Below are 72,089 nucleotides of genomic sequence, written 5' to 3'. Positions count from 1 at the left end.
ACTTGGCAGATATGGATTGACACCTATCCTAAGGATACCTGATACACACTGACACAGAGCAGAATAGGGACTGTTCCCCCTACATAGGGTCACTTGGCAGATATGGATTGACACCTGTCCTCAGGGACCCTGATACAAACTGACACAGAGCAGAATACGGACTGTTCCCCCTACATAGGGTCACTTGGCAGATATGGATTGACACCTGTCCTCAAGGACCCTGATACACACTGACACAGAGCAGAATAGGGACTGTTCCTCCTACATAGGGTCACTTGGCAGATATGGATTGACACCTGTCCTCAGAGACCCTAAAACACACTGACACAGAGCAGAATAGGGACTGTTCCCCCTACATAGGGTCACTTGGCAGATATGGATTGACACCTGTCCTGATACACACACACAGAGCAGAATAGGGACTGTTCCTCCTACATAGGGTCACCATTTTTAGCCCAAGGCAGCTCATCTCATCAGGCCTTTTTTAGTCGAATGTATCGCCCACTGTCAGTCCCTTTGGGGACAGAGTACACGCTGTAGGCCTGACACACCCGCTTGAAGACAACTAACTGCTATTCAATCTATAACAGTGAAAAAAGTTTTTTGTTTTTAAATTCTTTATTTTTGTTGTGCAGGTGATTACAAATTTATTCCATGACGCCACAACAGCGTAAACTTTGACATTGCAGTGATAACAGTGGCATGAAAGACGTTGCACATTTTTATATTATTAACAAGCTGAAACTTTCTAATACGTTACAAGTTATATTTACGGGTAACAAGATGTAAAGGGCATGCGTGCGTGTAGGTTATGAGTACACTCAGGTTACAGGTGTTGTTAGAGTGTAGACCCTCTAACATAGCGCTAAGTTACAGATATAAATAACGAGGTGAGTAGGGCCTACGTGTGTTCTGGCTTATGTGTGTGGACTTAACTCGTGTCTGCCCCCCAGGTTTAAGTTTTCTAGCAAGTCACGATTGTATAATGTGAAGCGATACCGTATCTTGGTATTGGTTACATAGGCTGTGTGCTTGAGTGTAAGCTCTATTATGTATGGAGTTGTACATGAGGGATTAACATGCTGTGCTTGTCAGGTGGGCTTGAGCCCCCGAGGGTTACTGGGTGAGGGTGTGCTAACTGACTGACTGTTGACCTTGACTTCAGTTATGAAAAGTAAAGGAGCCGTAAGAAAGATAAACAAGTAAAGCAAAATATTTGGTTTAGCAGGAGCTATGGGTTATGATTGTAGGTGTTGTCTCGTGGGAGAATGGGAAGGGTCACTCTTCTGGTCTTGCTTCATCCGATGCCCCTTCTGCTGGTCGCCTTGCAACATACCCTCCACGTTGCTGCCTTGTCCTTTCACCGCGTGGGGAAGAGAGGGGAGAGTGTACGGCTTTGGTGTGCTCCTTTGGCCGGTTTCCAACATTTTCCGCTCGCAGCCGGTAGGTATAAGTGCTCTTGTGTGTGTGGCTGGTGGGTTTTCGGCATTGTGGTGAGTCGTTACAGGGTGCGCCATGCTTAGGAGTGTGGGGCCTTCTAATGTGGCATTGACTCTTAGATGGGGCCAGAAGCTTGTGAGAGGAGCGGTGGGGGGGTGCCCCTGTAGTAGGTCTTTGTTGTGGCTTAAGGTGGCTCATCAACGGACGATGATTGTGTTGCTGTCGCGATTTCTACACCGCCGTATAGGGAACCCCCTGTGTTGCCTGCATATCGTAGTTTGTCTGGGCCTTGTGAGTGAGTGACCCGGTGGCAGGTTAGGTCGTTGTGTAGGTTGCGATCCATGCCGGTGTCAGGCCCTGGGCGCCCCTGGAGGCCCCTTCCTCCTCCATGGTGCCGATCGGCTGACAGGGCGTTGGGCCTCTGGCCGGCTTTTGTGTTGTGGGTTCTGCCCAATGGAGATAGAACCATGTAGTGGGGCAGGTTGGTGTAGCCGGCATTCCAGCTCCCTCCAGAACCTCTCGAAGTGCTTGTTCAGCCGTGCCTGAAAGCCTTGTGCAGTCTCATTGGGATACTCGACGTCTGCAGTTTCCGCCATCTTAGGTGTATCTCTTCAGCACACCTGGGATTGCCTCCGCTGGGTGGACCGGGATCACCCCCACCGGTCCAAAGGGGGGGGCGGTGATGGGGCTCGTGTTCGTCGCAGGCTTCTCCAGAGTGCCTCCAGGTCGGAAAAGCGGCCACTTCACCCGCCTGATGTGTGCTAGGCCGCACTCTCAGTCGCGGTGCCAGCGGGCCTTGAACGGGTCTCTCAACCTTCCATTGTTCGCCCTCCGTTGCGGGGATCCGACAATTATGTGGTACAACTGCTTGTCACGTTTGGTATAGCCGTTTTTCATTTGTTTTGCAATAGTTGAGCAGGAGCTCCTGAGAAGCACGTCTCATTGCCATGATGGCTAGGCCCCGCCCCCCAGTTTTTTGTTTTTAAATGCACGCTATTGTGACAGCAGATATGAGTGGTGGCACTGGGCAAGTGGGCACAGTATCCACTGTGAGCCTGACACACAGACGCTTGCAGACAACTAACTGCTATTCAATCTATTACAGTGAAAAAAAAGTTTGTGGGTTTTTAAATGCATGCTATTGTGCCACCAGATATGAGTGGCACTGTGCACACTGGACGCTTGCAGACAACTAACTGCTATTCAATCTATAACAGTGAAAAAGGTTTATTGTTTTTAAATGCATGCTATTGTGACACCAGATATGAGTGGTGGCAATGGGCAAGTGGGCACATGGAAAGGGGGGACGACACTATGGGATGAGGGGGGGAACACTATGGGAGGGGGTGGAGAATACTATGGGAGGGGGGGAGATGCTATGGAAAGGGGGGGGACACTATGGGATGAGGGGGGGGGGCATTCTATGGGAGGGGGGGAAATTTCCTGGAATTTCCTTCTTAAAATGAGGTGCGTGTTATACGTCGGTGCGTGTTATACGCCGATAAATACGGTATATATTTTTATGTATTTTATTGTCTTTTGCTGCCATGTGTTCAATGGCGTTTTGCCTCTGTCCTTAATTGGATTACTTCCCAATTATATCCAGGATAGAAGACTCTGTGGAACTGGTTTTGGGCAGAAAAGCCATGCTTCATTTGGTCACAAAGGACTACGATCTATCTTTTGAACCACTGGACCAATTTGTATGATTTTGACGTATGATTGTATTTAGAGTTTGCTGATTCTGAAGATGTAAGTTTTATGTGATTGTGATGCACACTTTGAAAGTTACGAATAATGTGGAAAAACTGTATTTCTCTGTCTGTGATAATTACATTACCCATTGTGTAAGGTAATTGTATCACAGGCAGAGGGGGGGATTTTGTGTGGGAGTGTCTGAGTGTATTGTACGTGTTTACTGGTTGTTTTCCAAAACCCTGTGGGTGGTACTAATGTGTATATAAGAACAATAAACCCACAGCTCTGTCTGTTCCTGCTTGACCCTCAAAACGGAGCCTTGTCTCGTTCTTGTGGGGATTTATTGTATGCTGTTCCAGTTTGACTGCTAGGAGTGTAAATCTATTCATATGGTTTGTCCTATTCAGCTGTTTACAGCATTCAATGGTTCCGGTCCAGCTGTTTACGGCATTCAAATGCTTCTCCGGTTCACTGTATTGGTGTCTACAGTAGCTGTGCCTGTGTCTCTGAAAGGGAAGATCTACTAAATGGCAGTTTAACCCCTTTTATGCCTGGGGTTGCCGTTACAACACATATATGTGACGGCAGTATTTCTAAATACTATCATTAGTCCCTGGCTTTATCTTATAGCTACACAGAGAACACTCAGCCACCCTGACACACACCACTCAGCCAATTTATATAGCATCCAGACAAAATACGCACTCACACCTTTCAGCCAGTTGCCACACACACACATCTAGCTAACCCACATACACACTATTCAGCCACCACACTCACTGCTGCTTATTTTTTAACACAACCTTCACACACAAGTCTATGACTGCACACACAACAACACACAGAGACTCCCTCTCATGGCTTACACACAATATATAGCACACCTCTCCTTCCCCAAACACACAATATTACAAGTAACCTCCATGGATGTGCAAAATCCTCACATACAGCAGGAGAGTACCGCGCACGAGACAAAGTTGGTGAACAGAAACAGATGCAGCACGAGAAAGAAGGCTGAGAGAATCATGTGAAGCTAAAAAGATTTGAAAAGAAACTGAAGCAAGATGTGGGATACAGGAGGTGGCAAACTGGACGGTAAAAAAAACCTTGCACTGTATTCAGCCGCACAGGAGCTGGCTAAGGCAAGTGCCTAGGGCCTCTTAAGGTGGAGGCCTTCATTCGATATATGGAGGAGTGCCGTTATTAATTCTTACATTAGAGCACTGTGGTTTCTACTTATGTTCTTGCCATCCTGTACACAAAATAATATTTGAATTCCTGTAAACAGTGGGATTTGGGAGAAAGAAGGGCTAAATGGGTTTCATGTGAGCTTTAAAAAAAGTGGTTTGGGGATGGGATATATGTATGCAAGTATGCAATCAGAGGATTCCACGAGGCAACAATAACTTTTACTTTCTACTATCCAATTTTGTGCAAACACTATCTATACCTATGGTACAGTGCTCTTACAATCACTAGGTATAGAAACTTTAGACCCAGTGCTATTGTTGCTAGCATAGAGATCACGGGTGAGGGTGGTGTAGATGTTAACAAAATCGAGAACAATCCAGAACATTTGATTATCCTTGTTGAGTTAAAGCAAAGGTTCATATATCTCTCACCCTGGAATGAAGTACCCGGTATTTCTTCTTTGCTTTGTATGTTCTACTGCTTTGTGCCAAAATGATTTGTAACCACAGGGTGCGTTTATCCAGGTAAAGAAACATATTGCAGTCTAACACGTGATTGCACATTTACATAAAGGGAATCATTCATACTGTCTACAAATATGTTCTATTATAGTGTGAGGAAGTTTTACTAGATTCGTGCTCTAATAAAAAAATGCAGGTGCCAAATAATTGTTCAGTGAGAAAAAAAAAGACAATAAACTTTGTAACCCATTGAAGTATAAATATCCAACAAAGGTTTGATCAAACATGTCTCAACCAATATTAATGTAATCGTTCAGGATTATTATTCTAATTTATTTATTTATTCCCCTTCTTTTAACATGGTTCTCAGACTCAGAAACCTCATGTGTATAAACACATTCTACATCCATAGGCGTGCGCACTGGGTGTGCCGGGTGTGCCTGGGCACACCCTAATCACACCCCCGTGCTGCACTGCCTCTGGGCAGACTGACATGTCGGGTCCTCGGTCTATGACCGAGGACCCGACACAGGAGGGGGCCGGCGGCGTGCACACAATGCCGCCGGGTGCGAGGCCCCTCCTGTCCGTCTGCCCTGATCCTCAGTCTGCAACTCCGCCGGGAGTGAGCTGCAGACTGAAGTATCTCGCGATCTCCAGCCTGTCAGAGTGTTGCCGCGGCAACGCTCTGCCTGGAGATCGCGAGACTCACCATGTGGTCTGCAGCTCACTCCCGGCGGAGCTGCAGACTGAAGAGACCACCAGGACCACTGGACCACCAGGGCAGGTATTTAAACCCCCCTCTGCCCCCTGTCACTCACTGCCCCCCCACCCTGCCTCTGCACCCATACCCCCCCTAACCCCTGTCCCTAGCCCTCTAACCCCCTAACCCCTGTCACTCACTGCCCCCCACCCCCCTAACCCCTGTCCCTACCCCTCTAACCCCTGTCCCTACCCCTCTAACCCCTGTCACTACCCCTCTAACCCCTGTCACTACCCCTCTAACCCCTGCCACTACCCCTCTAACCCCTGTCCCTAACCCCTGTCACTACCCCCAAACCCCTGTCACTACCCCTCTAACCCCCTAACCCCTGTCACTACCCCCTTACCCCTGTCACTACCCCCTTAACCCCTGTCACTACCCCCTTAACCCCTGTCACTACCCCTCTAACCCCTGTCACTACCCCTCTAACCCCTGTCACTACCCCTCTACCTCCCTAACCCCTGTCACTACCCCTCTAACCCCTGTCACTACCCCTCTACCTCCCTAACCCCTGTCACTACCCCCTAACCCCTGTCACTACCCCCCTAACCCCCGTCACTACCCCCTAACCCCTGTCACTACCCCTCTACCCCCCTAACTCCTGTCACTACCCCCCTAACTCCTGTCACTACCCCCCTAACTCCTGTCACTACCCCCTAACTCCTGTCACTTTCCCTCTACTCCCCTAACCCATGTCACTGCCTCTCCACCCCCCAAACCCATGTCACTGCCTCTCCACCCCCCAACCCCTGTCACTGCCCCTCTACCCCCCTAACTCCTGTCTCTACCCCTCTAACCCCTTTCACTACCCCTCTAACCCCTGTCACTACCCCTCTAACCCCTGTCACTACCCCTCTAACCCCTGTCACTACCCCTCTAACCCCTGTCACTACCCCTCTAACCCCTGTCACTACCCCTCTACCTCCCTAACCCCTGTCACTACCCCCCTAACCCCTGTCACTACCCCTCTACCCCCCTAACCCCCGTCACTACCCCCCTAACCCCGTCACTACCCCCCCAACCCCTGTCACTACCCCTCTACCCCCCTAACCCCTGTCACTACCCCCCTAACTCCTGTCACTACCCCCCTAACTCCTGTCACTACCCCCTAACCCCTGTCACTTTCCCTCTACTCCCCTAACCCATGTCACTGCCTCTCCACCCCCAACCCCTGTCACTGCCCCTCTACCCCCCTAACTCCTGTCTCTACCCCCCAACCCTTGTCACTACCCCTCTACCCCAACCCCGTTCACTGCCCCTCTACCCCCTAACCCCTGTCACTACCCCAACCCCTGTCACTACCCCTCTACCCCCCAACCCCTGTCACACCACTCTACCCCCTAACCCCTGTCACTGCCCCTTTACCCCCCTAACCCATGTCACTGCCTCTCCAACCCCCTTAACCCCTGTTACTGCCCATCCACTCCCCCACCCCCTGTCACTGCCCCTCTATCCCCAACCCCTGTCATTACCCCTCTATCCCCCAACCCCTGTCATTACCCCTCTATCCCCCTAACCCGTCACTACCCCTCTACCACCCCTAACCCCTGTTACTACCCCCTAACCCCTGTCACTAACCGTCTACCCCGCTACCTCCTGTCACTGCCCCTCCACCCCCCCACCTCCTGTCCCTCTAGCCCCCCAACCCCTGTTGCTGCCCCTCCACCCTCCTAACCCCTGTCGTCCACACAGTGCACCCCTCACAATCATACACACTGTACCCAACACACACTTAATCCCTCACAATTACACAAACTGTACCCCTTACAATCACACACACTGCACCCTTCACAATTACACCACACTGTACCCCTTGCAATCACACACACTGCACCCCTTACACGCTGCACCGCTCACAATCACACACACTGCACAGTGTATATAAAAATACATATATACGCGGCGTGTGTGTTTGTGCTTTAGGGTGCACACCCTAATGCAACAGGCTGCGCACGCCTATGTCTACATCTTCTCACATTCATTGGCGTAGCTGAAAATACTTTTGCCCTCAACATTATTATTGAGAAAATCTCTGAAATTATAAAATTAACTACCGTATTTTTCGCTCCATAAGACGCACCTCACCATAAGACGCACCTAGTTTTTAGAGGAAGAAACCCAGAAAACAATATATTCTGAACAAACTGTCCCATAGTGTTTCTTACTATGGGACAGTTTGTTCAGAATATTTTTTTCTCCCCTGTCCCATAGTGTCCCCCCTCCCATAGTCTTCTCCCACCCCCTCCCCATAGTCTTCTCCCACCCCCTCCCCATAGTCTTCTCCCACCCCCTCCCCATAGTCTTCATCCCCCTCCCCTCCCCTCCCCTCCCCATAGTCTTCATCCCCCCTCCCCTCCCCATAGTCTTCATCTCCCCTCCCCTCCCCATAGTCTTCACCCCCCCTCCCCTCCCCATAGTCTTCATCCCCCCTCCCCTCCCCATAGTCTTCATCCCCCCCTTCCCTCCCCATAGTCTCCATCCCCCCTCCCCTCCCCATAGTCTCCATCCCCCCTCCCCTCCCCATAGTCTTCATCCCCCCTCCCCTCCCATCCCCATAGTCTTCATCCCCCCTCCCCTCCCCTCCCCATAGTCTTCATCCCCCCTCTCCTCCCCTCCCCATAGTCTTCATCCCCCCTCCCCTCCCCATAGTCTTCACCCCCCTCTCCTCCCCCCCATAGTCTTCATCCCCCTCCCCTCCCCTCCCCATAGTCTTCATCCCCCCTCCCCTCCCCATAGTCTTCATCCCCCCCTCCCCCTCCCCATAGTCTTCATCCCCCCTCCCCTCCCCATAGTCTTCATCCCCCCCCCCTCCCCATAGTCTTCATCCTCCCTGCCCTCCCCTCCCCTCCCCATAGTCTTCATCCCCCCTGCCCTCCCCTCCCCTCCCTCCCCATAGTCTTCTCTCCCATACTGTCCCCCTCCCCTTGTCCCATAATTACTTACCTGTCTTGTAGCGTTTCTCGGCAGCACAGGGCGCACCGCGGTACTGGAACTTGAATTTCATGTTCCGGTTTCCGGCGGGACTGAAAGGAAGTGCGCACACTGAGCTGAGTGCGCACTTCCTTTCAGTCCCGCCGGAAACCGGAACATGAAATTCAAGTTCCAGTACCGCAGTGCGCCCTGTGCTGCCGAGAAACGCTACAAGACAGGTAAGTAAAACTTCATATTCGCTCCATAAGACGCACAGACATTTCCCCTCACTTTTGAGGGGGGAAAAAATGCGTCTTATGGAGCGAAAAATACGGTAATCTAGATAAAAATACAAACAGTATGTATGTATGTGTATATATATATATATTTGTGTTAAGGGCTCATGATAGTACAGAAGATACAAACACTGATAAGTGTAGGATGGTATTAAAAGAGCAAGTCGGTTGTGGTGTGCCGGAACCGACGATGAGGTAGGCCTGTAAATAAAGAGGGCCCACCAAGAAGAAATGTAAAGAGAAAAGGAGTTAATAATGAGGAGTGGGTGGGAGGGTGATGCAGCGCTGACCTCGAACGATATGGAGCCAGGTAAGGGGTGTCCCTTAAGTAGGGAAGAGGTGTGTCATACGCCCCTCCCACAATTACAGGCCAAAAGGCCTTAATACTTGTGTTAAGGGCTCATGATAGTACAGAAGATACAAACACTGATAAGTGTAGGATGGTATTAAAAGAGCAAGTCGGTTGTGGTGTGCCGGAACCGACGATGAGGTAGGCCTGTAAATAAAGAGGGCAAAAGTAGAAAATCAAATTTATTACATACCAGCAATATACATACTTTAACCAGACATGTCTTGAAAGGCATTTCTTACTTCTTGTACCGGGTTAGGTATGTATCTAGAGTAAGCCGATGATTTCCAGCGCCCTAGTGACTTGATAACATGAACTGCAATGTTTGCACTGGATGCTGTGGAGGCCGCTCCTATGCGGAAGGAGTGGCCCGAATAGTTAGCTGATTTGAGGCCCAGCTGTGTAAGTAAAGGTGGTGGTAGTGAGTACCGAACCTTGTAGACTGAAAGTGGTTGAGATGGTGGTTCGTTGTTATGCTGGGTATATGAGTCCAGTAGTTTGACGGGGCTCCACCTGTTGTGAGTAGGATAGTACTTAACCTCTACTGAAAGTGCATGTTGACTGGTTTTGGAGTGAGGCAGAGTCAAGATATAATAGTCCATGTGTTTTGTTAAGTGTGAATGAAGTAGGATGTGAGTGGACTGTGTTGTGCTGATGGCGGTAAATTCTCTTGGTCTCAAGAAACCATAAACAAGGCTACGTATATGGCGGTTTTAACGATGAGGTTTGTGTTGTTGGCAAAGGGTTTAAATCTAGTGAATTTTATAAGTCTTTAAAAATATGGAAATCTATGGGTAGCCTCTGGGCCGTACGTGGGGGTTCGGATCTCTGAATACCCCTAAGGATGTTCTTAATTGGTAGGAGGACATTTGATTTGTCTGGTTGTAAAGTTAGCATGTGATGTTGGATGCCTGTCAGATATGGTTTGATTGTGTTGTATGATAGTTTGAGTTTGAGGTGGCAAAAAGAAGCAAAGCCCAACCAGGATGTCACGATGAAAGGTTGTAAGATGTGTTCAGAAAGGAATCTTTAAATCAAATGAAAGCTCTATCGTAAGTTTCCCGGGTATTAGTAGACAGTGCTAATTGGGACAATGTTCTGCTATGTTGCATAATAGCATCTAGTCCATTACTAGATGGTGGAATAGTGGTGTTCGTGGCTGTGAGTGCGGCTGACGGGAGTATTTGACGAAAAGCCTGGAAATTAAAGCGAGACAAATTGTCAGCAGCAGTGTTACATACACCTGGAACATGAATACAAAACAAGAGAAAATTATGACATGCAGCCAGCCAAGTGAGTTTCCTCAAGAATCTCATAATAGTCAGTGATTTGGATCGGCCTTGTTTATAATGTGACAAGTTACTTGGTTGTCTGAGTAGCAACGTACAGATGAACCTGCCCACAAATGCACCCATGCCACGGCAACCGTCACGATGGGATATATCTCAAACAGAGCTGAGGTAGTGGAAAAACCCTCCAGGTCCTGAACTTCTGAAGGCCAGCTGCCCCAAAGCCATTCGTTCCTGAAAAATTGCTGCAAAACCTGTGGTAGACGCCGCGTCTGACCAAATGGTAGGTGAGGAGTCAGACAATTTTGGAAGGAACATGCTTTTACCATTCAAGGTGGTTAAAAATTTTCTCCACATAATTACGCCTGCCGTGGCTTGGGTATCCAGGGGTGACCTGTGTCCATCATGTCTAAAAGTGGGAAACATGTAAAGGAGTTGTGAGATGAAAGCCCGGCCTTGAGGTATGATGCGAATGGCAAAATTCAGTGACCCAAGCAGAGACTGTAATTCTTGCGGTTGCAAGTACCGAGTTGTATGTAGAGATTATGTTGATCAGAATGTTTTCTACCTTGGGCGTGGCAGGCTAGCTTGCATGGTGGCTGAGTCTAGTATGATACCCAGGAATGTGATGAAGGTATCTGGTCCTTCAGTCTTGGTGGAGGAGACTGGGACACCCACCTGTTCGAATAGACTGATGGTTTCTTTTAGGCTACTGGGAGGGTAAATATTCTCCTCGACCAGTAAGAAATCATCCAGATAATGTATAACTGTAGGGCATCTGGCTATATTTAATAAAACCAGCATAGGGTTTCGGCGAATACGTCCAAAATGGCCGGACTACTTTGGAACCTAAATGTTAAACGTGAGCAAAATAGTAGTTCCCTGCCCACTTGATACCATGCAGGTGACACAGTGTAGGGTGGATAGGCAGTAACTTGAAAGCATTGTGATATCAGTCTTACTGAGCCATGCTCCGGCCCCTGCCTGCATGATAGCCATAATGGCGTGATCTATGGTGGAATATTGCAGTGAAAATTCCTCAGAGGGTATGAGGGAGTTCAGACTAGGAGTGGCAGAGGTGTTGATAGATCAATGATAAGTCTCTGTTTGTGAGAAGATTTCCCTGTGACAATACCGATGGGGTTTGTCCGCCATGTGGTGAACGGAGGGGACTGGAAGGGCCCCCATAGGAAGTCCTCTGCCACTTCCTGGCTATGAGGGTTTGTTGTGCGGATTGTAAATTAGGACATTCCAGGATTCCGGAAGGCATGTGTATGAGGCCTGTGTGAATCCTTCTGATAGACCCGAGATAATGAATTCCACCAAATGTCTAGATGGATGATGTGGCAGTAATGTCGTAAGTACAGAAATGTTTATTGATGTTAAGTATAGTTTTGGGATACATTTTATTTGGACACAGATTTAGCATGTGCCCTGAAACAGATGGCTGGAGAAAGTGATTGCAACTCAACCAGTGCTGGAGGGGTCGCAGCGGCCGACCCAGCCATGGTAAGGGGTGTAGTGACCGATTCCCCAGGGGTGATACTGGCAGGCTAACTAGGCCTGAAAGGCGAAAAATTAATCTTGTTTTGTGACAGGTGAGGCCCTGCTAGTTGCCAAGTGGCTATGAGAGGCTCTGTCTATGAGTTGGCGCGAGGGGTTATTGAGGCCACCCGTCGTAGTGGCAGGAATCGTAGGCCTCTCGGTGATAGTAAAAGAAAACAGGGGGAGGGAGTGACAGTATGAATGGTTGAACCAATGCGTGTGATTCAACCCGAAACCCTCTGTGGAAGGTAGGACCGTGTTCTTATATACTCGTGGTATATCGTATGAGCATGATAAGAAATGGCCTGAATAGTTAGTCCCATGTAATCGTAATAACATCATATCTCCATGACATGCGCACAGTCGATTATTCGGCAGTAATAACCCCCCCAACCCCCCAATAACTTAGACACCGTATTTCTGTTGGAATAAAAAAGTCCACAGCTTTATTTATTATTATAAACAAGGTAACAAATTCGGGTCATTGCCACAAATGTAAATTTACCTCCACCCCCCACCGTACATAAATTACCCCCAGCAATGACCCCGCCCAATAACAATAAATAACATTATAAATAACAAATAACACATAACACATGGCCTACCAAAGAGGCCCCATATCCATAACTTTTTTAACTGTAGGGGTGTACCGAGACCCCCCTACACCACCTGGTTCGGAGCCACCGATGAGCTCGAACCCACAAACCATTTCACACTCCAGTCTAATCCAGCCTAACCAATTTATACTCCTCCTACCTTCCAATTACCCAAGCCCTATCCCGCCATAGCAAGAGACTCGAACCCTTAATGTCTCGAGCGACCCCCACCACACATAAATAGGGCTTTGGAAATACCATCCTGGAATCCTAAATTTAATAGGTCACACCCCACCTCAGACAGGTGCACACCATCCCGCCTAAAATAACCGGGCAACCCGCCCTCCAATTCAAAGTGCCTCACTGGGACCCCCCCTATCCTCCTAATAAAGACAGACATGGCCTTGTTTACTTTACCCCGGCAACGTGCCACAGCCGCCGGGTCCCTGGCATGCCTCCAGTTCAACCGCGGCACCATCTCAGACCACACTATTTTAACTCCAGGGACCAGTGCCCTCACCCTATCCAGGTCCCTCTTCATTCTCCTGACCAACACCTTCTGGGGGACCAAACCTAAATCGTTGCCCCCACCGTGAATCAAAAGTATATCTGGGGCAAACCCCCTTGACAACATCCCAAAAATCTCCCCACTTATGCTCTGCCAGCTGAAACCCCGAAAACCAAACCACCGAAGGTCCACTGTGTCCAGAAGAAAACCCAGTTGTGTGCCTTGTCTCCGAACTGCTGCCCTCTTCTCCGCCCAGTAGACAAACGAGTGACCCACCAGCCAAGCGACCAAGCCTGAAAGGAAACAAATTCAGTTAACCGGCAGAGCACCCGTTACCCACATCCACAACAATCCATTCACACCAACCTTTCCGGCCTTACATATGCCCGGAACCTGATGGATTCCCATCTCCCAATCTGCTTTATCCGCTCCTCCCCTAGCCCGAGACGCGCCGCCTCAGTCGCAGCCCCGATACGGAAGGAGTGCGTACCAAATTGTCCGGGCTGCAAGCCCAATCTCGTCAACCCCATGCGGAAGACTCGCAAGAACTGAAAGCGCGACAGCGCTTTCCCATCCTCGTGAATCAGGAAGCAACCACCAACCTTCGGGCGAATCTGTAAAAACACGTCCCCACACACTACCGGGCACACCGGGGACCCTGGTAGCGAGGACAGGACAATTTTCTTACCCTTTCCGAAGACGTCCGTCTTCGAGCGCCGGAGCCAAATCACGACCTTGTCCTGTTCGATAACTACATCCTCATACCGGAGGCCCGATGTCCCCGACCTATTGGCGCTCACCAATTCGCCAATACGAAAGGCCCCAAAGAAAGCCCATACGAAAGCCACAGAGAACAAAGTTACCTCAAGTGCCGAGCTGCACACTTCGCTCAACAACCCCACCAACCCTTGAAGGGTGGCAAAGGACACCGGCCTCCTCGTATCCACGGACCTCCTGCCCTTCTTGAAACCCTTCAAAGTTTGCTTCACCAAAAAATGTTTTGTCAAGTCTTCCCAACTTGAACAGGAAAGCTAACGCAGACATGTAGCGCTCCACCCTAGAAGGGGACGACCCACCTGCCACCAACCTGCAAAGAAGCCACAACAGCGTATCCAACCTACCGGCTGCGGAATCGCCTGCTCCCGCCTGGGACATCATTTCCTCCCATTCACTCCAAACCTTTGTATAAGCGGCCCAAGTCCCCGGTGCCAGCGAGCTCCTTATGTATCGCCCAAGCACAACGTCCCGAGCCGCCACATCTCCTCCGGGCACGCCTGCCCCGTCGCTTGCGCGTCCGGTGCTGCTTCCCGGAACCGCTCCCACTGCGAACGAGACAGAGCGTCAGCGACCACATTCAGCAGACCCGGCACGTGCCGTGCCCTGAAGACAATGTTCCAAGACATACACAAGAGCACTAGCTGACGCAACAACCTAACCACTGGAAGGGACGAAGCCGACAGACTATTAATTACCTGTACCACTGCCATATTATCAGAGTGGAAGATAACTTTCTTGTCCTTGAGTTCCCTGCCCCATAGTGATACCGCTACCACAACTGGAAAAAGCTCCAAAAAGGCGAGGTTCCGAATCAAGGGGCTCTCGGACCAAGCCGTAGGCCAAACCTCGGCACACCACTTGCCCCAAAGCCAACGCTCCCCGAGGCGTCCGTAAACAGCCCGGCGTCGCCAGATGCCTTCATCGCATCCCTGAAAAACACCCGCCCATTAAATTTAGTGAGGAAGCGGTCCCATATGTCCAAGTCCTCTCTCATGCCTACAGACACCCTGATGTAATGACTCGGCAGTCGAACACCACAGGTAGCCCTAGCCAGCAACCTACAAAAAACCCTACCCATAGGGATCACCTTACAGGCGAAGTTAAGGCTGCCGAGCAAGGACTGCAGTCCCCTAAGCGTAACTTTCCTAGCGCCCTTTATCGCGTTCACCTGCTGGCGGAGCACCCTCAACTTCTCCTCCGGCAGCCTACATTCCCCCACGACCGAGTCGATTTCCAGCCCTAGAAAACTCAGGCGCTCGGTCGGGCCCACTGTCTTGTCCTCAGCCAGAGGAATCCCAAACTGTTGCGCAATCCTCTGAAAAACCCGCAGTATTTGGGCACATCTGTCGGACCCAGCCGGGCCCACACACAGAAAGTCGTCCAGGTAATGGACCACCGTACCCCCGCCCGTTTCCTTACGCACTACCCACTCCAAGAACGTGCTAAACTTTTCGAAATACGCACATGAGATGGAGCAACCCATGGGTAGGCACAGGTCCACGAAAAACTTACCCTCAAAAAGGCACCCCAACAAATGGGGACAGTCTGGGTGGATAGGAAGGAGCCGGAATGCTGCCTCCACATCCACCTTCGCCATCAAGGCCCCTCGCCCTGCTCTCCGAACCAACTCGACAGCATGGTCGAATGATGCATACGATACGGAGCACAGGGCCTCATCGATATCATCATTTACCGACGCCCCTTTCGGGAATGATAAATGATGAATCAACCTAAACTTACCCGCCTCCTTCTTGGGGACTACCCCTAGCGGGGACACCCTCAAGTCAGGCAACGGCGGAGCCTCGAACGGCCCTGCCATCCTACCCAGTTGCACCTCCTTCAGCAACTTGTCCCGCACAACTCCCAGGTGCTCCCCCACCGACTTGAGGTTACTGCATAACCTCCCCACATCCCGACTCTGAAACGGTATTGAAAAACCCTCCGTAAAGCCTTGCCATAAGAATTCGGCGTCCTGATGGTTACCGTACTGTTTTAGCCACGGTAGCATCTCGCCTACTTTCACTGGGGTTGCCCCCCGCGGCAGCGGAGGGGGCCGCCGCTCCATTGGCTCCCACTCCTGGTGCAGACTTACCTCGCTTAAAACACCGACTGGCTCCATGGGCCCCCCCACAACCGGAGCACTCGTGCTTAAACCGGCACGCCGTTCCCCACTTGCATTGGCCCTCGTTAAAGAGCCAACAGAAGCCTTTCTTTTGCCCGGCCGATGCAGGTCCCCCAGGGGCCGCACCGGCCGTCCCGTGAAAGGGCGCAGCCTTCTGCGCCATCATGAGCCGCATCCAGAGGGGAAGGTCCATTTGATCCCACCGCATGCTGGGATTCGCCGCTAACCTCTGGCGAAACTGTTCGTCGTACCGCCACCAGGCGACCCCGCCATAAGTACGGTACGCTTCCCCAATCCCGTCTAGGTAGCAGAACAGTTGGGAGCATTTATCCGGTGACTTTTCCCCTATCACACTGGCCAGGATACAAAAGGCCCTTAGCCAGTTCCCAAATGTTTTAGGAATCTTCCGATACCTACGCTTTTTCTCCTCCTCCTCCTTCTTCGCGTCCTTCTTGTCCTCCTCCTTCATGTCTAAGAACTCCTCCAGCGGGAGTAAGGAAAAAACCTCCACAAACTCACCCTTCCAAATTTTCTCCTTTATGTCCATTTTTAGATGACAACCTAATGGGCCCGAGAAAGACAAGTGCACGTTTTGCCGCGCAGCGTCGGTAATTTCGCCCCCAATACCAACCTTCTCCCCCGACTCCTTAATAGATTCGGACACAGATAACCCCACCTCGCTATCCTGTGTTGGACCCACGGCCCTACCCGGTAACCCTTGGCCCTTCTCACACGTCCACACTCTCCCAAACTGAGGTGAAGCCATTTCCCCACCCGCCCATGAATCTAAGAAAGATTTTAAACAAGTCAATAGTGTTCCTGCGTGTGGTGCAACAGTTGACTCACCGCTTGACCCCGAAGCCGCAGAAGGCCGTGGGTTCGTTTCCCTTCCGTCCGCCATGCTTGGCTCTGGAGCATCCGATTGGCGCCGACTCCTGTCAGCCTGGCCCTGCCTCAGGACCGCGGGTGTAGTGCTGCAAGACCTGCAAGGAGAACGACACCTGGGTAGTGTGTCCACATGATCACATACCCGCCCAACCTCCTTATGCTCCTGCCTGTAGTTCCGCACCATGTCCTGCCTCACTGCCTGGCCCTCCCGGCCGTACGCGCTGCGCCGCTGACCTGGCGAGCTCCTGCCTGATGACCCAGACGCACTGCGCCGCTGCCTCCACCTCCGTTCCCCTGAAACCGATCTCCTCCTGCTAAGCCTGCTTGTTGACCTGCTCCTCTCTCTACCCCTCCACCCGTCATCCCGCCTCCTGTCATGCCTGGCACTGACGCCGCGCTGCTCCCTGCTGCGATGCGGCCTAGGGCTCCGCGAGAAACCCTGCCGTCCCCGGGAGCCGCCCCTGTGGCCCTCCCGCTCTCTCCCAGCCCGTCCTGTCTCCATGCCCTGGGCCGATTCCTGGGAGCTATCCCGACCCACTGAACCTGGCCCCTTTTGGGCCGCCTTGTGAACTGGGGATTCCACTTGTCTGTCCTGGCGCCTCCGGTCCGCCAAAGCCGCAGGCCCTGCCGGCCCCAAGGTACCTGGCTGGGCGGACCCGCCGTCTGTGTCCCTTGTGCTGCACCTGGCCCCGCTAGAGGCCGCCCCCGTTATGTCCCCTTGCACAGGGGCTCCCCCTGCCATCAGGGGGACCGCCTGTTCTCTAGAGGCCTCCGCTCTGCCCCCCGCCCGCTGCCCGGCCCCAGCGCCATTCCCTGACTCACCGGGCCGCATCCGCTCACTGCTTCCTCCATCCGATCCGCTCTGCGTCCTGGCTCCAGCCGCAACCGTCCCGCCTGCCGCCTCCCGGCGGGGCGCACACCGCGTGGTAGGCCTCGGCCTAGCTGCTGCCCGTGCCCGGCCAGCACCGCGTCGAACAGACTGTGCCGGCCGCGGTATCTCCACTCCGCTGGGGCCCGCTACCTCATCCAGGGCCCTAACAGACTCCGCTGACGGGCTCCTCCGTCTGCCGACTTCGGGCTCCATGCCTGGGCTCAGCCGCTGGGGCGGTCTCGCCCTCCTCATGGAACGCCGTGCAGCCGCCGCAGGGGTTGTAGGGGGGGGGACCCTGAGCCCCCAGTTGCTCATGAAGCCAGGCCAGTCCTCTATCCCGCACAGCAGCTCTCACTCCCTCCAGGATTTCTTCCATTGATGCCATGATCTGAAAGACAAAGAAAAAACCAACCCAGACCTGCCAAAAACAATTACCAGGTAAGTGTCAGTTTAGTTAAAATGTCCCTTACTCATAAAATGGCCGCTTAATATACTCCTATTATCCAGCCCCCATTTACCAATAACCACGCCCCTTTAACTGGTTACTCCCCTGCCTACTCCTGGCTCTGTCAAGGCCCACTCCCCTGACTGCGCTGTTCCATGGGCTTCATTATACTCTTTAAAATAGGACCGTGTCCTTGAACTCGTGGTATGTCGTACGAGCATGACAGAAAAAGGAGCCGTAATGTAGGCTAACCATAACTGTAATATACATGTAATATCTGCATTGTAAAATAAAATAACTTATTAAAACCATATATATATATAATAACCAAACTGAAACAAAATAGACAACCTAAGATCGTGTAAAATAAGTATTTGAAAGTTTAACCGATTACTGTGCAGGAAACGTATGATTGGTTGGATCAGTACGTGTGATTCAACCCGAGTATGCATGAAAAGGAATTAAATCCTTGTGTCATGGTTAACAACAAAGAAATGAGGCCTGTAACGTAGGCTGATTTAATTGTAATGAAATGGATAATTATAAAAAAAAAACTCCAGTAAGCGTGGGAGTCCAATGTCTATACAGAAATGTTAGCTGGTTTCATACCCTTGATGTAATAAGTGATACCTTAAAAATAGCATGAAAATGGTCTGTCTATTTAACCAAGCAACTTTTTAACCAAATGTAAATACATGAAATGATGAAATGTAACTCACGAAAAAGATCTATGTGAACAGCAATCGTGCATAGAAATATACTATGAATAAGTGCCGACCAGAAAACACAAACCGAAATGACAATCGTTTAAATGAAGCAAGGTTGGTTTTTACATGAAATGCAATAATGTCTGAGAAGCCTGTAGTACACCGAATGACCGGTAGGGGTCAGTGTGTAGGCGAAAATGCAGTGGTTCGATGGTTTGTACATGAAATGCAATAATGTCTGAGAAGCCTGTAGTACACTGAATGACCGGTAGGGGTCAGTGTGTAGGCGAAAATGCAGTGGTTCGATGGTTTGTACATGAAATGCAATAATGTCTGAGAAGCCTGTAGTACACCGAATAACCGGTAGGGGTCAGTGTGTAGGCGAAAATGCAGTGGTTCGTTGGTTTGTACATGAAATGCGATAATGTCTAAGAAGCCTGTAGTACACCCAAAGACCGGTAGGGGGTTTAAACGAATGATATGCATGAACATGCAATGGTTTTAGAACAGACTTAGACAAAATGCAGCCGTAAAGTGAGGACCCGACCCGTGCATGGTGCCGTGGGACTGATGCTTGGCATAACGGGTAGGTTGACTTACAGTTTGTGAGTCACTTGGACACCATCCACAGCGATGGATTGAAGAAAGAAGGTGGTAGGCCGGAAAAGCCTGTGGCTGGATTCCTGACACAGCTCTGCTTAAAAAACCTCATGGAGTAATCAGGTACAATGGCGTCTGGATGACCCGGAAGTGGAAATGATGCAGCGCTGACCTCGAACGATATGGAGCCAGGTAAGGGGTGTCCCTTAAGTAGGGAAGAGGTGTGTCATACGCCCCTCCCACAATTACAGGCCAAAAGGCCTTAATACACACACATATATATATATATATATATATATATATATATATATATATGATACCTCCAAATTAGTGACAATGGTATCTAAATATACTTATACTTATCTGGTGTAGTTAAAACAGCCTCTCAAGGTTGTGGCCCAGTTTCCGACCTTTTACAACATATACATAGACACAGAGGGGAATGAGATACGGCTGTACATAATCTAAAACAGGAACAGAAAAAGATACATAGTGTAATACAGCAAAATAAAAGATAATGCGCTGATACAATATTGCACTCACAAGATCAAAGTGAATAAATCGCCAGAACAAGTGCCTGCCCGGATAAACTTGGGCGGCTGGACGTCTCCACTCTCCACTGGAACGTCAAGCGGACCAAAAAATGGAATGAGACTTCAATAGAGGTAGGTAAAATAAATATGCAAATTTATTGTAATAAAGAGGCTATATATTTTAGCCGTATTAAATACGGCTTTTATTTTATTCAATACGGGGGGTATTATAAGGGGAGGGGGAGAATTATAAATGAAAGGAGTTGGGGGGGATTAATAATGGAAGGGGCGTTGGAGAGAATTATGAATGGAAGGGGTAGGGGGGAGGACAGCACTCTCAGCCACCACACACCCACATACATTTTATACTCAGGAATCACATACACATACAAAACATTCAGCCATCACACATCTACATACATATTACACTCTGGAGTCACACACAGCACACTCGGCTACCACATACCTACATATACATATTACTCACAGCAATTACACACAGCAATCACAAACGGCACACTCAACCATCACCCACCCACATACATATTACTCAGGAATCACACAGCTTCCACACAACACACACATTGCCTTACAGCCATAATGGGAAATATGAATCCATAAAAACTTACATATATTTAATGTAAAGTATTAGCATTTTGTGGTTTGTTTTGTTTTGTTTTGTTAGGTATTCCACCTGCTGTAAACGCACATTTTCCTTTAAATACGTTATTTATTGGATCTGTGAATTGTGATAGAATCATTGTGCACATTACTATAAGTTGTATTGCTGCAGTAACTGAGCTACGTGTAACATGGTGTGAGTTTTAACCCCTTAAGGACCAAACTTCTGGAATAAAAGGGAATCATGACGTGTCACACACGTCATGTGTCCTTAAGGGGTTAATGCAATGAGTCTAGTTATATACTCACATCCACCAGACATTACTGTGAGTTTTATTACTGTGGAGCACTGATAAATTCATCTACTATACAAATTACTGTAACTTTTATTGCTGTGGAGCGCTGTTAAAAAAATCTTACACACTGTACATTACTGTGAGTTTTAGTGCGGTGGAGTTCTGTGATACTCATACACAATGCACATTACTGTGAGTTTTAGTGTGGTGGAGCTTTGTGATACTCATACACGCTGCACATTACTGTGAATTTTAGTGCTGAGGTGCAGGGGCGTACCTAAGGGTTGGCGAAACTGCCCACCGCCGAGGAGGGCGCAGAAATCAGTTGTTAGCAGGGCCGGCCAATGCACCGGTACTGTCTGATGGGGCCAGGGTTGTCTTTAACACAGGACCAAAAAGGCAGCTGCCTCGAGTCCGTTTATTCCTGGGGGGGCAAAAGCAGCTGCACCTTGAGCCTGCAATGTTCGTTTCTTTGTGCGACCTTTTGGCCGCTGGACATCGCAGTGGGTGGTCAGGGACGAGTGGGCCCAAACAAAGGCTTTCCCATGGTTCAATCAACATTAAAGACGGTCCTGGCTATGGCCTCAGGTGACACTTTCGCAGGGGCTTCTGGAGGGGAAGAGGAGCAGGACCAGCATGGGGGGGGTTCGAGGGACTTGCGCCCTCTACACTGGTATCTTCTGTGACCCTGTAACTTCCTGTTTTACATGTGAGACATCGATGAATACAAATATGTGTATGTTATTGCAGTAAAAGCAAACAGTATTATGACATTCACAGTTAAAATGTCACGTAGAACTAAATATTTTTATTATATTTTATTCATATTAAATTGTGTTTCATACCTAAATATTTTATGTTAAATGAAAGCCCTGTTTACCCTGAAAAAAAATGATATATAATAAGTGTGGGTGCACTTAATATGAAAGAGTCGAATTACGGTTATATTTATAGTCAAATTCTAGGTTTTGTTTACGTTTTGTTTTGATCACAATGTGTACATTTGGCTCAGTCCTTAAGGGGGTTAACCTTATTGATAACCCAAAATTTTTTTTGTAAAATGCGTTCCATGCAGTAAGTGACCCTTTCAATGCATTAAAAATAGGCAAAAATAAAAACCGCCTTTTAAGGGACACCGTAGTCACCAGAACAACTACAAGTTAATTAAGTTGCTCTGGTGAGTATAGTATGTCCCTGCAGGTATTTTCATGTAAACACTGCCTTTTCCCATGGATCAGTTTCGCACCGGGGCTCCATGGATTGTGTGTACGCCACTATCTGGTGTCCATGGCATATGCATCGCCCCAGTTTCGCCACAGACTGGGATGGGAGGACAAGATCTAAATTTTGGTACCCTCCAATAGGATTCTGGACAGTTGCAGGTCTGCTCTTACTTTATATAAATATATAAGATGAGTGTGATGGAGTTGATGTGGTGTGTCTAATGTATGCTTGTTGTGCATGCGTAGACTATTGAACATGTGCAGTGTCTGATGTGTGTATGTGATGTGTAGTGATCGTAATGCATGCGTTTAATGCATGCATAGTGGTGTCTGATGTGCTTAGTGGTGTCTGATTGTGTTTGTATAGTGTATAATGTGTCTGTTATAGGTTTGCAATAGTGTGTGTCATATATAAATACTCATGGTGTATAAATGGGATCAATTTGTTGCTATTTTTTCATGTTCTAACTTCAAACATCCCCAGTATACTGAGAATATTTCATTACATCATGATAATAATCTAGTTTTTATATTATTATAAATTGTGTTCGTGGTTATATTAATTATTCATTGTGTAGTGCAAGAGCAGAAGTTAAATGTGTGATTGTAAATACCTTCTTCATAATTCCATAACCTCTTCTGTTTTTCATATTTAAAGGACCACTATAGTCACCCAGACCACGTCAGCTCAATGAAGTGGTCTGGGTGCCAGGTTCCCCAGGTTTTAACCCTTCAGATGTAAACATAGCAGTTTCAGAGAAACTGCAATGTTTACATTGCAGGGTTAATCCAGCCTCTAGTGGCTGTCTTCCTGACAGCCACTAGAGGCGCTTCCCCAATGCTCAATGCGAAAATCGCATTGAGCATGCAGAACGTCCATAGCTAAGCATTGAGAACGCTTATGGGCGTTTTGAATGCGCGCGCGGCTCTGGCCGCACATGCGCATTCGGCTCCACTCGGGAGCTGCCGTCAGAGGAGGAGGAGAGGGATCCCGGCGCTGGATAAAGGTAACCCCTTCAGCCCAGCCGGAGGGGGCCCTGAGGGTGGGGGGGACCTAAGGATTATAAGAAACGAGTTTGTTTTCCTGACACTTTAGTGATCCTTTAATTTGGAACTTTGCTCCACCCCTTGGCAAAGTAACATATATATGAAAGTTGTCCTAATTTTTTTTATTTTACATAAACTGCAGATTTCAATAAAAAACGTCGCTTTGATATATTACCGCGTAGGGGATTCAGGAGAACTGGTACCAGGCTTGGGACTCAGACCTATTCTGCCTGAGAGGGAACTTTAGCAAAACGTTCCCCCACAAATATCAGGCAGACATTTGACAAAGTGGGGAACCGTAATGTACACTTTATTTAGACTCACTTGTTTTTTATACATTTCTTTGTTTGTACAGTGAACACAAGTATTCACTGTATGGCCTTAGAATAGCAATCAATCACACTAGGAAGTTTGATTAAATGACAACCAGTGTGAATGGAGCACTGCGTTTACAAGGAAGGGTGGGGACAGACCATAACAATGACTGTGGACAACATGTGAGAATTAAAGGAACACTATAGTTACCAAAACAACTTTAGCTTAATGAAGCAGTTTTTGTGTAGAGGTCATGCCTTTTGATGCCTCACTGCTCAATTCTCTGCCATCTAGGAGTTAAATCACTTTTGATTCTGTCCATGCAACCCTAGACATGGATAGAATCAACAATGGTTTAATTTTGAATCAGATGTTACTTTAGAAGTTTTTATCTCCTGCTCTTTAAATTGAATTTTAATCACAGACAGGAGGCTCTTGTAATGTCTAGTAAACTATTTACTCTGCAGGAGATACTATATACTAAATAAGACCGGCTGTGCAATAAAGGAAGTGTTAACATTAGATATCACTTGCAAGAAGTGTTTATGAAGGCTGTGTAAGGGAGGTATGACTAGGGCTGCATACACAAAGTGATTAAACTCCTAAATGGCAGATAATTAAGCAATTGCCTATAGATTGATCAATACACCAAAACTGCTTCATTAAGCTAAAATTATTTTGGGCCTTCAGTTTGAACTGTTCTGAAAGTGTCCCTGGAACAATGGGATGACACAATACTGGGAAAACAACAAGACAGTGATGGGGGGATGGAAAAAGGAAACCTACAAAATGGACACACAATACTGTAACAGATCCTTCCAACTTAGTCTTTTGTTCGGTTCATGCCTCTGTTCGCCTGATTCCGTGCGAAGTCCGTATGTGAAATATAGGTGGCCGCCATTTCGGGACTTTACACGTGTTCGCGGCCATCTTGTGTACGAACAGCGGTGTTTGCCTGTAACCGCATGGAACTAAAAACGGATACGCAAACAGGCGAACACCGCTGAGTCCTCCAGACCTCCATAAGTTCGCACAGAAACTACCGAACACTCCACCATTCGGTAGTTACACTCAGTCATCTATGGGGATTTCAGCGAACCCCGCGATTCGGATGGATGACAAGATTTTCATACCGTTTTACCGTGCGAACAGAGACCGACCGCAAGGCCAAAACTCATGGAACTATTTTCGGCTAGTTGGTCTGTGCGGTCGGTCAAAACTTTGAAACTCTGTAACTCCCGAACCATTCATCCAATCGGGCTGATTTTTGGACAGAGTGTTCCCCTAACGAAGATCTCTCAAGCGGTGCCGGATTTAAAGGTGTACCCCCTGTTTTTGGGGTACATCCAGAACTGGGGTAAAATATTGTATGTTCTAATTGTGTTATGTGGTTATCTGAGAGGAGGAGACGTGGGGGTGTTACCCTGTGCATAATTGGTTGTTTTTATCCTCCCCCTGGGAGTGTCCTGTGTGTACCCTTTTCTAATAAAAAGCAGGCTGGGTGTCCCAGTCCTCAGTTCATCTTGACCCTTCATAACGTAGCCTCGTCTCGTTCTTGAAAGGGGATTGTTTGGGAAGGTTATTCTGTTCCTGTTGCAGCTGAACCTGATTCTCGCTCTGGATATCGTGGATGGGATTACATCAGCCTACTTCTCCACAGAAGCTTGCAGGGAAAAAGGACGTCTCCAACGGCAGAAACCCTCTCTCTATCTGGGTAGCCGTTACATTGGTGGCAAGCGGTGGGATGGTCCTTTTATCCAAGGAGCAAGTGCTGAATGGAGTCTCAGTATGCCAAGCTGAAAAGACCCACACTAAAGGATTTATTGGAGAATCGTGGTAGGAGTGCCAGCAACAGACCACGGAGGGAGCTGATAGCTGACCTGCTGGAGCTGGACGAGATGGATAGGTCCATGGAGGTAACGGAACCCATGGCACCCATCAGTGAGGACGATGTGATTACGGCAATTGTGCAGCGGAGATTAGCGTTGTATCCAGTCACGTCTACAGAGCTAATAACCCAACTGCTCCGGGAAACAAGGGAAGAGATCCAAACCAAGAGGGATCAAGAAATGGAACTGGTAAGAGCCAGACAGCTCACTACACAGACAGTTCCTACCCCGCTACCCACTACTACAGTAAAGAAAATTCCCTTCAATGCATTTAAAACCTTTGTGGAAAATGAAGAGGAAATTGATGGGTATTTGGCGGACTTTGAAAGACAGTGCTCGCTACATCAAATACCGCCAGGGCAATGGGTCACTATCCTGGCGGGAAAACTATCAGGAAAAGCTAGTGAGGCTTTTCGAGCGCTCACTACAGAGGAGATCACGCAGTACCAAACAGTAAAAGAGGCACTGCTCACCAGGTATGCGGTAACCCCAGAAGCCTACCGTCGCCGCTTCCGGGAGTCCAAAAAGAAAGCTGTGGACTCCCACATGGAATGGGCCAACCGACTACAAAGAGTGGCATCACATTGGGTCCAAGGGTGTAAGGCCAACACCGGAGAGGAGATATTGCAATTGTTCTTAATGGAACATTTCTTCCAAAATTTGGCTGCGGACCTACAAGACTGGGTACGAGACCGGCGCCCCGCTAATTTAAATGAGGCGGCTCGGCTGGCCGATGAATACGCCGAGACAAGGAGAGTAAGCCAGGGTACTCCACGACCAGCTCATAAGATAGAGCCACGTACCCCAGCCGCTGTCTCACGCCCAGAGTTTCGAGCTCCAGTCCCACCAGGACCACCCCGTCCTCAGGGACCTACCAACTACCCCCGAGATTTGTCGAAAGTGACGTGCCATCACTGCGGCAACCTCGGACATATTGCTCGATATTGTCCCCTAAGATCCAATAGCAACAATTGGAGACGCACAACTCCCAACACAGAGGCCCCTGCATCACGACCCTCTGCGGCTCACTGTGTGGAAGCTGAAATGGGCCCTGAGGAATGCCTGGGGATTTTGTATGAAGCAGATCCCATACAAGCTGCTTCGCCAGATAACCGACAGCATCATCGGCAGGAAGTTCGGGTGAATGGACAAACAGCACAAGGCCTAAGAGACACCGGGGCTACCATCACGTTGATCCAAAAACACCTAGTAAAGCCAGAGAATGTGTCTACCCGCACTGTTGCTGTTCGGGTCGCAGGGGGTGCTGTTTTTCGCTTGCCCACTGCCCGAGTACACTTAGACTGGGGAGTCGGATCGGGAAAAACCACAGTTGGCATTATGGACAACTTGCCTGCCGAGGTCGTCTTGGGAAATGACATTGGCCCCTTGACCTCAGCATATTTGCCCACACCTGCTGCCGCTTGTCCCGTAACCACCCGCTCACAGGCCCGTGTCACAGATGACCCTAATACAGGCCGGGAGACCCAGGTAAGCCAAGCACCCACATGTAACCCCACTACAACAAGCAGGCCCATAGCTTGGGACACCCCAGAGGAGTTTGGGAGGGAAACTAGAGAGGACCCCACCCTCCAAAAGTATCGAGAATTAGCAGACAGTAGGGAGGGCAAACAGGAACGTTTTCTATGGGATGGGGACAGGTTGTACAGACTGACGGAAGGGAAAAAGAGAGGCTGTCCCCCTTCGCAGAAGCGCCAACTAGTGGTACCCAGAAAGTACCGGTTGGAGCTTCTCCGAATCGGCCATGACATTCCGTTGGCAGGGCATCTAGGGGGTAACCGTACCACCTTCCGGATCACCCAGACCTTCTTTTGGCCGGGGATCTCAAAGGATGTACGACGTTACTGCAGCACTTGTGACGTATGCCAACGGGTAGGGAAGAGAGGAGATCACCCTAAAGCTCGACTGTTACCTATGCCTGTGATCGAGGAACCATTTAGCAGGGTGGCAGTCGACCTAGTGGGACCCCTACCTAACCCCAGTCCCTCTGGTAAGAAATACATCCTTACCATAGTGGACTATGCTACTCGCTACCCGGAAGCTGTCGCTCTGACGAATATCCAGGCTGACACTGTCGCCAGTGCTCTAGTCGGGATATTCACCCGAGTGGGATTTCCTCAGGAAATCTTGTCCGATAGAGGGACCCAGTTTACCGCAGACCTAACCCAGGTCTATGGGGATTTCAGCGAACCCCGCGATTCGGATGGATGACAAGATTTTCATACCGTTTTACCGTGCGAACAGAGACCGACCGCAAGGCCAAAACTCATGGAACTATTTTCGGCTAGTTGGTCTGTGCGGTCGGTCAAAACTTTGAAACTCTGTAACTCCCGAACCGTTCATCCAATCGGGCTGATTTTTGGACAGAGTGTTCCCCTAACGAAGATCTCTCAAGCGGTGCCGGATTTAAAGGTGTACCCCCTGTTTTTGGGGTACATCCAGAACTGGGGTAAAATATTGTATGTTCTAATTGTGTTATGTGGTTATCTGAGGGGAGGAGACGTGGGGGTGTTACCCTGTGCATAATTGGTTGTTTTTATCCTCCCCCTGGGAGTGTCCTGTGTGTACCCTTTTCTAATAAAAAGCAGGCTGGGTGTCCCAGTCCTCAGTTCATCTTGACCCTTCATAACGTAGCCTCGTCTCGTTCTTGAAAGGGGATTGTTTGGGAAGGTTATTCTGTTCCTGTTGCAGCTGAACCTGATTCTCGCTCTGGATATCGTGGATGGGATTACATCAGCCTACTTCTCCACAGCAGCTTGCAGGGAAAAAGGACGTCTCCAACGGCAGAAACCCTCTCTCTATCTGGGTAGCCGTTACATTGGTGGCAAGCGGTGGGATGGTCCTTTTATCCAAGGAGCAAGTGCTGAATGGAGTCTCAGTATGCCAAGCTGAAAAGACCCACACTAAAGGATTTATTGGAGAATCGTGGTAGGAGTGCCAGCAACAGACCACGGAGGGAGCTGATAGCTGACCTGCTGGAGCTGGACGAGATGGATAGGTCCATGGAGGTAACGGAACCCATGGCACCCATCAGTGAGGACGATGTGATTACGGCAATTGTGCAGCGGAGATTAGCGTTGTATCCAGTCACGTCTACAGAGCTAATAACCCAACTGCTCCGGGAAACAAGGGAAGAGATCCAAACCAAGAGGGATCAAGAAATGGAACTGGTAAGAGCCAGACAGCTCACTACACAGACAGTTCCTACCCCGCTACCCACTACTACAGTAAAGAAAATTCCCTTCAATGCATTTAAAACCTTTGTGGAAAATGAAGAGGAAATTGATGGGTATTTGGCGGACTTTGAAAGACAGTGCTCGCTACATCAAATACCGCCAGGGCAATGGGTCACTATCCTGGCGGGAAAACTATCAGGAAAAGCTAGTGAGGCTTTTCGAGCGCTCACTACAGAGGAGATCACGCAGTACCAAACAGTAAAAGAGGCACTGCTCACCAGGTATGCGGTAACCCCAGAAGCCTACCGTCGCCGCTTCCGGGAGTCCAAAAAGAAAGCTGTGGACTCCCACATGGAATGGGCCAACCGACTACAAAGAGTGGCATCACATTGGGTCCAAGGGTGTAAGGCCAACACCGGAGAGGAGATATTGCAATTGTTCTTAATGGAACATTTCTTCCAAAATTTGGCTGCGGACCTACAAGACTGGGTACGAGACCGGCGCCCCGCTAATTTAAATGAGGCGGCTCGGCTGGCCGATGAATACGCCGAGACAAGGAGAGTAAGCCAGGGTACTCCACGACCAGCTCATAAGATAGAGCCACGTACCCCAGCCGCTGTCTCACGCCCAGAGTTTCGAGCTCCAGTCCCACCAGGACCACCCCGTCCTCAGGGACCTACCAACTACCCCCGAGATTTGTCGAAAGTGACGTGCCATCACTGCGGCAACCTCGGACATATTGCTCGATATTGTCCCCTAAGATCCAATAGCAACAATTGGAGACGCACAACTCCCAACACAGAGGCCCCTGCATCACGACCCTCTGCGGCTCACTGTGTGGAAGCTGAAATGGGCCCTGAGGAATGCCTGGGGATTTTGTATGAAGCAGATCCCATACAAGCTGCTTCGCCAGATAACCGACAGCATCATCGGCAGGAAGTTCGGGTGAATGGACAAACAGCACAAGGCCTAAGAGACACCGGGGCTACCATCACGTTGATCCAAAAACACCTAGTAAAGCCAGAGAATGTGTCTACCCGCACTGTTGCTGTTCGGGTCGCAGGGGGCGCTGTTTTTCGCTTGCCCACTGCCCGAGTACACTTAGACTGGGGAGTCGGATCGGGAAAAACCACAGTTGGCATTATGGACAACTTGCCTGCCGAGGTCGTCTTGGGAAATGACATTGGCCCCTTGACCTCAGCATATTTGCCCACACCTGCTGCCGCTTGTCCCGTAACCACCCGCTCACAGGCCCGTGTCACAGATGACCCTAATACAGGCCGGGAGACCCAGGTAAGCCAAGCACCCACATGTAACCCCACTACAACAAGCAGGCCCATAGCTTGGGACACCCCAGAGGAGTTTGGGAGGGAAACTAGAGAGGACCCCACCCTCCAAAAGTATCGAGAATTAGCAGACAGTAGGGAGGGCAAACAGGAACGTTTTCTATGGGATGGGGACAGGTTGTACAGACTGACGGAAGGGAAAAAGAGAGGCTGTCCCCCTTCGCAGAAGCGCCAACTAGTGGTACCCAGAAAGTACCGGTTGGAGCTTCTCCGAATCGGCCACGACATTCCGTTGGCAGGGCATCTAGGGGGTAACCGTACCACCTTCCGGATCACCCAGACCTTCTTTTGGCCGGGGATCTCAAAGGATGTACGACGTTACTGCAGCACTTGTGACGTATGCCAACGGGTAGGGAAGAGAGGAGATCACCCTAAAGCTCGACTGTTACCTATGCCTGTGATCGAGGAACCATTTAGCAGGGTGGCAGTCGACCTAGTGGGACCCCTACCTAACCCCAGTCCCTCTGGTAAGAAATACATCCTTACCGTAGTGGACTATGCTACTCGCTACCCGGAAGCTGTCGCTCTGACGAATATCCAGGCTGACACTGTCGCCAGTGCTCTAGTCGGGATATTCACCCGAGTGGGATTTCCTCAGGAAATCTTGTCCGATAGAGGGACCCAGTTTACCGCAGACCTAACCCAGCAGCTATGGAAGGTTTGTAGTATTAAACCCCTACTTAGTTCCCCGTACCACCCTCAGACTAACGGTCTCTGTGAACGTTTTAACGGTACCCTAAAGCAATTGCTACGGACCTTTACAGCGGAATACAAAGATTGGGAACGATTCTTGCCGCACCTCCTGTTCGCTTATCGGGAGGTGCCACAGGAATCCACAGGGTTCTCTCCCTTTGAACTGCTCTATGGCCGGAGAGTACGAGGCCCTCTCGACCTCATCCGAGAGCACTGGGAGGGAGAGACAGAACATGAGGGTGTCCCCATCGTGCCATATGTGCTAGAAATGCGGGACCGTATGGAACAGTTAGCCCGGATGGCACGGGACCATCTCCATGCGGCCCAGGGACGGCAGAAACGTTGGTACGATCAGGGCGCCCGCCAGCGAACGTTCCAAGTAGGCCAGAAGGTGCTGGTGCTTAGACCTGTCAAAGGGAATAAGCTCCAGACCTCCTGGCAGGGCCCTTACAAAGTGGTAGCACAGGTATGTGACACCACCTATGTAATTGCCAGCAGCAAAGATGAAAGGATTCAGAAGTCCTTTCACGTAAATTTATTAAAAGAATATCAAGAAAGGCCCGAGGATATAGCAGCCATATGTATACCAGCCACTGAAGACCCTGACAGCTTACCCATACCCGACCTTTTAGCTAACTCGGAACCTAAGACCCTGCTCAATACCATACAGCTAGGGGAGCGGTTAACCCCCGCTGAAAAGGGACAGATCCGACAACTGCTGACTGAAAAGAGGTTGACGTTTTCCCAAGAGCCCGGATACACCCCCTTAGCAACTCACTATGTAGAGACCCCAGGTCAAACTCCTCTCCGGCAAACTCCCTATAGGATCCCTGAGGCAGTAAAAGATGAGATGAGGAAGGAAATCCAGGAGATGCTAAGACTAGGAGTGATAGAGCCATCTGACAGCCCGTGGGCCTCACCGGTGGTCCTAGTCCCCAAAAAGGATGGGACTACCCGGTTCTGTGTCGATTATCGACGTCTCAATGACAAAACCCTGACAGACGCATATCCCATGCCCCGAGTAGACGAGCTATTAGATCGTATTGCCAGGGGACGTTATCTGACCACCATCGATTTGTGTAAAGGGTATTGGCAGATTCCCCTGGCCAAGGAGGCTATCCCTAAGTCGGCCTTTGTCACCCCATTTGGCTTGTACCAATTTAAGGTCATGCCATTTGGGATGAAAAACGCCCCGGCTACATTTCAGCGCTTAGTGGACCGCCTCCTTGATGGCTTCCAGGATTTCGCCTGCGCGTACCTGGATGACATTGCGATTTATAGCGAAACCTGGGGAGAGCACTTAAGGCATGTAGAGGCCGTACTGGATCAGATTCGGGCCGCAGGCTTGACTCTGAAACCAGAAAAGTGTAACTTCGGCATGGCAGAAGTCCAGTACCTGGGACATCGAGTGGGATGTGGGAAGCAGCGCCCAGAACCCGCTAAAATTGAAGCTGTAGCTAACTGGCCCACACCCCACACCAAAACTCAAGTATTAGCATTTTTGGGGACCGCAGGATATTATAGGAGGTTTGTCCCTGACTATAGTACCATCGCAAAACCATTAACAGACCTAACCAAAAAGAACTTGCCTAGGATAGTCCTGTGGTCTCCCGCCTGTGAAACAGCCTTTCAGGCCCTAAAGAATGCTCTGATTCATGCACCTGTCCTGTCTGCCCCCGTCCCTAACAAAAGATTTGTCGTTCATACAGATGCATCCATGTATGGACTGGGGGCAGTTCTAAGCCAGGTCGGAGAAGATGGAGGCGAGCACCCTGTCGCGTATCTCAGTAGGAAACTGTTACCTAGAGAAGTGAGCTACGCGGCAGTGGAAAAGGAATGCTTAGCCCTGGTCTGGGCATTAAAGAAACTCACCCCATATTTGTACGGACAGGAATTTACACTAATCACCGACCATAACCCCCTGGTGTGGTTAAACAGAGTAGCTGGAGATAATGGACGCTTGTTGAGATGGAGCCTAGCACTGCAACCCTACAACTTTTCCATTCAATACCGCCCGGGCAGGTTTAACGGGAATGCCGATGGTCTGTCCAGACAAACAGAACTATTACCCTAACAAGGGACCGGACAGCCCCAAGTTGACCCGAAAAGGATCAATCCGGGTCTGCCGGAGTGTTCCACAAAAGGGGAGCAGTGTAACAGATCCTTCCAACTTAGTCTTTTGTTCGGTTCATGCCTCTGTTCGCCTGATTCCGTGCGAAGTCCGTATGTGAAATATAGGTGGCCGCCATTTCGGGACTTTACACGTGTTCGCGGCCATCTTGTGTACGAACAGCGGTGTTTGCCTGTAACCGCATGGAACTAAAAACGGATACGCAAACAGGCGAACACCGCTGAATCCTCCAGACCTCCATAAGTTCGCACAGAAACTACCGAACACTCCACCATTCGGTAGTTACACTCAGTCATCTATGGGGATTTCAGCGAACCCCGCGATTCGGATGGATGACAAGATTTTCATACCGTTTTACCGTGCGAACAGAGACCGACCGCAAGGCCAAAACTCATGGAACTATTTTCGGCTAGTTGGTCTGTGCGGTCGGTCAAAACTTTGAAACTCTGTAACTCCCGAACCGTTCATCCAATCGGGCTGATTTTTGGACAGAGTGTTCCCCTAACGAAGATCTCTCAAGCGGTGCCGGATTTAAAGGTGTACCCCCTGTTTTTGGGGTACATCCAGAACTGGGGTAAAATATTGTATGTTCTAATTGTGTTATGTGGTTATCTGAGGGGAGGAGACGTGGGGGTGTTACCCTGTGCATAATTGGTTGTTTTTATCCTCCCCCTGGGAGTGTCCTGTGTGTACCCTTTTCTAATAAAAAGCAGGCTGGGTGTCCCAGTCCTCAGTTCATCTTGACCCTTCATAACGTAGCCTCGTCTCGTTCTTGAAAGGGGATTGTTTGGGAAGGTTATTCTGTTCCTGTTGCAGCTGAACCTGATTCTCGCTCTGGATATCGTGGATGGGATTACATCAGCCTACTTCTCCACAGCAGCTTGCAGGGAAAAAGGACGTCTCCAACGGCAGAAACCCTCTCTCTATCTGGGTAGCCGTTACAAATACATTTAACTTAATTCCAACCATACAAAATAGAAAATCCCCACCATTTTAAACCAGCCATTGAAAGTGGGGAAGCATCCGTTACAACCTTGTTACACTCCTTGGCAGTCAATCAGGCAATTGGCAAATTGTTTGAACCCTATATAAACCCATATGTGCCAGGTTAATACTATGTACACTTGAAGAAGCCCCTTGTTTGGCAAAATTGATTGTGTGTGTTTTAGTATTGTTTTTAAGCATTAACGTTTATTTGGCTTACACCTATATTATAATGCAAGACCATTTAGTATACTTTTTATTACTTTTATTGTTTTTTATTGTTTCTGGCACATTTACAAACTCCTGAAGTAGCTACTCCACTCTACATCCAATCCCTGGCAAGGATTGCCCTCAGTAGAACCTACTGAACATTATGTCCTTGGTGGGGATCATACCATCCAAGCGCTATCTTTTGAGTGGTATTACTGCTCTACTAAATGTGAGTAATTTACTATTTGAATTTTTACCTTTTTGTTTTTAGTTTTACACAGTAAGCACTATTGTTTGCTTTTCCTGTTTTACTATTTTATGGTTCATCTGGATGCTGTGAGACTTACCTCTAAGGAGCTACATATCCATCAGTGGGGTATATACCGCTGTACGCGGTTTTACTCAAAGCTGGTCTATAGCTCTAGCAAATGCGAGTGTGATCCCACATATCCTTGTTGTGTGCTCTACACTAATGTCAGGATCGGGACAGGGATCCAACACGCAGAGTACAAACAGTAGCCAGATACGTATACCGGACCTTAGAATGGCCGGACTAACGTAAGTAGTACAGTATAGAATGGTCAAAGACAAGCCGAGGTCGAGGGTAACAGAAGACAGGTAAGCGAGAGACAAGCCGAATCAAGGGTAACAGAGATAAGCAGTGTAAGGTAAACAAGCCGGGTCAAAACCAAAATGGATAATAGAAAACACAAGCACTGAGTGACTAGAACAAGCTAGAACCACGACAGGGCAATGAGCTAATGAAAGAAGCTCTGTTAAATACCCTGTTCAGAGCAGTAACCACGCCTCCAAGGCGTCCTGATTGGTCCTGCAGCAATTGAGTGACAGGTCATTCCGGAGGAGTGTCCTGATGACAACTTCCTGCCTAGATGCTGTAAAAGGCAGTCACTCCCTCGCGGCCGGCCTTGCATGACCGGATAGACCGTGGGGAAGGGAGCCATCAGGCCGTCTGGATGAAGGAACAGCTAAGTCTCTACCTCTTTCGGAGGTAGAGACCACAGGTACCCTGACAGTACCCCCCCTCTCAGATACGCCCACCGGGCGGAATACACCAGGGCGAGAAGGGAATCGAGAGTGAAACGCCCTGCGGAGACGGGGAGCATGCACCTCCTCCTGAGGTACCCAACTTCTGTCCTCAGGACTATAACCCTTCCAATCGACCAGATATTGCAGTTTCCCCCGGGAGATTCGAGAATCAACGATGGAATTGACCTCATACTCCTCCTGACCCTCCACCTGAACTGAGCGGGGAGGGGCGATCGTGGAGGAGAACCTGTTACATATTAATGGTTTTAGCAAGGAAACATGAAATGAATTAGGAATGCGTAAGGCATTAGGCAACGCTAAACGATACGCAACTGGGTTAATTTGAGACAGTACCCTGTAAGGTCCAATATATCGAGGAGCAAACTTCATGGACGGCACTTTTAACCGAATGTTTCTAGTACTTAACCATACTCTATCGCCTGGAACAAACACCGGTGCTGCCCTTCTACGTTTGTCAGCGTGTTTTTTAACCAGCGTAGAATTGTGCAGAAGGATTTGTCGAGTTTGATCCCACAACTTTCTTAAATTGGCAACATGAACATCCACCGACGGTATCCCGTGAGAAGAAGACTCCGAAGGAAGGATGGAAGGATGAAAGCCATAATTCAAGAAAAAAGGGCTAGAATGCGTAGAATCACAAATGAGATTATGTGCAAACTCCGCCCAAGGAATCAAACCGACCCAATCGTCCTGGTGTTCTGAGACGAAACAACGTAAATATTGTTCAACTTTTTGGTTAGTGCGTTCAGCAACTCCATTGGACTGAGGATGATAGGCAGAGGAGAAATTCAATTTGATGCCTAGTTGGGAGCAGAATGATCTCCAAAAACGGGAAACAAATTGGGAGCCTCTGTCAGAGACAATCTGGGACGGTATCCCATGCAAACGGAAAATCTCCCTGGCGAATATCTCCGCTAATTCGGGCGAAGATGGGAGTTTAGGTAAGGGAATGAAGTGAGCCATTTTAGTAAATCTGTCCACCACAGTGAGGATGACAGTTTTAGAGATGGGCAAATCAACAATGAAGTCCATTGCCAGGCAGGACCAAGGCTTTTCAGGAACCTCTAAAGGGTGCAGAAATCCGCATGGAAGCGAATGGGGTAGCTTGGTCTTGGTACAAACTTCACATGCCCCGATGAATTCTTTAATATCCTTGCGTAAGTCAGGCCACCAAAAATCTTTAGAGACCAGCGCATAAGTCTTGCGGATACCAGGATGCCCAGCCACCTTGCTGTTATGGAGACAGCGTAGCACCTCCAGTTGGAGAGCGGCAGGAACGAAGTGTCGATCCCCAGGAGTCTGTTTGGGTGCCAAATGCTGAAACTTCATGATCTCAGAAAGCAATGGAGAGTGAATCCTGAGATTCATGTTCGCGATGATATTCCCCTTAGGAAACTATGGAGGACAGAAGTGGTTCAGTCATAGTGGATGGTTCATATTGACGAGACAATGCATCGGCTTTAGAGTTCTTAGAACCAGGTCTATACGTAAGTACATAATTAAAGTGAGTGAGGAACAAGGCCCAGCGAGCCTGCCTGGCGGACAAGCGCTTCGCCTCCCCAATATAAGACAAGTTCTTATGATCCGTTAGAATAGTAACAGGGTGTAGTGTCCCTTCCAGTAAATGTCTCCACTCCTTTAAAGCCTTAATGACCGCTAACAGTTCCCTCTCCCCGATGTCATATCTGCTCTCAGGCCCAGAATTTTTTTTAGAGAAGAAACCACAAGGGTGTAACGGTTTATCCACCCCTAACCTTTGAGACAGAACAGCCCCAACTCCTGTCTCAGAAGCATCGACCTCGAGCAAGAAAGGCAGAGTCGTATCAGGATGAACTAGAATGGGAGCTGAGGTAAAAAGTTCCTTGAGAGTCTTAAAAGCACCAAGAGCTCATATTGGTAATAGGCGCAATGATAGAGGAGTAACCCTTAATGAAGCGCCTATAGTAGTTGGAAAAACCAATAAACCTTTGGATAGCCTTGAGTCCTTTGGGCAAAGGCCAGTCTAAAATAGATTGGAGTTTACCAGGATCCATTTTAAAACCTTCCCCAGAAATCACGTACCCAAGAAAGTCTACCTGAGACTGATCAAAACTGCACTTCTCCAATTTGCAGTATAGGCCATGTTGCAGAAGTTTGTGTAACACCTTTCTGACCTGTCTATGGTGAGTCTCAATCTCCTTAGAGTGTATTAGTATGTCGTCCAGGTAAACAATGACACAATCATGCTGAAACTCCCTAAGTACCTCATTAATCAAATCTTGAAATACTGCAGGAGCATTGCATAGTCCAAATGGCATAACAGTGTATTCGTAATGGCCATACCAGGTATTGAATGCCGTCATCCACTCGTGACCTTGCTGGATTCTCACCAAATTGTAAGCCCCTCTGAGATCTAACTTGGTGAAGATTTTGGAGCCCTTAAGACGATCAAATAACTTGGTAATCAGTGGGATAGGATAGGCATTTCTGACAGTTATTTTATTCAAGCCTCGGTAATCGATACAAGGTCTCAGCGTGCCATCCTTCTTCTTAATGAAAAAGAACCCCGCCCCGGCCGGAGAAGAAGACCTCCTGATAAATCCCTTTTCTAAATTCTCCTGAATATACTCCTCTAGAACCGAGTTTTCCTGAACAGACAAAGGATATACATGGCCCCTCGGAGGCATAGTCCCGGGTAGAAGCTTAATTTTACAGTCAAATGACCTGTGTGGCGGCAAAGAATCGGCATTCTTCTTGTCAAACACTGCCCTTAAGTCTAGGTAAAGGTCTGGTATTTGTCTCTCTGTGGACTGAGTAGGATTCTCCTGTATGTTAATATTAGCTAATGGAGAAACCTTGCACAAACACCGATCCTGGCAGCCCTGGCCCCACGAGAGTATCTCCCCTAACTCCCAATCGATAATAGGGTTATGTTCTTTCAACCATGGGTACCCCAGAACTATGGGAACGGAAGGAGACGAAATGAGCAGAAGAGATAAATTCTCCACGTGTAGGATACCAACATTTAACTCAATGGGTATGGTCTCACGAAAGATAACAGGGTCTAGTAGTGGTCTACCATCTATGGCCTCAACGGCCAAGGGTGTCTCCCTTAGCTGAGATGGGAAATTGTTTTTACTAGCAAAGGCTTGGTCGATAAAATTCTCAGCAGCACCGGAATCTATCAAAGCCATAGCCCTTACTACTTCCCTCCCGCAAGTTAAGGAAACTGGTAGAAGAAGCCTGTGATCTTTATAATTAGGAGTAGAGGACAAAATAGAAACACCCAAGGCCTGTCCTCTAGAGAGACTTAGGTGCGAGCGTTTGCCGGGCGGTTAGAACAGTTCGAGAGTAAATGACCCTTAGCTCCACAATACATACACAAACCCTCTCTTCTCCTGTACTGTCTTTCCTCCTCAGAGAGGCGGGTATACCCTATCTGCATAGGTTCAGTAAGCAAAGATACCGTGGAGTCAAGACTTGGAAAAGCGGGGGCTAACCTAAAAGAAGGTCTCCGGTTCCTCTCTCGAGTGTTCTGTCTCTCTCTTAAACGTTCATCTATACGAGAGATGAACGAAATTAAATCCTCTAATTTCTCGGAGTTCTCTGGTAGCAACCTCATCAAGGATTACTTCAGATAAGCCATTCAAAAATACATCCATATACGCCTGCTCATTCCACTTGACTTCTGACGCCAGAGACCTGAACTCTAGTGCATAATCCACCAGTGTTTGGTTCTCCTGTTTCAGACGCAACAGTAATCTGGCTGCATTAACCTTTCTACCTGGAGGGTCAAATGTTCTTCTAAAAGCAGTTAAAAGGCGTTATAGTTATAAACTAATGGGTTATCGTTCTCCCATAATGGGTTGGCCCATCTCAGAGCTTTCTCAATAAGTAGGGTGATAATAAATCCTACCTTTGCCCTATCTGTAGGATAAGAGCGAGGTTGCAATTCAAAGTGGATACTAATTTGGTTTAAAAAACCACGACACTTCTCAGGAGCCCCACCATAGCGTACTGGGGGGGTAATGCGAGAAGAAGCACCCACTGTGGCTACCTCTAGACCTGAACCGACAGGAGAAACAGGGGTATTACGTATCTCCTCTGGTGGGTTATTGGCACCAGCTAATAGAGCCTGTAGCGCAAGCGCCATCTGATCCATTCTGTGATCCATGGCTTCAAACCTAGGATCAGGAGCAGCCAGCTGACTGTTTGTACTTGCAGGATCCATTGGCCCTGTCGTAATGTCAGGATCGGGACAGGGATCCAACACGCAGAGTACAAACAGTAGCCAGATACGTATACCGGACCTTAGAATGGCCGGACTAACGTAGGTAGTACAGTATAGAATGGTCAAAGACAAGCCGAGGTCGAGGGTAACAGAAGACAGGTAAGCGAGAGACAAGCCGAATCAAGGGTAACAGAGATAAGCAGAGTAAGGTAAACAAGCCGGGTCAAAACCAAAAGGGATAATAGAATACACAAGCACTGAGTGACTAGAACAAGCTAGAACCACGACAGGGCAATGAGCTAATGAAAGAAGCTCTGTTAAATACCCTGTTCAGAGCAGTAACCACGCCTCCGAGGCGTCCTGATTGGTCCTGCAGCAATTGAGTGACAGGTCATTCCGGAGGAGTGTCCTGATGACAACTTCCTGCCTAGATGCTGTAAAAGGCAGTCACTCCCTCGCGGCCGGCCTTGCATGACCGGATAAACCGTGGGGAAGGGAGCCATCAGGCCGTCTGGATGAAGGAACAGCTAAGTCTCTACCTCTTTCGGAGGTAGAGACCACAGGTACCCTGACAACTAAGTATCTAGAAGAAATATCTCCAGGCACTCAGGATGTTAAAGCCGCAGGCAGGTTTATTGAAACAGAAAGGACCTAACAGGAGGTCTTTGTCAAGCTAACACCACAAACGAACATAAGTATATATAGCAAACAGTGTGAACAAGGACAGCAAATAAGAGAAGAAGAGAAATAAATTCCAGAGAGACAGGACTGATTATGAGATGGGTAATGTTTATAGATGGCATCACAACTATCAAGGTGTAAGAAATTATCCCACTAAGAAAAGGGAATTACCTAATAGAAAAAAGACATGGAAATCTAGATGCCCCAATATTGGTAATCCCTCTAATACTGAGAAATTTACCAAGAAAGTTCTCTCTCTCTTTTTTAGAGAGAATCCCTCCTCACGAGCAGCATAAAGGGAAGAAGGATGCAACGAGGCGGGGGCGGTTACAAGAAATCGGACATTACCATCAATATGGGACCACAAGAAATTGGGATCAAAGAGGAAGAAACTACAGTAATTAATATTTGTGTCCACTTCTTTAATGGAAGAAGAACTTGCTGTTCTTTCAAGAGGTTTGACTTTTTGTCCTATCTATACTCCTATTCATGTGGAAATTGACTTAGAATTAACCCGGTTCTTCTGTTCCCTTAAACTTAAAACTTTCTTTGATTAGGTTAGTCACAGAGATGCAGACATTAAGCTAAGTGACACAGAGCTTAAAAATAAAAGCATATTTAACCCTCCCTAGGTAAATCATGCAGTTGAGGTTTTTTCCAATTTAGTAAAAAAGGAGATTAATGATGTGGTTACATCTAATTCTGACCACAGACACCACCCTAATCTTTGTAATCTTTCTAAAAAAGAAGATGGCTCTCGAGAGATTGAGCAAAACTAAGGATTTAACAATTAAACCTGCAGATAAGGGTGGTGCCTTAGTGATACAGAATACGGTAGACTATGTGGATGAAATTCTTAGACAGTTGGGAGATAACGAGACTTACAGGTGTCTGCCAGGTGACCCCACCACAGCTCTTCAATCCAAATTTGAGACACTATTGACTCAGACTTTAAATAATTAAAATCTAGATAAAGAACTTTTTAAGTTTATTAGAGACCACGCCTGTTATACCAGCTCTGTACACCCTCCCTAAAATTCATAAATTATCAACTAGACCTCCAGGTAGGCCCATTGTAGCATGGATTGGTTCTCTTTCCCCATTGGCTACATTTTTGGATAATATCTTGAGACCTTTCTTAATAGAAATAAAGTCCTAGATACTTCAGGAGTTTGTAAATGTGCCAGGAACAATAAAAAACAATAAAAGTAATAAAAAGTATACTAAATGGTCTTGCATATAATATAGGTGTAAGCCAAATAAACTTTAATGCTTAAGAGATACTACTGAAGTGCTTTTGAAACTGGAGGAAGTTGAAGTACCTAACACCCTGATCCTTTTCACCTTTGATGTGACTAGTTTATATACATCTATTGAACATGATGCAGGCCTAGCAGGAGCTAGATCAGCTTTTTTAACTTTAGGATTTAAGGTTGATGTTCTGTATTTTTTTTGGAACTTGTGGAAATAGTGATGAGGGATAACTATTTTCTTTTCCAGGATCATTTTTATCTACAATTGAAGGGCACTTCTATGGGCTCTGTTGTGGCACCCACATATGAAGAATTCTGTGCCTTTTTGAATGTGTGCTCTCAGAGTTCACAAGTTCACAATGACGCATGATCTGGTGGAGTTACCGTTTTTGGATATCCTGGTTAAAAAGCATGAGGGTAAACTTATCACTGATGTATATAGGAAAACAATAGAAATATGCTGCTTCACTTTTCCAGTTCACATCATCCAGCTATTTTCAAAGCTTTACCAAAGAGTCAATATACCCGGGTTAGAAGGCTTGTATCCAACTCAGGCTTGGTTAATAAGCGCCTTGATGAAATGACCATGAGATTTATTGAACGTGGTTAGCCTGTGGAATTACTCAAGACTCAACTTGACCAGGTGAAAGATAAGGAAAGGGAACATTTCTTACATACATGCAGACCAGTAAGAAACAAGAACAGGTTGAAATTTGTTTCAAAAATTTGGAAGGTACTCCTCCGATCTACGGAGAATTGTGTACAAACATTGGCACATTCTCACTGATTGTCATCCTAACATTTTCTCAGAAATTTATGTTTGCCTTTAAGAGAGGCACTATGTTAAATTGGTTAAAACTCTTGTACCCACAGGCGATGTTACCACTATTGCTAAACCAGGCAACTTTCCATGCTATGACTGTGTCTCTTGCCATTCTATGATATGAGGTGATGTTATACATCACTCACAAAGTTGCAAAAATATCCAATTAGACAATTTTTGACATGCAACTCTGATTTTGTGGTTTACGCATTAAAATGCCCTTTTGTTTTTTTTTGTTCGTGGGCCAAACTAGCCAAAAGTTCAAGATGAGGTTCTCTAAACATAAGTTGACAATCCGTACTGGATTGACTGACTTACCTCTTCCTGCTCACTTGTTGGAAGCGAGACATTATATCTCTCAACTAAAGTTCCAGATTTTAGAACAAATTGTGGAACTGCCTAGGAAAGGTAACAGACATAAGAGATTACTATTACGTGAGGCTTATTGGATTCGGGAACTTGACACACTACATCCTAAAGGTTTAAATTATGAATATGATTTATCTATGTTGATTTAACCCCTTAAGGACACATGACATGTGACATGTTGTCATGCCTTAACTATGGTATCCTCTTACTTCCTGGTTCCACGGAGCCTAGCCACACCCCTTTATGACACGGTCTCCTTATTTAATCCGACCGCACCAGCTGATCGACGCTGGTTTATTGAACTACGTTCCGTACTCACGAACCGGCTACAACTTCGTTGTGAAAGCCCTCTGTTACCGGACCGGACTGGAAGACACTTCAAGTTCCCTTCACCTCTCCTCATCCACGACTAAAGCTGAACTCTCTTCACTTATGATAACCGCCTCTGAGGAGATCTCGGGAACCAGTGTTCTATGTGCCGGAAGCTAAGTAAAACCTCTGTGATAAGCGTTACATCTCAAAGCCGTTATTTCCTGTCTCCAAAGTCCTTCTATAAAACAACCCAGTTACAGCTAACTTCAACTCATTCTCTATACAAGTTAGCTGCATCTGTCTTGCTTCAGTTATCGTTTACTACTTAAAGCTACAGTGCCTGTAATTGTGGACTTCAGTTATCGTTTATTACTTAAAGCTACAGTGCCTGTAATTGTGGACTTCAGTTATCGTTTACTAATTAAAGCTACAGTACCTGTAAATTGGACTTAACGTCACAATATCTTCTACTTTTTATAATAAATATTCAAACTATACGAAATCTGCAGTTGTGTTCCTTCATAACAAATGTTTAGACGTGACACATGTCATGATTCCCTTTTATTCCAGAAATTTGGTCCTTAAGGGGTTAAACTATGGTTGCTGTTTCTGTTGTTTTTATTGCTGTATGGCTACATCTAGCTTATTTTTATTGTCTAAACATTTTTAACATTTTTCAGGTCTACTGATTTTTGCAAATTTGGTGCTGGTTCTTATCTACACCCTAATTCCTTTTTGATTTGGGATGAATTCTGGATTATCTTTTCAGGACCACTTTGACTTGGATACAATATATTATCTATGTGGTTTCACTATAAGTAATTTTATATCATAATATTTTTTATATGCACTTTATAGTCACAATTAGAGATGTCCCGAACAGTTCGCGGTCGCCGCAGCGGGCGAACATATGCGATGTTCAGTCCGCCCCCTATTCGTCATGGAGGTGGGAGGGTCTGGGAGGGAGGGTCTGCTGCTGATTGGCTGGAATGTGTCTGCTGACTGTGAGGTACAGGGTCAAAGTTTACTCAATGATGACGAATAGGGGGCGGACCGAACATCGCAAATGTTCGCCCGCCGCGGCGACCGCGAACAAGCTATGTTTGCCAGTGAATAGTTCCCGGCAAACTATTCGGGACATCTCTAGTCACAATACATTATAATGTCATATTGTTTTATTGCTATACCTTATTAAGTGTTCTTGCATAGCAAGACCACTTACTGTTATCTCACATATATATTATTCTTCTAATTTTGCCAAATTTACCACCCTAACTCCTCCCACAGTTTTTACACTACATAGACAGTAATATACCGAAACGTGCGGATTGTTCCCGATTGGTGTGCTATTACCATATCTGCCAAGTGACCCTATGTAGGGGGAATAGTCCCTATTCTGCTCTGTGTCAGTGTGTATCAGGGTCTCTGAGGACAGGTGTCAATCCATATGTCAAGGTGTAAATATGTCATATGTCAGGTGTCAATCCATATCCATTGTGATTTAGGAATGTTAGGTGATTTATGCCCTTTATGGATTAAAACCAGACTCTGCATCAACTGTGTAATTTTCCATGGGAGTTTTGCCATGGATCCCCCTCCGGCATGCAACAGTCCAGGTGTTAGTCCCCTTGAAACAACTTTTCCATCACTTTTGTGGCCAGAAAGTCAATGGCGGTTCGCCCGGTTCGCCGGTTCGCGAACGTTTGCGGAAGTTCCCGTTCGCCGTTCACGAATCAAAAATGTTGTGTTCGCGACATCACTATCCTACAGCGAAGAGCTTTATTTTGTGAGAATCACAAGACCCAGACCTACATTTGGATGCATAGTATGTCTCTCAAGTATTAAAATTGAAGGCACAGTCGCAGTTTAGAACTTGCCCTTCAAATTTGAGATGGTTAGAGTGGAGTTTCAATGAATGTCAATGGACAGCGTGAGTTGCAAACAAATGGTTATATTGTGAAAACTATCAGGACTATGGCCATTTTTAGTGGCAGCAGGGATAGCTGAACGTTTTGATATATGATTTGTGTAGGTGGGCTTGAAAATGAGAGAGTGGTGGCAGTTTAGAAATCATGTCCTGATTTTTCAGCTTTTGCCAGCTCCCACTCTAGTTTTGAACATTTTGCCACTCATTCCTATGGGATCAATTTCGGCACAAGAACGACGATATTCCGTGAACCATTCGGCGAAACGTTCCACAAAGTAATAGCACACCAATCGGGAACAATCCGCACGTTTCGGTATATTTCAGTGTAAAAACTGAGGGAGGAGTTAGGGTGGTAAATTTGGCTATAATAAGAATAATAATATATATGTGAGATAACATTAAGTGGTCTTGCTATGCAAGAACACTTAATAATAATAATATATATGTGAGATAACATTAAGTGGTCTTGCTATGCAAGAACACTTAATAATATATATGTGAGATAACATTAAGTGGTCTTGCTATGCAAGAACACTTAATTATCGTACCCTACAGAGGGTCATATTATATTACTGTACCTGACGGTACAAATTTATGTGGGTGTCCTCTGGGTATTTTTTCATGGCACAACACCTGTGGTGACCCCCCAGATATGCATGCAAGGTCACTGGCAGACCATTACCTTTAATGTGGGTGTCCTCTGGTTTACCACGGCACACCACCCGGGGTGAACCCCAATCATATGCACGGAGGCCTACTCCTCAACTTTACCACTGATTAATACAGGCATATATGGATGTATAAACACTGCCTGTCAGTTTTACATTAAAGCAACAGTACCATGCTGGATACGATTTGACGGCAGGATCACTAAGGAAACTGAGTGTATTGCGGTGTACCCTTCACAGAGATGCATATATGTATCTTTTTCTGTGCCTATTGTACATATTGAACGTGGGTGTCCTCTGGGTAATTTTTCATGGCACACCACCTGGGGTGACCCCCACATATGCATGCAATGCTGGTAAGGTACCAATAATTATAATATTGGTGTCCTCTGGGTTACCATGAACCCAGCCGAATAGACGTGGGTCCTGCGGCTGCAGACCTTATGGAGACAGGCCCCATGCGCCTCTATAATAAGCCTGTATAGTTAAAAACCGTGCATACAGCTCTGGCGTACATTTGTGGTGAACTCGGCTAACCAGACCAACACCACTACCAGTCAGTCGCGCCTGCACTGCGGCTCTCAGTAGCCAGATTAATCTAATGGAGGTGACCCCTCTACACTTGGCATGAGTATTCATACTCTCAGACAAACTACAGCAGGCAATTCGGACCGTTTTACCTGGGTGATCCCCAATTCTACCAGGAGTCTGACACCCCTACGTGCTGACCCTCAAGCACTACTCCCACTGACTACCACTATCTCCCAATAGGTCGGGAACGAGTCATGGTGGACACTCTCACCCTTTCCAAGATTTCTAGGCAATGATAAACGCCGCAGTAGCGGCCTCAGTGGAGAAGGTTCTGTTATGAGCTCTCCCCCACACCGCTTGATGGAGACCTCAGGCCCACAAGCCTTCGAGTCGAATGGCAAGGGACGGGGCTCCAGCCCCCCTGCCACTAAGGTCAAGGGCAAGACGCCCATCAAACAGACCAAATAGGCGGAGCATCGGGTATCCAAACCCCGTCCGCCACAATCTTCCGACTATGAAGACTATTGCCCACCACGTACTTTGGACGGACACTATGGCCTGCGCAACCCTCTAGGGATGGAAGTATGCGCACGCCTCAAGACCGAATACCCCAGACCACTGCTACCAGACAAGTGGCAGTTGCGCCCGGGCTCAACAACATTGTGGTAGAATTCATTGCACGCTCGGGATGAAACCCCGCAATGGTGGGGAGAAAGGCCTGAGGTCGACACACTATAAATTACTTGATTTACCAGGCCTAATTGCAAAGATGCTCTATTTTGCGGATCTGGCGCTCAACCAGGGTACACAACTCAACCCTAACACCATAAGAGAATGGGCTTAATGCTCGATATGCCTCCTGGACAATGCAAATGACGCACTATGCGCCGAAAGACGCAAATCTGTACTGGTCCACATCGACAACACTATTGGACTTAGGAACGACATGATTTCGGCCCAGAAGCACAAGGCCTACTATTTGACGTTATGTTCATTGCAAAACGCAAGAAACACGTGAATTTATTCACCACACTAAATTAAACCCAAACCTCGCTAAAACAAGTCTTCCACCCCCCCACGGGGAAAGGTGGTTTTGGGAGGACTGGTCGGTAACGGAACCGAGCCACCAGCCGCTTCTGGGCGACAGGACCCAGATCGTATTCACAATCCTCATGTTTCTCCCATCTACTACACAACGGACCCCATCCGCTTCATCTACTAGTGAGTCAACCTACATAACTAACTGTTTCCAATTTATGACCGACAACCTGTCTCTGTTTTACAGAATTGGGAGGCGATTACCAAAGCCACCTGGGTCCTCCAGACAGTATAAGGCTATGTCATGGAGTTTTATCACAGCCGTTCAGGTAACCCCTTCACCTTCACTACGCATGCTGACGGAACAGGAACACCTTGTGGACAAGGAAATCCGCACCCTCTTCAAGAAGGGCGCAATTCAACATGCTCCGCAGGGGAAGGCCTCCTCAGCAGAATTTTTCCTGGTCAAGAAGAAGCCAGGAGACTACATCAATGGAACTCCTACTTGGTATACAACCGCTTCGGGATGGAGCACATTCATCTTCCACGAGACCTCCTAAGCGATAACGACTGGTTTGCACATCTGGACCTCAAGGACGCACGCTTGTCAGTACCCGTTGCCCTGGACTGCCGAAGTTTCCTCCGATTCCAATGGTGAGGACAAACATGTAAATTTACGATTCCGTGGTGCTTGTGAAGCTACTGAATCCAGTGAGGGCACACATCCGTAAATTTGGGCGTGCGATGCCTCGTTTCCCTGGAAGACTTGCTGTTCCTTTACGAATCCAGGCTACGGTTGCAGAAAATTTGTCGTTCACTTTCTGGACTCCATGGGTTTTTTGTAAGTACACAGGTTAAGATCACTTCTCCATCTGAGTCGGGCCGGTTCCTCGTTTTCGACATCAGCTTGGAGAACTACGTTCCGCGCCGGTCTACGGCACAGATCGCCTCTAAGGATAGCTGTCAGACACGCTCTAAGGTTGGATGCGATTCCTCTCAGGATACTCGCCGGATTATGGGATTCCTCTCCTCCTCTCCTCCTCCATACGTGCGATATTCCCTGGCCCACTACACTACAGGGCCACGCAACGACTGGTGGCGAGATACGTCCGCACCGGTCACTCATACGACCACTGGATCCCACTGTCAGCAGAAGTGAGGACGGTATTTCGCTGGTGATTACTTCACATACAAACTTGGGTTGGCAAAACGATCTTTGAACTCTTCCTCCGGATGCGAAACAGTGGATGAACCCCTACAAGCGTGAACCAGCCGTTCTCCACAATAGCAAGGGTGCTTTGATACACACGCACCCACAAGATATCGTTCCTGCTCATGACACCCCTCGGGCAGGGCCAACCGTGGTTTCCCGGATCGCCTGGGGATGTCTTGCGAAGACCCTCTACTACTCCCTACCTTCCCTCTACTTCCGACGGGACCTCGAGGGGAAGCCCACTCCCTTGTCATGGAAGGACAGCTGGCATTAGTGGCCTGGACGATTTCAGGGGCTCCTGGTCAGTCCACGACCGATTGCATCAACTAGACCTCCTATGGGACTCGTAGGCTCCAGGCACCAGGAAATTATATATTTTTGTCGGGTCAGGCCTGGAGTGATTGGTGCGTGGAAAGGGATTCCGATCCCTTTATTGCACCTGTCCCACTGATCCTTATCTATCTGTCACGCTGGTCTCGTTGGGTCGGTCATATCGATCCCTCAACGTGATCAGGTCCGCCATATCGACGGCGCACATTCCGGTACAGGGCAGACCAGTAGGTCAAGTTACACTGGTTTGCCGACTATTACGGGGTGCCGAATTATCGAGACCACGGCACCCAAGTATTCACGCCTCTGGCAGGTGGACGTGATGCTGAGATTCCTTCGGGAATGGCCGGACAATCCTTGTTTGTCACTGAAACAATTTTCAGCCAAACTAGCCCTCTTATTATGCCTCGCCTCATTTAGACTGGTGGCGGACGTTAGGGCTTGCGATATGGATGGTTTCTCTCTCACACCAGACGGGGTTACCTTTACCATGTCGAGACAAACTAAGCCCGATTCGTCTTCTGTGTCATGTCGAGACAAACTACGCCCGATTCGTCTTCAGTGTCATACCCATACTTTGTGTCAGACACCACACTATGCGTGGTCAGAACGCTAATGGGGTATACCGATACCACTACCCCCCTTCATACTCTTTCGACGGGTCACCTCCTGACTTCTTACGTGAACACTCATGGACCGGCGTCTACCGCAACACTGGCTATTGTCTTTAGCGGGCGTCGAACCTTGTTTCGGAGCCCACTCGGTCAGGGGAGCGGCGGCCTCACAGGCCTTTTCAGCCGACGCTTCCCTAACCGACATTATACGCTGCGCGGACTGAGCGCGGGAGTGTACGTTTAGAACGTTCTATTTCGGCAAACATCTCATGCTTCCTTCACATTGGTCAATTCAAAGCTTTAAAAATGCAAATATGAAGCCTCCTGTCATGTGGTAAAATTGAAGATTATATTAGCTTTAGTGTACTAATAATCTTAATTTTAGTAATGACAGGAGTAGTGATGTCCCGAACAGTTCGCCAGGAACCGTTCGCCGGCGAACATAGCGTGTTCGCAGTCACGAACACGCGCGATGTTCGGTCCGCCCCCTATTCGTCATGGAGGTGGGAGGGTCTGGGAGGGAGGGTCTGGTGCTGATTGGCTGGAATGTGTCTGCTGACTGTGAGGTACAGGCAGGGCAGGTCCAAGGATTTATTTTTTTGGGGGCCCCTTACACAGCTCAAGGTCTGGGCCCCAGGGCCTGACGGTGAGTATGCCCATAAGGCCCACCCATAAGTCCACCTACATGTTCCACCCATGAGTTCGCTCACAGGGAGTGGAGTGTGTAGGGGATGTGTTATGTGTTACTGTAGAGGATCTAATGTGTGTGCTTATGGAATGTAGTGTGTAGGGATACGAGTTTGTATAGGTGATGCAGTGTGTTTGTGTGTAGTGGAAGCAGTGTGTTTTTGTGTAAGGGATAGAAAGCCGTGTGTGTTTGTTTACAAGGGATGTATTGTGTGTTTCTTGTTGTGTGTAAGGGATGCATTGTGTGAATCTGTGTTTGTATGCATAAGGGATGCAAAGTGTGTTTCTGTGTATGTAAGGGATGCGCTAAGTGTGTGTAAGAGATGCATTGTGTTTCTCTGTGTGTGTGTAAGAGAAGCAGTGTGTGTTTGCATGTGTGTGTAAGGGATGCATTGTGTGTTTCTGTGTATATGTGGAAAGGATGCATTGTCTTTATGTGTAAGGGTTGCATTGTGTGTGTGTAATGCATGCATTGTGTGTTTCTCTGTGTGTACAGGAAGCATGTTGTGTTTCTGTGTGTATAGGGATGCATTGTGTGTGTATGTGTGTGTGCGTAGTGTGAAAGAGCTCCCTGTCATGTCCCCTGTCCTATAGAGCTCTCCCTTCCATCCCTTAGAGATCTCCCCTGCCCCTTAGTGGTCTCTGCTCTCCGACCCACCTCCCTTAATGGTCTCCTTTTCTCCCCCCATCCCTGTAATCTTCTCTTCCCCCCTCCCAGTAATCATCTCTTCTTCTCCCCTCTCCCTCCCTCCCTCCCTCCCTGTAATCTTCTCTTCTTCTCCCCCCTCCCTCCGATCTTCTCCACTCCCCCCTCCCTCCCTGTAATCTTCTCCCCCTCCCCGTAATCTTCTCTCCCCCCCTGTTCCCTGTAGCCTTCTCCCCTCCTTCCCTTTAATCTTCTCTCCCCCCTCCTTCCCTGTAATCTTCTCTCCCCCCTCACTCTTATCTTCTCTCTCCCCTCCCTCTTATCTTCTCTCTCCACTCCCTCCAATCTTCTCTCCCCCCCCTCCTTCCCTGTAATCTTCTCTCCCCCCCCTCCTTCCCTGTAATCTTCTCTCCCCCTCCTTCCAATCCTCTCTCCCCTCCCTCCCTGTAATCTTCTCTCCCCCCTCCCTCCCTGTAATCTTCTCTCCCCCCTCCCTCCCTGTAATCTTCTCTCCCCCTCCTTCCCTGTAATCTTCTCTCCCCCTCCTTCCCTGTAATCTTCTCTCCCCCTCCTTCCCTGTAATCATCTCCCCTCCTTCCCTGTAATCTTCTCCCCCCCTCCTTCCCTGTAATCTTCTCCCCCCCTCCTTCCCTGTAATCTTCTCTCCCCCCTCCTTCCCTGTAATCTTCTCTACCCCCTCCCTGTAATCTCTTTCCCCCCTGTAATCATCCCCCCTCCAATCTTCTCTCCCCCTCCCTCACTTTAATCTGCTCTCCCCCCTCCCTCCCATCTTCTCGCCCCCTCCCTCCCTTTAATCTGCTCTCCCCCTCCCATCTTCTCTCCCCCCTTTAATCTGCTCTCCCCCTCCCTCCAACCCTCTCTCCCCCACTCCCCGTCCCTCCCTGTAATCTTCTCTCCCCCCCTCGTAATCTTCTCCTCACCTCCCCTCCCCTCCCTGTAGCCTAGGCCGAGCTCCTCTCAGTTCCGCGACCCGGCCGGACTGACAGGAAGTGCACACTCAGTCGTGGACCGGAGAGGAGCTCGGCCACGCTACAGGGAAGGGGAGGTGAGGCAGTGCGGCAGCATTTAAAGGGCCGGCGATGGGGGCACAGGGCGCCCCCTCCTATATGGCGCCATAGGTGGCTGCCTAGTTCACCTTATAGGAAGCGCCGGCCCTGGGTACAGGGTCAAAGTTTACTCAATGATGATGAATAGGGGCGGACCGAACATCGCGCGTGTTCGCGACCGCAAACACACTATGTTCGCCGGCGAACGGTTCCGGCGAACTGTTCGGGACATCACTAGACAGGAGGCGAATATTTCCCACCCTATAGGATCCCTCCCATGTTTCTCGTGTTGAACAGAATATGTCCTTTACATAGTTACATAGTTACATAGCTGAAAAGAGACTTGCGTCCATCAAGCTCAGCCTTCCTCACATATGTTTTTTGCTGTTGATCCAAAAGAAGGCAAAAAAAAAACTAGTTTGAAGCACTTCCAATTTTGTAACAAGCAAGGAAAAAAAATCCTTCTTGACCCCAGAATGGCAGTCAGATTTATCCTTGGATCAAGCAGTTATTACCCTACATTGAAAGATTATATCCTTGCATATTCTGTTTTTGCAAGTATGCATCTAGTAGCTGTTTGAACATCTGTATGGACTCTGATAAAACCACTTCTTCAGGCAGAGAATTCCACATCCTGATTGTTCTTACAGTAAAAAAACCTTTCCTTTGCCTTTATGTTCAGGAAGGTAAGTACGTTATGGTTTGTATGTTTGCTACTTAGACCTGTATCTTGAGGGTCTTGTATAGGTTGAATATTAGACATGAACCTTGAATTATGTTGTGTTGATAGATTCTTAAATATCATTGCTTTAGAATTAATATATATTGATATGTTTCACATTCTAATGTTCGTCGGTATATCAGATGCTTAATGCTTATTGTATGCGGACAAGTTATCACGCCAGAGACTTCACCTTTTTTCTTTTTCTTGCAGCGTGAACGTCTTCTCTTCGAGACAAAGATTCACCTTCCATACCTCTGCATCGCGGAACTACTGGAGTTGGATATTCTAATATGTTGTTGAACTGTTGACGTAATATGATCATGTTTCTTGTTATTATTTATTGTTTCGCTTCAAAGAAAGAGGAAGTGATGTCATAGACATGGCCTTTTATGGGCATCATAACTTTTTTTCTGATTGGTTGTTATGTTTCTATGCTGCTGGAGTTTTCAGTAAAGAAAGATATGCAAATATTCACCTTCTGTCATTACTAAAATTAAGATTATTAGTACACTAAATCTAATATAATCTTCAATTTATACTTAGCATTTTTTTCAAATTTAATTATTGTGACACTTTACACATGCACTTTGTTTAATGTGCACTTTGTTTAATGTACATTGAGTACATATCATATGCGCTTTTTCTTACTCTTTATACGTACACTTTGTTCGTTGAATGTACATTGTCTACATAGCACATGCACTTTATTATTTTATAGCATCTTTATACTTATTGTATTATTAATGTAGGTTATTTACATACTTACATTATTGACATTATTATTACACACTTTATAGTCGGAACTATAGGGGTGTCACTTATGTCCACATATTGTGATTTCATTAACTTTCTTATATATCTTTAATTTTTTTATATTCTCATCCGTCTAGTGGAATGTCCCATTTATTTGGTGATAACCAATATGATTAAAGTAAAAACATAGATGGAATGATATGCAATTTAATTCACTTTACTTTTTAAAAATATTTTCAGATATATGTTATATATATATATATTGTATTCTCTCTGATTTCCCTCTGTGTGTCTTGTTGGGAGCTTATTTTTTTATATTTTCTTTTTCTTATTTTTCTATTTTTTTTATTAATTATAATTTTTTATTATTTTATTATTTATTATTATTTTTATTTATTTATTTTTACTTTATTTGTCTTTTTTTTATTTTTTTAAGCCCTTGGCTCCTGTTCGGTACATTACTCCGGGACGCATGCGCGAGAGCAAGTGGGATTTATTTCTTATCAATATGTTCGTGCGCATGTACGCACGAATACATAGGATTTTTCATTGGCTTCGGCTATTTGTGTGCATATTTTGGTCTCCATTTGGCAGATTGATTGGAGGCATAGGTGCTCGATTATTTCAGTTTCATGCTATTTTTTGCAAAATCTTGTGTACGCACGTGCGGGCGTTTGGTGCCATCTGTGTATTGCTATGCCAGCGGCCGTTGTTTAGCTCTCTTTAGTGCGCATGCGCTGCCACTATGCGTTCCAAGACTAGGAAATGCTTTCTTGCGTTCCACCTACCCGGTAGTGACTCCATTGGCGTTTAGGGTAAGCGCCCTCTCTGATGGTGAGGGATAATGTGAGGGAGGGGGGCGGATGGTGAGGGAGGGGGGCGGATGGTGAGGGAGGGGGGCGGATGGTGAGGGAGGGGGGCGGATGGTGAGGGAGGGGGGCGGATGGTGAGGGAGGGGGGCGGATGGTGAGGGAGGGGGGCGGATGGTGAGGGAGGGGGGCGGATGGTGAGGGAGGGGGGCGGATGGTGAGGGAGGGGGGCGGATGGTGAGGGAGGGGGGCGGATGGTGAGGGAAGGGGGCTGATGGTGAGGGAAGGGGGCTGATGGTGAGGGAAGGGGGCTGATGGTGAGGGAAGGGGGCTGATGGTGAGGGAAGGGGGCTGATGGTGAGGGAAGGGGGCTGATGGTGAGGGAGGGGGGCTGATGGTGAGGGAAGGGGGCTGATGGTGAGGGAGGGGGGCTGATGGTGAGGGAGGGGGGCTGATGGTGAGGGAAGGGGGCTGATGGTGAGGGAAGGGGGCTGATGGTGAGGGAGGGGGGCTGATGGTGAGGGAGGGGGGCTGATGGTGAGGGAGGGGGGCTGATGGTGAGGGAGGGGGGCTGATGGTGAGGGAGGGGGGCTGATGGTGAGGGAGGGGGGCTGATGGTGAGGGAGGGGGGCTGATGGTGAGGGAGGGGGGCTGATGGTGAGGGGTGATGTGAGGGAGGGGGTGGTTATGTTGGGGGGTGGTTATGTTGGGGGGTGGTTATGGTGAGGAAGGCCGGTGATGGTGAGGGAGGGGGATGATGGTGAGGGGTGATGTGAGAGAGGGGGGTGGTTATGTTAGGGGGGTTATGGTGAGGAAGGGGGTGGTTATGTTAGGGGGGTTATGGTGAGGAAGGGGGTGATGGTGAGGGGGGTAATGCTGAGGGTGGTGAGGGGGGTAATGCTGAGGGTGGTGAGGGGGTAGTGGTGAGAGGGGGTGATGGTGGGGGGTGATGATGAGGGGGTAATGGTGAGGGTGGTGGTGAGAGGGGTAATGCTGAGGGTGGTTAGAGGGGGTGATGCTGAGGGTGGTGAGAGGGGGTGAGGGGGGGTGATGCTGAGGGGGGTGATTGTTGGGGGGGTGTTTATGGTGAGGAAGGGGCGTAATAGGGAGGGGGTAATGCTGAGGGAGGGGGTAATGCTGAGGGTGGGGAGAGAGGGTGATGTTGAGGGAGGTGATGGTGAGGGGGGTAATGGTGAGGGAGGGGGTGACGGTGAGGGGGTAATGCTGAGGGTGGTGAGGGGGTGATGCTGATGGAGGGGGGTAATGCTGAGGGTGGTAAGAGGGGGTGATGGTGAGGGGGGGTGATGTGAGGAAGGGGGTGATGGTGAGAGAGGGGAATGCTGAGGGAGGAGGGTAATGATGAGGGGGTTATGGTGAGGGGGTGGTGCTGAAAGAGGTGGGGTCTGAGGGGGAGACAACATACCTTTTCTTCCCTGGTGGTCCAGTGTGGGCTGCCTGAGCTGCAGACCATGTAATCTTGCAAGACTATCAGAGCGTTGCCGTGGTAACCCGCGACAACGCTCTGATTGGCCAGTTCTCAGCAAGACACATGGTCTGCAGCTCTGCTCACTGCGGAGCTGCAGACCGGTGTCTGATAGCTGGCCGGGCAGCCAGGAGGGGCTTCGCACCCGTCGGCATACCGGGCAAGCCGCCGGGCCCCCTTCTGGTGTCGGGTCCTTGGCCACTGACTGAGGACCCGACACAGTCTGCCCTCAGGTGGTTTAGGTGGCGCGAAGCCCCAGCCAGCGCGAGGCCTTGAGCAGCCGCCTAAACCGCCTAATTAGAGAGCCGCCTCTGATGCAGCTCCTCCGGCTACAGGCTTCCTTTACTTCTCCCAGAGAGTTGGGATGGAACGTTGGCATGGTAATGCGTGGCAACGCTTTTGCCTGCTCGTGGGAGAAGTACAGAGCCTCCCAGGTCCTAATTCCCTCCCGCTCTCTCACCTAACAAAGTGGAAGTGGGCTGGTGAAAGATCTTTGATCTCCCCTCTAGCCCGAGAAAGGCACACAGTAAGGAAACAGGGCTGGCAGGGGAGATGGGGGAATACTTAGTGGTATGGACACCCATCCTTGGTGGCTAGGGGTCCCCAATGCGTTAGCCACCTATCAATAAAATTAAGTAACCCTACCTATCCTCCCATCATCCTAATACTGAGGGGGTGTCAGGGTACCTGTAGTCTCTACCCCTGAGACGGGTAGAGACTTAGACGTTTTTCCATCCAGACGGCATGATTCTCCCGTTCCTCGCGGTCCTCTCGCGCATGTAAACGCCGGCCGCGAGAGAGCTATGCCTTTTTGTAACGTGACGCTCTATAGTCGACGTCATGACGCTATTCTAGCCCGACCTGTCAGTCAATCCCGGACACGAATCAGGTCTCGGCGGAGGCCGAATCAGTGCTCTTGTATTCTCTTGTCTTTTGGTTCTGACCCGGCTTTGTTATTACTTACCTGTCTTCTCTGTTATCCTTGACCCGGCTTGTCTCTCACTTACCTGTCTTCTCGTTCCCTCGACCTCGGCCTGTCCCTGACCATTCTATACGTAGTATTACGTTAGTCCGGCCATTCTAAGGTCCGGTATACGTATCTGCTACTCTTTGTACTCTGCGTGTTGGATCCCTGTCCCGATCCTGACATTACGACAGGGCCAATGGATCCTGCAGGTACAAACTGTCAGCTTGGTTCTCCTGATCCTAGGTTTGACGCCATGGAGCATAGAATGGATCAGATGGCACTAGCACTACAGGCGTTACTATCACGTCCTAATAATCCACCTGAGGAGATGCGTAATACTTCTATTCCTCCTGTGAGTTCAGGACTAGAGGTAGGTGCTTCTTCCCGAGTTACCCCAGCTGTACGTTATGCTGGTTCTCCTGAAAGGTGTCGTGGCTTTTTGAACCAGATCAGTATCCATTTCGAGCTACAACCCCGTTCCTACCCTACTGATAGGGCAAAGGTGGGATTTATTATCACCTTACTCATTGAGAAGGCTCTGAGATGGGCTAATCCGTTGTGGGAGAATGATAATCCATTAGTCTATAACTATAATGCCTTTGTAGCTGCTTTTAAAAGAACTTTTGACCCCCCTGGCAGAAAGGTCAATGCAGTTAGATCACTGTTGCGCCTTAGACAAGAGAACCGAACACTTGTGGATTACGCACTAGAGTTCAGGTCTTTGGCGGCAGAGGTTAAATGGAATGAACAGGCTTATATAGACGTATTTTTAAACGGATTATCCGATGTAATACTTGACGAGGTAGCCACGAGAGAGCTTCCCGAGAATTTGGAGGACTTAATTTCCTTTATCTCTCGCATTGACGAACGTCTAAGAGAGAGGCAGAACACTCGAGATAGAACCGGTAGACCTTCCTTTAGACTAGCTCCATCATTTCAAAGCCCTGAAACCAAAACTCCACAGTTTCCAGAACCTATGCAGATAGGCCTTACTCGCCTCTCAGAAGAGGAGAGACAGTACAGGAGAAGGGAGGGACTGTGTATGTATTGTGGAGTCAGAGGTCATTTATGTTTGAATTGTCCCAATCGCCCGGGAAACGCTCGCACCTAAGTTTCTCTAGAGGACAGGCCTTGGGTGTTTCTATTTTGTCCTCTACTCATAACTACAAAGAACACAGGCTTCTTTTACCCGTCTCTTTAACTTGGGAGAAGGGAACTTTAGAGACTATGGCATTGATAGACTCCGGAGCTGCTGAGAGCTTTATCGACCAGGTTTTTCTCACCAAACACGCTATCCCATCCCAGTTAAGGAAGACACCCTTGGCTGTTGAGGCCATAGATGGTAGACCTTTAGTTGAGCCTGTGATTTTCTGGGAAACCACACCTCTTAACTTAACTACTGGTATTCTACACAAGGAGGAGATATCTCTACTACTCATTTCATCTCCTTCTGTTCCCATAGTCCTGGTATACTCCTGGCTGAAGAGACATAACCCCATTATAGATTGGAAATCAGGGGAAATAGTCTCGTGGGGTCAGGGTTGTCAAGAGAGATGTTAACAATACAAAGGGGTGACACTCTCTGTAAACACACTTAATAACTCTACCGACTCTACTAAAGTACAGATACCATCCTTGTATCTAGATTTAAAGGCGGTATTTGACAAAGGAAAGGCTGATACCTTACCACCACACAGGCCTTTTGATTGCAAAATTAATTTACTTCCTGGTACTATGCCTCCCAGGGGCCATGTATACCCTTTGTCTACGAATGAGAACTTAGTCTTAGAGGAGTATATTCGTGAAAACCTAGACAAAGGGTTCATTAGGAGATCCTCCTCCCCTGCTGGGGCGGGATTTTTTTTTGTTAAAAAGAAGGATGGTTCTTTAAGACCTTGCATTGACTACCGAGGTTTGAACAAGATAACCATTAGAAATGCCTATCCGATTCCCTTGATCACCGAGCTTTTTGATCGATTAAAGGGTTCCAAGATTTTCACTAAGTTAGACCTCAGAGGTGCTTATAACTTGGTGAGAATTCAGCAGGGACACGAGTGGAAGACTGCGTTCAATACTCGATATGGGCACTATGAGTATACAGTAATGCCTTTTGGTCTCTGTAATGCCCCGGCGGTATTTCAGGATCTAATTAATGAAGTTCTTAGGGAGTTTCAACATGACTGTGTTATTGTATACCTCGATGATATACTTATACATTCCAGGGATATTGAGACTCACCACGGACAGGTCAGAAGGGTTTTGCACAAACTTCTTCAACATGGCTTGTACTGCAAATTAGAGAAATGTAGCTTTGACCAATCCCAGACTGTCTTTCTTGGTTACGTGATTTCTGGAGAGGGGTTTGAAATGGATCCGGAGAAACTCCAATCCATTTTAGATTGGCCTTTACCTAAGGGTCTCAAGGCCATTCAGAGATTTATTGGTTTCTCTAATTATTACAGACGTTTCATTAAGGGCTACTCCTCTATTATTGCTCCTATCACCAATATGACCAGACAAGGGGCTGACACTAAGAATTGGTCTACTGAAGCACTTCTGGCTTTTAAGACTCTCAAGGAGCTGTTTGCTTCCGCACCAATTTTAGTTCACCCTGATACTACTCTGCCTTTCCTACTCGAAGTTGACGCTTCTGAGACGGGTATAGGTGCCATCCTGTCCCAAAGGTTGGGTGTGGATAAACCATTACATCCATGTGGGTATTTTTCCAAAAAATTATCGGGTACTGAGAGCAGATATGACATTGGTGACAGGGAACTCCTAGCGGTTATCATGGCTTTGATGGAGTGGAGACATCTATTGGAGGGGACCTTGCATCCTGTTACCATTTTGACGGATCATAAAAACTTATCCTATATTGGGGAGGCTAAACGATTATCATCGAGACAGGCCCGTTGGTCTATATTCCTCACTCACTTCAATTACATACTCACATATAGGCCTGGTTCTAAGAATTCTAAAGCTGATGCCTTGTCTCGCCAATATGAACCTTCTGCCATATCTGAGCCGGTTTTATCCTCTATAGTACCTAATAATATTATTGCTAACACAACTCTCAAAATCCATTCTCCGCTTCTTGATCGGATCAGGAGCTTGCAGCATCTGGCACCTAGACTGACTCCTGCGTCTAGACACTTCGTTCCTCCTGAACTCCAACTGGAGCTCTTACAGTGTCTTCACGAGAGCAAGGTGGCTGGTCATCCGGGCGTTCGCAAAACATATTCCTTGATCTCTAAGGATTTCTGGTGGCCTTCCTTGCGGAGGGATATTAAGGATTTTATCGGAGCCTGTGAGGTCTGTACTAAGACTAAACTGCCTCATTCGCTTCCTTGTGGTCTCTTACATCCCCTGGAAGTTCCAGAAAAACCTTGGTCCTGTTTGGCGATGGATTTTATTGTGGATTTGCCTGTTTCGAAAAAGCACACTGTTATCCTCACAGTGGTGGATAGGTTTACCAAGATGGCTCATTTCGTGCCTTTACCTAAACTTCCGACTTCACCTGAATTAGCGGAGATTTTTGCTAAAGAGATCTTTCGCTTACATGGGATACCTTCCGAGATTACTTCTGATAGAGGTTCCCAGTTTGTTTCACGTTTCTGGAGATCATTCTGTTCTCAACTAGGCATTAAATTGAATTTTTCTTCTGCTTATCACCTTCAGTCTAACGGAGCCGCTGAACGTACCAATCAACAATATATGCGTTGTTTTGTTTCTGAACACCAGGACGATTGGGTCGGCCTGATTCCTTGGGCAGAGTTCGCACACAATAATCTTGTTTGCGATTCAACTCGCTCTAGCCCCTTTTTCATGAATTATGGTTTTCATCCTTCCATTCTTCCCTCGGTTCCTTCTTCCCAGGGGGTACCGTCGGTTGATACTCATGTTGCCAATCTGAAGAAGTTTTGGGATCAGACTCGACAAATTCTCCTACATAATTCTATACTGTATAAAAAACACGCTGACAAACGCAGAAGGCCGGCTCCTAGTTTTGTACCTGGTGATAGGGTATGGTTGAGTACTAGAAACATTCGTTTGAAAGTACCTTCTATGAAATTCGCTCCTCGCTACATTGGACCCTATAGGATTCTGAATCGAATTAATCCTGTTGCGTATCGCCTAGCGCTCCCCTCTGCCTTACGTATTCCTAATTCCTTTCATGTTTCCTTGCTAAAACCCCTGATCTGTAACAGATTCTCCTCCAAGGTCTCCTCTCCTCACTCTGTTCAGGTTGAGGGTCAGGAGGAGTACGAAATCAACTCCATCATCGATTCTCGAATCTCCCGGGGGAAAATCCAATACCTGGTTGACTGGAAGGGATATGGTCCAGAAGAGAGGACCTGGGTACCACAGGAGGATGTCCATGCTCCTCGTCTTCGCAGGGCTTTTCATTCCCGCTTTCCATCTCGTCCCGGTTCCTTCCGCCCGGTGGGCGTTTCTGAGAGGGGGGGTACTGTCAGGGTACCTGTAGTCTCTACCCCTGAGACGGGTAGAGACTTAGACGTTTTTCCATCCAGACGGCATGATTCTCCCGTTCCTCGCGGTCCTCTCGCGCATGTAAACGCCGGCCGCGAGAGAGCTTTGCCTTTTTGTAACGTGACGCTCTATAGTCGACGTCATGACGCTATTCTAGCCCGACCTGTCAGTCAATCCCGGACACGAATCAGGTCTCGGCGGAGGCGTGATTAGTCTCTAGAACCAGGGTATTTAAGGGAGCTCTCAGCATTTGCTCATTGCCCTGTCGTGGTTCTAGCCAGCCTAGTCACACAGTGCTCTTGTATTCTCTTGTCTTTTGGTTCTGACCCGGCTTTGTTATTACTTACCTGTCTTCTCTGTTATCCTTGACCCGGCTTGTCTCTCACTTACCTGTCTTCTCGTTCCCTCGACCTCGGCCTGTCCCTGACCATTCTATACGTAGTATTACGTTAGTCCGGCCATTCTAAGGTCCGGTATACGTATCTGCTACTCTTTATACTCTGCGTGTTGGATCCCTGTCCCGATCCTGACAGGGGGTCAATTAAAACTAATATCTCTAAAATAAAAAATGATACTTACAATCATTAGACTTAGTCTTCTTTCTTTTAACCATAATTCCCAGAGCAACTGATAAAAATAAAAAATGTGAAAAAAAATGCGACAAAACAAATATTTAATTTTCACCCTACGAGGCCTCAACCCAGATTGAGCTTGCATAGTGTAGATAACCTTTATAAGGGCTTTCCCAGACTATTTAAAAGAGCACTATAGGGTCAGAAACACAAACATGTATTCCTGACCCTATAGGGTTAAAACCACCATCTAGCTCCCCTGTCCCCATCATGCCTCCCTAAATATCATAAAATCTTACTTGTATTCAAGTCTGCAGCTGCTTACATTGTCACTGTTTCCTTTAGACCTGCTCACTGCCTGCTGACATCAGCAGATGTGGTAGCCTGATCCAATCACAATGCTTCTCCATATGATTGGCTGAGGCTGACAAAGAAGCAGATCAGGGGCAGAACCAGCACAATTCAAACACAGCCCTGGCCAATCAACATCTCCTCATAGAGATGAATTGAATCAATGCATCTCTATGAGGAAAGTTCAGTGTCTGCATGGATGCATTTTAGGCAGCAATGACCCAGGAAGGATCTCTAACAGCCATCTAAGGAGTGGCCAGTGAAGTTATCACTAGGCTGTAATGTAAACATTTTCTCTAAAAAGACAGTGTTTACAGCAAAAAGCCTGAAGGTAATGATTCTACTCACCAGAACAAATTCAATAAGCTGTAGTTGTTCTGGTGACTATAGTGTCCCTTCAAGCTAAGTCAGACTGTTTGAAACATTTCTCATTCTATGCACATACAGTATGTGCTTTTAAGCAAACCAGTCTGTTATTGATATTGCCTCTAATTGGAGAGGGATGGACAATGACATATCCACCCCTCACGGTATAATTATTAAGAGTTCCCCCACCTGTCAACCATGAGTGGGGGCCAGGGAAAATACTAGAACCTCCCCCAGAACCTACAGCCAATAGAGTGGTTGGGGGGGAGAGACTATATCATAACAACACCCACCCACTGACAAAAGATCAGGGCATGTGGGACATTAGGATATTCCGCATTTCTTTTATTAAATAGCCCTCCCTCTCTGGCCACAGGTGGTAACAGGGGGATGGGCTGTGATCTGCCCACCCCCATTATCCATTGTAAAATCCCCCACCCACATTAGGATGTCCTCCTTCTTTCTTCAATTAAATAGTCCACACTCGCTGGCCGTGGGTGGAGTCTGGGGGGTGGACAGTGATATGCCCTACTCCATGATTTAACAGCCTGGACATTGTTGAATAGCATTAGCAAGGTCAGGATTTTGCAGCCCAAATGGCACCATGTGCACCCATTTGGTACAATGCCATTCAGAAATTAATGTATAACCCTGTAAAGTGTAATTTGAAATTTACTTTAAATTTCTGCGAATTGTGAAGTTGTTACACTAAAGAAAGCCTTGAAACCTGCCTAATAATTAGCATGTCCTTTACTTTCTATGGAGGTAGAAGATATATAGCTCAGGCCAATTATACATTATTAAACAAGGAAGACAACCAAAATACCAGAAAAAAAAAATCAAATAATCTACACTTGTTGCCAAAATTGACCAGACTTCAGTGAGGAGGTTTTGCCCAGTTCATAAAAGGCTAGAGTGACACATTTCATGATACAGAACTGGCTGCGGGAAATGAAGTACACTGATATTGACACTCAGATGTTGCTCAAACCAAAAGATGTTAGGGGTGCTGGCGTCATAGCTCCATTTAGCATAAGGTCCTGTGTCATCCTACCGCCTCGAGTCACTATCCTTTTTTACAACATTTCATCATGACATTAATGTGTGCTAATATCTGACCTTTCCTGTGACAGATTTGGATGGTGTGATTGTCAAACTAATTTACTTGATAAACATCTAGCTCCATCCTTTGATAAATTAATTTTAATTGCTATTGATTAACCTACTTAACTGTGATCTTCACAGAATACCGTGTCAGCTCCTTTGAAAAATTACCATCAGAGGATTATCTTGCGTGGAGAGTAGAATATGCTAAAGCATTACTCTTTGACTTTGAATGTTTCTGCCATAGACAGTTTATACAATTTGAGTGCTATCACATACAGTATTGTAATATTAAATGTGCAATACTAAGTATGTGCAAAAATGTTTTGAAAAGGAAAGATACATAAAATATATAAGCAAACCCTAATTTCAGGCATGTTGGAATGGACGTTTATGGTCAGAGAATTTCCCTTGTTGCCCACCAGGCAAATACAAGCTAATATGTCCATTCACTACATTAGGAATTGGCAAGGGAATGCTACTTTTAACTCTAATTAACCATATGTAACATTTTTTTCGACTTTTCTATTTGGGCCTAAAATTTTCATTAATGCAGTAAAATCAAGTTTTTGGTTTAATGCTTAAAACTGTGTTAGAATAGACAACCTTGATCCACTAAATCTGCAAAGACCTCCAAAGGAATTTAAAAGTCTACCTTCCTACTCTCAAAGGTAAGCAATAGGTTATCAGCAGAATATCCAAAAATATGCCTGAATTGCGGCCAATGCCAATTTATTACACCCCAATATATTTAAAGCCACAGTATTATTCATTCTGCATGCATGTGTTTTTTGCAGTGTTTACATAATGATAGTCATGAATAGTATAGATAGTCATGAATAGTATTGGCAGAATGTTCAAAATAAGCACATAATTAATTATTTTGTGCATATGCATGAGAATCCCTCTTTGGCCTATACAATGTTTGGTTGTAGATTGAGGATTCGCTTGTCTATGTGTCTACTCTATCTAGGAGCTGTGGTTAATCTTTATATTACAGCAAGGTGTTTTGGTTTCTTTTTTGCTGTTGAACTACAGGGGTTCTCTGTGTGTATTAACGATGGCTAACCTTTGGTACTTCAGTAAGTGGGCTGACTGAGCATCTTGGGACATTTAGTCCAAAACAACAAAAGTTTCGAATATTAACCATCATTGCAGAAAAAGATAAATAAACAGGATATTCTCTTCTTCCATATGTGTAGGTTCTGTAGCTTGTGTTGGGGTGCTGGGGTATTCTGTGCATAGAATTGGGGACCATCTCCCAGCACAGACTCCCAGTGCGGCCCCCGGCTCCCTCCCGTCTGCACATGTACAGAAAGGCTGCTTGTTCTTCCTCTGGCTTTTTCCACTTTCTCTGGCTCTGCCTGGAATCACTTCAGAGGAATTTCTCTCTCTTGGGCTGAGAACGAGTTTTTCTGGGAGCTGCGAGTGTTTGTGCTGTGTCCGGATGTGCAAATCTTAGGACCACCGGGCAGGGAGAAAGCGATGAAGTGGGGAGAGACCCAACAGAGTGACACAAGAGAGAGGGCAGAAAGGGGACAGGACAGGGAGAGGAGAGAGTAAGGAATTAATAAAAGGAGGTGTTAACTCTTTCAGTGCCAGTAGAAAGACCTGCTAATTGCAAAGCAACACTAATCTGGCTGCTACTTGAAGGATTAGTAATGGAGTAGAGGAGGGTGAGTGATGCTAGAATGTGAATTTTGACAAAAAAAGAGAGTGGTAGAATATTGATCAAGGCTGCGTCTATGGAAAAGAGGATGGAGAAAATGGAGAGACAAATCAGATGGTGATAAATGGTGATGAAAGATAGAAAAAAAAGACATTGGTATTGAAAAAAGGAAAGCTGGGTAGGAGAAGAAAATGTTGCAGTGAATTGTGATCATGAATTTTGCACTGCTGAAACGAAAAGAGGAGGGGAGCAACACGGATATTGGTTGGTATTAAAGTATAAGATGATTAGGCACCTGCACCTAAAACAGGGAAAACATATTGCTGGGATGCATTAATCTGAATACTGCAACTGCAAGATATATTTCATTAAGTGTCCATGAATAAAGGGATGATAACGTGTCATATATGAGGATTATACACAAATGATAGAAATGTTGTCCAAACCAGGTACATAAATAGGAAATGCTGGCCCCCAGGGGATGGAATCTTTGAAAGGCCCTCTTCGTTGTGAGGGTTGTGTGTGTAATATATAGCATTTGAAAAAAAAAAGTGTTTTTTTTTTTAGCTCCTTCCTAATTAATCCCTGGTGGTTCACTGGGGTATGATCCCTGGTGGTTGTGCGATGCTGCTGGCCGCATCCTTGGAGGAGCATGTTGTCACACTTTTCCTGTCTAGTGCTCACTGATTACGTCAGAGCATTGCCATGGTAACCCTGTGCCTCCTTTTCTAAGTATCAGGACTTTAATGGTTATTTAATATATTGTCAGAATGGCAATAGTGACCATAACATCCCTGGGTGTTCTGCCAGTCATCCAAATGGTACCAAGGAGTCCTGGCATAATCTAGAAATGTCATAGTATGCTGTATTTGCACTGAAATTAAATTTTATTTGTATTTATTGTCACACATTGCAAATATCAGCCATCCATAAGGGTCTTTATTAATCCATAGCTTGGTACAAAACATGATATAGGAGGGTTATACTGCTGTGTGAAAGGACATAATAAACATATATTGTAGAATAAAACATCTTGTCTCTTTTCAATTGCTGATGCATCACATGGTCAAGATTAGAATTAAATCACTGAATCAAAAGTGTAGACCAAAAACTAAACAAAACAAATACAAATATTTTGAATAAGTATATGTCCAATATGTTAGACATATAATGTGGTAAGTTAAAATGTAGGAATCCTCTGTACCAGATAAAAGCATGTCATAGTGATGCTGCTCTATAAGCACTACTATAAGCAGAAATGGTTTTAGTACTTTTTAAATATAATTAACTATTTTTTTTATGTCCCATGAAATCACAGATCAATATTTATGTATTTTTTCACAGCAAATAATATAATATATAATTAATAAAATATATATAGGAAACATACATTTCAAGAAACTTGTTTGATTCATATGCATGTGTTAGCTGGCGCTGTGGGAGTTAAATTAATGTATGCTCTGGTGCTCCTGGACAGTCAAAAGTATAATTAAACAAATAAAAAAGGTTAAAAATATATTACAATCAACAGCTAACCTTTAGTTATTGAATTGTGCTAAAACTCCCATGTAACAGTTCTGCTTTAAAATAAAGCAAGTTTATTTTTTTACTCTATACCTTTAAAAGCATGGTTGAGTAGTTGAGTCTGGTTGTGTGAGTGCTGGGATATGTTTTTGTAACGTTTTATTGGCCTGGAATCATTGCTTGTAGAGATATATTTAGTCTGTGAAAAAAAAATAGATCTCGGCCACCACCTCCTGAGAACACCACGGTAAAGTGCTGCTTTATGGCATTTTAAACTCAATAAAACCTGTAAGAGTCTTTCTGTTTCTATCTGTGCCAGGTTTACATCAAATACCATGCTTTTGACTGTGCAATCCTTCTCCATGTCATTAAATTTAATAGTTTTACCCTCATAGCACTTTCTATACTGGGAAACCCCATTTAGGGGTCTTTTCACTGAAGGCAGAGTTAATCAGGGTTATTTACTAAATACCAAATCTAGCCCAGATGGACAAAATCTGGTGAAAATGACCGAATTCTGACCACAATGGCCAAAACCAAATACAGTCAGAATTCAGTCTGGTTTAGCAAATATTCAGCAATCACTCATGAGCATTCAGTGCCTGGATTAAAATCAGTGCTTTTGCATCCGAATCCTATACAAAGTACAATATTCCAATATTCACAAAGCACCAGTTTTACTAAAATTCTGAACTGAGTGAATATGGCATGATGTACATTCGCAAATTATCAGTCACTTACTTTTTTGCAAGTGATTCATAATTTTACAATTTGCCTCCTGGCAGAGCTAGAAGCCAGCGGACAAACTGTTAAAGTTATTATACAATGGGGGTGAAGATTGCCCACCTCGCCAATTAGTGGCATGGACACTCCACCTACCCTACATGGGTGGCTAGAGCTCCCCAGTTTGCTAAGGACAACCTGTAACGAGGCATAAAAGGATTAAACCGCCGTTTAGTAGATCTTCCCTTCCAGAGACACAGGCACAGCTACTGTAGACACCAATACACCGAACCGGAGAAGCATATGAATGCTCTCAAACATACGAATGCTGTAAACAGCCGAATAGGAAAAAACATACGAATAGGTTTACACTCCTAGCAGTCAAACTGGAACAGCATACAATAAATCCCCCCAAGAACGAGACAAGGCTCCGTTTTGACGGTCAAGCAGGAACAGACAGAGCTGTGGGTTTATTGTTCTTATGTACACATTAGTACCACCCACAGGGTTTTGGAAAACAACCAATAAACACATACAATACACTCAGACACTTCCACACAAAATCCTCCCCTCTGCCTGTGATACAATTACCTTACACAATGGGTAATATGTACCTGTAAGTGCATTGTACAAAAAGTTGAGCTTGTGTAATAATAAAAAGGATGATTTGAGATGGTGGGGGAGTAAGCCGTATATGAATGTATCACAAAAAAAGAGAGGGGACTAGCCTCCCCATATAAAACTTTAACTTTTAATATAACTGATTAAAATCATGCTATACATCCATAAACTGATCAGCCACGACATTAAAACCATCTGCATAATATTGTGTAGGTCTTCCTCATGCTACCGAAACAGCTCTAATGTGTCAAGGCATGGACTCCGCAACAGCTCTTAACATGTCTTGTAGTATCTGGCACCAATACATTAGCAGCAGATCCTTTATGTCCTGCAAGTTGTGAGATGAGGCCTCCATGAATTGGATTTGTTGTTCCACCATATCCCACAAATGCTCGGATTGAGATCTAGGGAATTTAAAAGCCAAATCAACACTTGAACTCTTTGTCATGTTACTCAAACAATTCTTGAACCATTTTTGCAGTGTGGAAGAGTACATTATCCTGCTGAAGGGGCCACTGCCATCAGGGACACCATTGCCAGGAAGGGGTTGTAACGGATCGACGGGCACCCCGACTGGGTACCTCCGTTGAAGGATGCTCCTAGCGCTTCCTAAGGACTCCAAACACTGCAGCAGACACCACAACCACCGAACAGGAGAAGCATACAAATGCTCTCAAGCATATGAATGCTGTAAATAGCTGAACAGGAAAAGCATTCAATCAGCTTACACTCCTGGCAATCAGCATACAATCCAATTCCCCCAATAACGAGACAACACTTGGTTTTGAGGTCAAGCAGAACTAACTGTACTGGCACAGCCTCTTTTATTCACAATCCACAAACCTAGTACTGCCCACAGGGTTTTACAGAACAACTAATCAATACGTACAATACACACAGACACTCCCACACAAAATCCTCTCCTCTGATTACTGAACACAATGGTTAATATAATTATCACAGGCAGAGAAATACAGTTTTATAAAACATATCACAGGGACCCCAAAACATGCAATAACCCCATATATCCTCAGAACCGGGGGATCTGGGTGAACCACATATCCAAAATTCACCCAGATCTGTTCAGTAGTTTGGAAGATACAGTTTAATGCAGATTCCGCAGAACATATACAGATTATATAAAAAATAATTACTGTATAATGTGTCCCCTGTTCTATAGTTTAAAAGTACTGCACAATGTCTTTGTGCACCAAATACCGGTGAGATGGCACCGTGTAGAAAAGTCACAACAGTGTCTGTGAGTTAAAATGGCCGCCATCCATTGTTCTCACCATGTGCTTCATCCATTGTTCTCACCATGTGCCTCTGATACATGAAATGGTGGTCACCCAGTAACTCCACAGTATGTCCCCAGATGGTTCTTAAAGGGCCAGTAGCAGCATAATACAATACAACATGCCCAAATCCTGTATTTAAAGGGTCAAATCTCCCAGGGGCCATAGTCAGCAGGCAGGAGGCAGGCAAACAGGCTTCTCCAATGCCCAGTGAGGTTGGTTCCGCCACAGGGGTATGTGTCAAGGTAGTATTCACATGATACCAGGACCCAAGGTTTCCAAACAGAACATTGCCTAAAGCATAACACTGCCTCTACTGGTCTGCATTCTTCCCATAGTGTATCCTGGTACCATCCCTTTACCAGGGGAATGATGTACATGCACTCATCCTGATCCTGATCTAACAGAAAACAATTTTATCAGACCAATTTATCAACCTTCTTCCATTGCTCCATTATCCAGTTCTGATGCTTATGTCCCCATTGAAGGCACCTTCGGCAGTGGACAGGGGTCATCATGGGCAATCTGACCGGTGTGCAGCAAATTGTGATGCACAGTGTTCTGCCACTTTTCTATCATGGCCAGTTTTTCATCAATTTGACCAACAGTAGCTCTTCTGTGTTATCAGAACAGAGAGGCTAGTCTTCACATCCCACATGCATTAATGAACCTTGCAAACCCATGTCCCTGATGCTTATTCACCGGTTGTCCTTCCTTGAACTACTGTTGGTAAGTACTAAACACTGCATACCGGGAACACTCCACAAGACTTACCGTTTTGGACATGCTCTCACCACGTTGTCTAGTCATCACTTTTTTGGCCCTTTTTCAAAGGATGGTGATTTCTCAGGTCCCATAACAAGAGCTGTTCAAGGGACAATATTCGCATCTCTTCTGGTGCAAAAAGTAAAGGCGTATGAAAGCTGCATGTCAGAGCCTTTCGGTATGGAGTCAATCTGATCCATATCCCAAGCAATTTGAAAGAACAATTTTCTAATCTCTATAGATCTCAGGCTTGCTTACTATCACATTCCAATAGACCTAGATCATCAGCAGTACCTCAAATTCATTATGGGAGAAAAGAACTTCAAATTTAGTGCCCTACCGTTTGGCCTCACTGCAATCCCAAGATCTTTTCAAAGGTACTGGTTGTTACTGAGAGTCCAGAACACCACCTGGTTCCAATATCTGGATGATCTACTTCTGGTAGCCTTAGATCCACACAGAAGGCAGACGCACAGAGGGATAAAGTTCTTTCAGAACTCTGGAAGTTTGGCTGCTTGATGAATATCAAGAAAAGCAGTCTCACACCAGCTCAGAGAATGATGTTTCTAGGTGGAGAATTCTATATTCTCCATTTTCCTTATCTTAGGAACAGTTCCACAGATTGTGAAGTTTTCTCTCCCATTTTCTTCATTTTTGCTTGGTAACAGCAAGAAAGTAGATGCAACTACTAGGAATCCTAGCTACCACCATCAGACTTGTCAGTTGTACTCAATGGCATCGGAGGATTCATTAAATGTCCTTCCTATCTCAGTTCAACAAGAGAAAGAGGAATTGGAGCCAGGCACTGACGATATCACCATCCGTGGAGCTACACCTTACCTGGTAGCTGAAAGAGAGGATATAGCTCTGTGTTTCCAGTAAACAGAATCTCACTGGGCAATTATAAGCTCGGATTCCAGTTTTTGAGGATTTGATTCACATTGTCTAGACAATGTCTGTGAATAAGGTCATTTTCAGGGCTCTTCTACACTTCGGAGGATTGCTGAAGAACAAGTGGGTCAGAATTTGCTCGAAAATCAATGTGACTGTATCCTATATCAATCATCAAGGTGAGTCACACAGCCACTTATTCATGGGGGAATTACAGCCCATGATGATCAGGGCACAGAAGAAAACTAGGGGCTCAGAATACAATAGCTGATTACCGGAACCGAGTAAAAGGTGGACAAGGTGGAATGGCAACTATGTCCCGAAGTATCCTCAGGGTTGATTCAGATTTGAGGGATATTCTACATAAATGTCCACTTCTCAGAACTACCAGGTCCAGTAGTATTTTTCCAGATTTTATGACCAAAATGCTCAAGGTCAGGATACTCCAACGCAAATTTGGAATTTCAGTCTGACGTACATATATTCTCATGTTCCTCTAATTTCAGCTTTCCTAAAGGAAATTTAAACAGAGACAGTGAAAGGCAACGTTGACTGTAGTTCCATATGATGAGATGGATGAATCTGGAACCTCTGAGGGAACTTCCAGTCAATCCAGACCTATTATTACAAGGTCTCTTGACACATCCAGATCCTGGAACTCTGGTGTTGATGGACTGGAGAATGTGCAGGAGTCACTAAATGTATAGGCATCCCTGAAACAGTCATTAAGATCCTCTTACAGTCCTATAAATACTCCACTTATTACAAAATATTTGGTGTGCATTTGTCTGTTGGTCTCAAGAATAAAGGCTGGAATTGTTCCTAAACTCAAGCCTCAACTTTATGCCAATATTGGACCTACCACTGGTCTTACAGGCTCTGACTAAACCATTCAAACCTCTAGCAGGAGCTTCCACGGTGTTGTCAGCACATAAAGTGCTGTTGCTGGTAGCTAGTATCTCAGCAAGGAAAATATGTGAATTTCAGTTTTTTTCCTATTAACCCCATTCACTAATTTTCTACAGGATATGGTTGTCTTGCATTTAGCACCAGAGATTCTGCCTAAGGCAATCTCCAAATTCCACCTGTACCAGGAGATAGTGTTACCTTCTCTTTTACCCTTATCCTTCCTCTCCAGAAGCACATACCAGGCATAATCTGGATGTGGATAGAGCTCTCTCCCTCTATCTTAAAAGGACCAGCTTTCCATAAGTCATCTAGACTTTTTATCCTCCCATTTGGCCATAGAAAGACTGAAGTGCCCTCCATCTCCACCTTGAGACAGTGGGAGGTAGCAGCCATCTCAAAGGCTTAATAATGCCATTCTCTACCTGTACCGAAGGGTATCACTCCACTCGTGCAGTTGCAGCATCTTGGGCTTTTGTGGCAATAGTCTCTGCTGACAATTTTTGTAAAGCTGTCACTTGGACCTCTTTGAACACGTTTGTCTGGCATTACATACTGGACTTTAAAGCAGCCAATGAGGTGCAATTTGGACATCAAATCCTTAACTCAGTTCAATCTTCTAATCTCTGTTGAATTGTTCTGATTATTTGATTTGCAGTTATTTACATTTCTGTCCCTCCCTTTGAAGCTTGGGTTTTCCCAT

The sequence above is a fragment of the Pelobates fuscus genome, chromosome 3 (genome assembly GCF_036172605.1).
Source record: "Pelobates fuscus isolate aPelFus1 chromosome 3, aPelFus1.pri, whole genome shotgun sequence".
Lineage (NCBI taxonomy): Eukaryota > Metazoa > Chordata > Amphibia > Anura > Pelobatidae > Pelobates > Pelobates fuscus.
The sequence above is the reverse complement of the archived record's forward strand: the minus strand, read 5'-3'. Positions refer to the sequence as shown.